The following is a 54873-nucleotide window of genomic DNA, read 5'->3' as shown; positions in this document are numbered from 1 at the left end:
ACACATAATGTAAACCAAGGTTGAAGAAATAATGCGTATAAATCAAGCAGAACACTGAAATATTTTATTTTGTTATGTTTGGTATCATTTTAAAGGGGAGACTCTGAGCTTTCATTTAAATCCTTTTGTGAACATTTTGGATAAGTACAGCCAACCCTGGAGCTCTTCAAACCTTTAATCACACACATTTTCCTGCCATTTCCCTGCCATCTTTTGTCTTTTAATCCTGTGGCACCTGGGAGCATCAGAGAAACAAAATCCAAACACTGAAATACTGGCATGACCCTAAGGATTCAGAAAATGTATCATTTACCCATATTATCTGATTTGGAGGGGATGATTTTCCGTCTTATATCAGACATGGCGTTTTTTCAAAGACATAAACAGTAGTGTACTATTACCCTTAGGGTTAATTTGTTGATATGTCGAGTTGAAAGTCTGAGGTAAATATATTTGAAATAATAATTATTGATACAGATCATTTTGAAAAAGTTGTTATACAGTGCAACACACTGACATGAGCAGGACAGAAACTCAAGTACTGCTTGTGGACCAATGGAGACATTGAACCAGTCTATGGAGGGCTGCAAGTCACCATCTTGGTCCAGTCTAGACCACCCATGCTCAACTGGGGAAGGAACTTCAGGGTTGTTCTCGAGGCATCTTCTCCAGATAGCACCTTGATAGTTAGCTCTGAGACCGTGCTTCCTGAGAGAATCCGAGCATGGAGTTAACTGCCAGGATTCTACGCCTTTCTTTGCACAAAAAAGGTGCATACTTCATTTAATTGATGTTGGTGATTCTGGACTTGGAGCTGTACATTTGACATGTGAACTCCTTTAAGGCTGCATACAACTCAGGTGTCATTGCCCAGTCTGCCCCAACCTTCTGAAAGGTCTCACAGAAGTTCTCATTCTTCTGAAAAAGTTTTAGGGCTGACACTTTACCATGGCCTGCAAATGCACTTACAGTATCGCAGCCTGTGTATACGTGTATTTTCTTGCCTGAGAACAAGGCATTCAATTTTTTAATGTAAATTCCAAGAAAGTGGGCACCTGATATAAATGATATGTGGTGGATATGTATTAAGGACCTTTTTAACTATCTAAAAATGCTGAGAATGCTGAATAACAACTTTTTCAAAATGATCTGTATCAATAATTATTATTTCAAATATATTTACCTCAGACTTTCAACTCGACATATCAACAAATTAACCTTAAGGGTAATAGTACACTACTGTTTATGTCTTTGAAAAAACGCCATGTCTGATATAAGACGGAAAATCATCCCCTCCAAATCAGATAATATGGGTAAATGATACATTTTCTGAATCCTTAGGGTCATGCCAGTATTTCAGTGTTTGGATTTTGTTTCTCTGATGCTCCCAGGTGCCACAGGATTAAAAGACAAAAGATGGCAGGGAAATGGCAGGAAAATGTGTGTGATTAAAGGTTTGAAGAGCTCCAGGGTTGGCTGTACTTATCCAAAATGTTCACAAAAGGATTTAAATGAAAGCTCAGAGTCTCCCCTTTAAAATGATACCAAACATAACAAAATAAAATATTTCAGTGTTCTGCTTGATTTATAGGCATTATTTCTTCAACCTTGGTTTACATTATGTGTCATAACTCAAAACAGCTACTCTTGTCAGATGGCCATCATACATCATTGAAAAGCTGAGATTCCAGGCTTTCAGAAAAGGTATGGTAGCCTTTGCCACCTTTTCGGTAACGGTTTCCATAATTTGAGGCCCTGGCTCACGGTCTAAATTCCCTGACTTTCCATGTTTGAAATAGACTCTCCAAAATTCTATGATATTCTAGAAATTCCATGACCAGTGGGAACTCTGATAATAGATTATAGTATTACAGTTATTTTTTCAGTTACAGGCTTTTTATTAAAATGTACATGTCTGATGCATTGGCAAATGCAAATAAACACATAAAAATCTCCTTCAGAAAAGGAATTGGTCATTATGGTCACTGTCAGTCTATAAATATTGCACTTTTTGCCAACAAGCACTATTGTATATGCTGCACCATGAACAAGGCAACAGCCACAATTATGATAATAATAAAGTTTGGCTTTAAATGTGTGAGACCCAACAGGGCATATGACATGTATTGTGCAATAATAGTATTTTTTTTTACTCAATCATAAAGTAAATGATGGAATAACAATACAAAACAAATCAATTAATGTTAGCCAACACCTGGTCGTTTGACACCCTGAAAACAATCCTTTGTTCAAACAAATCCATGGCTGTCAAAAGTGCTTGTTGCTTTTTTTAATTGGGCAACTCTTAAGGTTTCAAACAACTCATCATAATGCACCATGTAATTTTCCTGATGCTAAAATACAATACGTTCCATTCAGAAACTGACACAGTTTATTTCATGTCTTCTGTTCTCCTAACAGAGTAGACCCTGGACACCAGCCCAAGCAAAGTTAAGTTTACAAAAGCCAACAATCATCCTTCCTTATTTCCTTCAACTAATTCTGTTACATACATGCTTCTGTGTCCAAGTTGGATGGAGGGGAATACGAGCAGTCCTTTGGGCCCATACTCGGAGAGCAGGACTGAGGATGAAGAAGGTCTGTGATAGCTTGGTGGAGAACATTTCTAGATGATGGATAGTCATTGGAATAGGAGAAGTGAGGAGACTCCGATGAAGTGTGCAAAGGGGGCAGGCTAGTTTCATGCTGCTGTTGTTGTGTATCTCTGGCAATAGGGGTAGGAATGCGAGATGGACTATTTTCTGGCCGGTTGTCCGTACGTGGCCGGATTCGTGGTCTCAGCTTCATTTTATAAACGGAGGGCATCCACTCAGTCTTCTTCTGCCCCCTCTTGGCCCGCAAAGCTGAGGCATTCTCCATGTCACCATTGGTAAGGGAGTGGGATGGGGAAGGGATGTCATCTGAGAGTGGTGCATTGAAGCACATGGATGAGCTCTCACAGGAGTTCTGTAACAAGGAATCATCACTGAGTGGTGGAACAGGCAAGGGGCAAGTTAGAAGTGAAAGATCATTATTTGAGTTGTGGTCCAAATCATAAGGCATGTCTGCAGTGAATTCCTCTCGAGAGACATCTGCTTCCACATCCCTATGGTTAAATGTGTCTGGCTGTCCATTCAACAAAATCTCATTTGGCCTGTTGTACAGACCAGAGGACCCATTCTGTGGTCTAGATACAAGTGCTGGGTGTGACTGCTGCTGGGAGTGATTCAAACCCACCTCACAATCTTCCATTAAACTGGAAATTGCAGGCAATCTCTTTAGACCTCTGTCACAGTCACTCCATTGTCTGCTGACAGATTGCATTTCCGAGGTCTGGTTCTGAGAAAAGGTGGTTGGATCATTCAGGATACACGGCTGTTGTTTAGTCTTTTTCACCTCTTTAAGGTCTGGAAATAGTCCAAACGGTTTCCCCCCAACATTTATCGAAGAAATGGAGGAACAAGAGGAGGAGTAGGCTGAATCTGTCACATTCAAATCCCCTGTGGTTGGTGTAGGAAGCACACACAGGGTAAAGTGCTGCTCTTTTAACTGTTGGGAAATTGGAAGCATGTCCTTCCTGGCCAGTTGTTGGTGAGTGTTGGCCAGATACTCTGCCTCAAAGCTGCGATACATGTCTTCTTCCTTCTGGGGATCTAAACTGGGTAAATTTTGTAAACTGAAACCCTGCCCTGATGGCTCATCTTGGGTTTCAGTCCGAAAAGAGGGCCTTGGGTTAGATCTACTTCTCTGGGTGCGTGAAGATGTACGAGAGTTTTGGGAACGTGGGGATCTTGGAGGATGATTGTGGTGATGGGAAGAGCGATAAGAGGGCTGTGGAGAATGTCGTCCCGGCTGTGACACAGGGGGCAGCAGTTTACCCTTGCCATTAGATTGTGTCTGTGATGGAGGACGAGGTGTCACCAACCCTTTCTTTGCAGGGCTTCCACTCCTATTACAGGAAGCTCCTTTAACTGGGGAAGTGGAGGCAGTAGTGGAGATCTGTCTCCAGGAGTTACCTCTACCACACATAGAAGTCGTTTGCTTAGCATGCAAATCCTCCACACAGTTTGAAAAGTAGGGCTGGGTGTTTTGCTGTTGGGAGGAGGCACCTGGGCTTCTGTCACTAGTGCAACTACGGGAGGACAACATCTTATCTTGACAAGGAGAGTGAGTGGTCTGGAGATGACATGGACTCTCAGGCAACTGAGAATGATTCTGTTCAGAAGGTGTGGTTTGATGGCCGTCTGAGTACACATGAAGTGGACTGTGTCGACGGGGAGATTGGGATTTCCGTGTGGGGCGGTCTCGAGAAATGTTTCTTGTACGTGCCTGAGGAGGTTGCGGAATAGCAAACTCATCCTGTCCACCAACCCTTTCAACCACATGCCGTCCCTCCTTGCGATTGACAAGCAAAAGCATTTCTTCTCCACCTGCACGCTGTAGACTGCCTTTGGAAGACGTTGTTGATGAGTCACTGCCACCAGATAACCTGCGTGTCACTGGCACTAATGATTCTTTATTCCTGAAAGACAACAAAAGAAAAAAGAAAGAGGAATGTGATTTACAGTAATCACACAAAATGCAACACTGTTCCAACACTGAAAATTCAGGCGCAATCCGGTGTAGGTTGCTTATTAATTTCGGATGCCTGCCAGTTGTCGTTTTTCCGGTATTCCCGTTTTTCTGTCCCATTGAAATGAATGGGGAATTATTTTTATTTATTTTTTCTTAAATGAATGGCGGAATGTTCAGGCATTGACATGACTGCCCCCTAGTGAGCAAGCCCACTCTTGCAGCTCCTCCTCGGAGATGCACATTTCTAGTTTATTTTATAGCCCCCCATGGATGAAATTCCACAAAACATACTCCCAGAGGATATTAGGTCAATCATACACATGAAATTTGATTGATTAAAGCAATATACAGATGGTACGGGTTGAGAATGCACGTTTCCTTGCCTTGAAGCGTTTATTTTTGTACCATTTCATTCCATTTATTTTTGTACCAACTTTCAGTCTCCATCAGATTCGGAGATGCACAAAGACGCTTAAAGACGGTAGGCCTACAGAGGCATAACACAATATTGTAACAGCTTCATGAAGAGCAATTAGCATAGTTGTCTTGTGCGATCATTCCCCCTCCCCCATACACTCTACACTCCATAGTCAGTTCACTTAGGCTACAGACATCACCTATGCAGCATTGAGGACGACTGCCCCCCCTCTCTCTCTCGAGCAGCATAGCCGTGCTCTTTTCCTTCTACGCCCCCCTGACGTAGGGGAATTTCCCTCCTTCGTAATTCATTCATTCAATTCACTCTGCTCTCTGCTACCTACAGTAGGCCGAGATTCGGTACTGCCCGGCCCCCTTAGTTCTGGCCATGGCAGTTGTGCAGTCGGGCCAACATGTAGGCTATCGCTGTCAGTTTACTTCAACTTGAACAGACCCAGCTCCAAGCTTGTTAAAGCTGTGGGAAACAAAAACCAGTCTAACGATTTAATCTTGCCATTCAAATGAATGAAATCTCAAAATGATAACAAGACTACAAGAGGGGAAAGACCTTCGGAAATAGGATATAAACCTGCTTAAACATCGGGATGGTGCCATGTGCAAATGTTCAAACTTGCATCTTTTAGTAGGCTAGGCCTACTGTATTATTTGTTTGATTTGTGAGGCAGAGCAGTAGGCTGGCTGTTTTGGCAACTCGTGTAAGAATGCGCAATCATGTTTGATCGCATATGCGCGTTTCAGAATGTTCGAATTCGGCTGTGTGCATGTAGTTGTGTGAGAAAATGTGTGTGTGAATGCTGAACCACGAATTCACATAGAAGTTAACTTAAAATTTAGAAAATAATAGAGCTATTTTCAGCAGACATTGCAAACATACAAAATTCGCAAAACTGAGAAAATCTTTCTTTTTTTTAATATATATTTTTTGGAGCGATTTATGCCTTTTATAGATAGTTATAGTGGAGACTGACAGGAAGCGAATGGGAGAGAGAGAGCGGTGATGGGATCCGGAAAAGATCACAGGGTGGGAATCGAACCCGTGTCGCTGTCATGCGGTGCAGGTGCCCCAGCCAGTTGCGCCACAGCTGGGGCTTTTCACATCATAGCCTATTGCTCTCTCTCTCCCTCCCTCCAAGGTACAAGATGCTTCTCTCATCCAAGGTATAAGTGAATGAAAATTGTTTTAGAAAGTAGCCGCGGTAGCCTGTAATAAATCCTGGCTACTATGTTATTTAAACCAGATTAGGTTAGGCTTCGTCTTTGTTCCAGGTCTGTGATCATTTTCGGCTGTGCGATACATTTTCAACATAGGCTAATGTATTAAATGAATATAAGTGAATTTGGGGAGTGAATTAGAACTAGCCACCCATTCATTTTAGAGCTTAGATTCTCTGCCCAAACCCGAACTGCGGGCCGCTGTTACGGATCTCGATGGGATCCTGTTAAACAATTAGTACTTCATCACGAGCAGGCAGTTTTACCTAATTTACTGCAGATGTGACTCCAATTCTAGAAATGGTAACGTTAACTACACTAACTTTGCGTTGAGCCAATTGAACCTACTTCTGTGCAATGAAGATGTACCCTTAATTTGTGTCCATGACAAATAAAACGATATAGGCATAAAACATTACATCAATTAATCTTAAGGTTGCCTATCGAGTCTTTCAGGTTGAACTGAAGGCTATTTCCTTCTGATAGGCCTACTGAAGGCTATTTTCTAAAACCATTTTCATTCTTTTCAACAATGGTTTATTGAAACATCTTTTTATTAATTTTGCCAGTCATCACCTTCATTTTAATGATTAAATGAGATTAATGGAGACGACTATATTGACAGATATGCGGTCTTGAAACTTTCTGCCACTTGGGCCATAGCCTCGAAAAAAGTCGGCTTGACAGCCTACAGGATCTCTGTGGGATTGCCGCGGCAAACGTTCATTCTCAACACATGGCCACTGTAATATTACATTTTACTTTTTTACCATGGGGGTGCAAATCACAAATGACTGGTTATGAATTAAGTTGATGCGGGCTCTTGAGACCAACATACCATAAACATTTTGTCATTCTCTGTGCCATGGTTCAGGTAGTTATTTAGGAAAAACTGCATTTTTGGGGTTTTCGTGGGGGTCTGTGTTATGGTGTCCCAGGAATCGTTTACCAAAAATTCAGGTAGATGACGGGAAAAAAGAAGAAGAAGAAAGAAAAAAAACTTTGACAATCACTATATGGCGGCGGTCATAATAATGTTATCAGGAATCACTATCACTATCAAATAAGGGTTGACATGGCCCCTTACAAAAACATACAAAAAAATGTAGTCCTAAACCCTACTGTATGGTTCGTGAGAACCGCCCTACCCTCCTTTTGGGTTGGTTCCATGTCATTCTTGTGGGGCTACATGCCCTTCAAGTTTCATGCACCCCATTCTTTCAGTGTCCCAGGAATCCCTGACAGAATTACTGAAATTACTGGGGGAAAAAAACTAAATCTATATGACCGCCGCTTTGCTGAGCGGCAGTCATAATAACTGAACAAAAACACTTAAGGATACCATTTCAATACAATTAACATAGGAGACCATAGTTACCTGTGACAATTCTGTGATAATTCTTTTGCATCACCACACAGTACATAGCCCATGTGATTAGGGAGAGGAGTGAAAGTAGCCCAAGAAAAAAATGTCTATACAAAAACTTTTATTCCATAGAAAGTGTAGCTGACCTCTTCTACCCCCACAAGTCTGCAGCAAGAACCAGATTGGCAGCAGTATGTAATATCTTGATTATTTAATTGCACAACATGGATTATAACAATCTCATTGGAAATATTAGCTTGTCATGGAAGGAAGGAGCAATATGGGTTTTTTTGGCAAGACCAATAATGTCGCCGCTGACAATTGTGATAAAGCAAGTAGATGTCCACACACTGGAGACTCCAAACCGACAAGGTTTATTTTAAACAACACGCAACGTTTCGACCCACCAGGGTCTTCTTCAGGTCCTGAAGGGCCTGAAGTTGCCTGAAGAAGACCCTTGTGGGTCGAAACGTTGCGTGTTATTTCAAATAAACCTTGTCGGTTTGGGGTCTCCAGTGTGCGACATCTACTTTCTTTATCACTGTTACATTTGATGTGTCCTGCGCCTGGCCCCAGTGAGATGGGATGTGCATGCACCTACTTGACCTAAAGCCGCTGACAATTGTGATATAACTTTTGGAGCACACAATGGCCATTGAGAATTTGTTCTAACCTTTCGTAATGTTTTGAACTGCAAAGATGGTCTTCCTTAAAGCTGCCGTCGGCAAGCCTTCAAAATTCCGAGTCTAAAGTCGGAAAATTCAAACTGATACAACTTTCAGGTCCCTCCCCCAACCTCTCCAAGCTCCAAACTGCCCCCCAAACCCCTCCCCCCCTGTAGACAAGGTTGTTTATGTGAGCAGCAGAGTAGCAGCAGTTGGATAGCAGCGTGCACAAGCTGTGACTGACAGGTAGCGATTCCTCCCCCCTATACGTGATTGCTTAAACAAAATAGGGAGCGCTCAATTTTTGCGAGCACGATTACAGGCTTTAGAGGGAGCTAGAGAATTCTGAATTTTTCCTAAACAGCCTATTTTTAATATTCTACCTCCAGAATCTCATGACAGTTCAAGCTAATATGACTTAAAAAATGCTGCCACGGCAGCTTTAACTGCATTGCAAGAAAATGAATGTGCAAGCAAACATGGACACACCTGAAAGGCTTGAAGTGTCGAGGTTCTGAATGGTCCCGGTTTGGCCGTGACAAGAGTGTGGGTGTACAGCCTGTACTGAATTCCCTCTCTGTAAAAATGGTCGGACGGTGGGAGCGGCCCTGTCGACAAGGAGATGAGGAGGTTCCAGAGGGATCCAAGGGTTGTCGCTCAGAAGTCCTAGAGGCAATACTTTCATTACGCCAGTGAGGCCCAGGGCTAGTGGAGCGTGAAGAGTGGGCACTAGAGGACTTGCTGTGGGAACCCTGACCACTAGCTTTAGCTTGCTGATAGCGGTGAGCTGCAAAAAAAAAAAGATTCAGTAAAGAGATGAGAAAAAACTCAAATGATTGGACAATCAATAACAATCAAATACAGAAAAAAGGAAAGCAGACCCTATTATTTTACCAACAAAGTAAGGCCATGCACATCAAAATTATGTTCTGTTTAACATCTTAGCTATATATATATATATATATATATATATACACATAATATTTTCTTTGGTCACAGTTTACACACAAACTACAATGCTATATTGACTATAGAGCTGATGAGACAGAAAATGAGATGGTGAAAACAGTAAAGTCCAACGAAAAAAAATAGAATTCCATTGTTTTCAATGGAGCATCGCCCACTGGAAACGTCTGCCGTGCAGCAGCCGCACAGAGATAGAAAACTATTCTAAAATCCTGCGCGGCAGGCCCAGACCGCCAAACACCGCTGAACACCGCTTCTGGTGGGCGTTGGACTTAAGAGGTACAAGAAAGCAATCAAGCAATTACATTGTCAGGCATATGTGGCGTCTAGGCAGGGTTGGGTTAGATTACTTTGAAATAGAATCCATTACTGACTACAGATTACTTTGCATTTTTTGTAATCAGTAACGTAATCAATAGGATTACCCAAAACATGTGACATAATCTGATTACTCTGGGATTACTTTTTGCACAACTTGCACAACATACACATTCTTATTTTCCACAGTCTTTAATAAAGATGCGTTCAGTACTTGGCAATATAGCTGTCCTGACTGGAACGGGTCTAGAAAATTGATTCTGTTCAGTATCGTATCGCAATATTTTGTGCAAACAATCATAGCGATACAGTAGCTCAAAGTATCGCAATACTTAATTATAGAATTTAATAATCTATTTTACTTTTATTTCAGTAAAATATGTTTTATACCTCCACCAAGGAGAGTGAGAGATTTTAGAGTGGTCCAGTCAGAGTTGAGACCTCAATCCACACAAAAGTGAAAGAGATGGCAAAGAATCGTTCCTGCCTCAAAACCTGGATTACTGCTAAAAAGGTGCAATCTACAGTAAAGTCATTGTGGAGACATGGAGATGCTTGGTAAGCAGGCATGGTCGTACGCACTGTGCAAGCCATCAGGCTACTCAACGAGAGAGTAGCCTGATGTACTCACACCAAAATGGCCTACCATAAGTTCCCAACACTGCACAGTATCCCATTAACTGCATCACAGTTGATTATCTATAATTTTCAGTAAAGTTTATAAACTCGGATCAAATTCAACTTGATGCAGAACAATATGCACGCACACATCTTTTGGTTCAGCTGGACAGAGAATAGGCATAGGCACACAGCAATTACAGAAGTAAAGGTAACTTTAGCCTTTATAGGACTGCATAAAGTTGTCCAAATTAATAAATTGTTATTAGGCAATGTTGTAAAGATGTTGCATGTGGATGTTGTTAGTACTATGGAGACAGGCCAGGATATGGACAAATGTTATCAACACTTCATTGTGTGCGTGCAGGGGTGGAGAGTGGAGGTTCTGAAGATGGGTGTGTGTACCATAGCACTAATTCCTTCAGGCGCAATAAGAACAATTTTGAGAGCAATAATGGCAAATAAAGATGTTTCCATTGATTATTTAAAAAGGGTATGAATAATTTTGGACACAGCAATTTTCATAGAAATGACATTAAAAATCCTTTCTGTGATTCCATGTTTTTACCACATTGTCTTACAATCTGTTGGCATGTGGCAGTGTAATTTTCAGTCAGAACAAACATATTGGTCAAGATAAAATCAACATTAAATCAACATTTGCCAGGGGTATGAATAATTGTGTTCCTAACTGTAGCCTATATGAAGATCAAATAAATATTTGCATTCAAACCACAAGGTGGTCTAAAGCCTACCTTACATTGCCAGACTTTGCAAAGATTTGGAAAAGATTTTTGAAAAACTACAGTCTCAGACCCTCTCACATCTAAAGACAATTCATTGAGTTTTTAGTCACAGGCCAGTCTCAGATTAGGATTTTGCAAAGACTGTGGGTCACTATTTACAAGACTGCTGCTAGATTCCCTCAAATTATTTCCATCGTGCAATAGGCTACACGTCATCATTCACAGGAAATCACATGATAGTCTACTCATATCAAAGTATTTTTTTCGCGTTTCTGCCGTTATATATAATACCTCCATGGTTTCTGCAGCATTGTTTGATGTGTGACATCACTAACAGATAGCCTATAGAGTTGTTCTGTCACGTAGAACAGCCGACTAATAAATTATAAGAAATGAAATAACAAATAATCATAAAGGCTACAGCTGTCGCCTATTTTGCCCCTTCCTGTTTCATGTTCGCGCAAGGTTACTATTGGTTTTTAATGTTCACGTCACTATTTGCATGAGCCACGACTGAAAAGACTTCCGATAATATCAAACATGTTTGATATTGTCGTAACGGCAAAACTAGAAAAAGACTGCCTCCGACGGACTTAAAACCGCTAAAATTGGCACCTTACACTAAACGATTTAGATGACGTGAGCGCGCTGCGATTTCAGTACAACTCCCAAGATTTCCGGATTTTGGAAATTTAGTCGCCGACTGTTAAAACAGACCAAAATCGTGCAATGTAAGCCAGCCTTTAGATGGATACTGTCATTGTGAGTGGTTGTGGGTTTGGCTATAATGAGGCGTGCAATTCTACACTCAAGAGAGATGATATCGATACACTGCAAAAGTCTAACCAAGTGTTATCAATGTTATAGTAAGATCAAATCTATTTGGTATTGTTTTTAGTATGAAGAGATTTACCTATTGACATTTTTACTTAATCTAATACTGATTTATTTTCAGGAATCTTATCTAGACACATTTGCTCAACGCCCTGTCAGCTAAATTTGCCTTTTTAGGAAAAGTTTACTTAACGCACTGGCAGACAAATTTGCTTGTTTTCAGGATGAGATGTTTTAAAATATGTCAAACTCTTTTGAAATTAAGTCAAATGATTTTACAAGAAAGCGGTAGATTAATAACACTTTGTTAGACTTTATTAGTTGAGCAGTTACAGTGTGGGCAGTGTGTCAGTATTGGGTTAAGGGCAGATTAAAATGCCCTTATAATGTCTTTTGACACTGCAGTGAGCCCTGGCAGGATCAATCTATGCTGGTTGAGAGTGAGGGATAGCTGTTAATCATCATTAAGGCAGAGAGAGTGGTATGTCAACATCCAGTAGTGACATTATATAAAAACTAGTGTGGTGCCCGTGCAAACAACGCTGATGCAGGTAGATCATGTTAGATTGGTGATGATGTAGAATCAGGCCCGTGCAGTTAGTAGAGCGTTTTACTCTCTTTGCAAAGTAAAAAAAGTGAAGGGGAAAGGCGTTTGAGTTGCAGCTACAACGATATCGCTCCTCATGTCGTTATCGTTACAGTTTATGTGTGAACGTTGTCATTCATATTAACAAGAGCGATATTTGTTTATAGTTATCGTTATTGTTCTTGGTGTGAACGGGCCTTAATACCTTGGGGTAAATGTTCATATCACCACAAATCAGTGAGGCCGGTAACTGGAGCATTCTAGTGGGGCCTTGCCTTTTTTTTAAAAAAAAAAGTATGATATACTGTAGAATGTCCATCAGAACTGCAGTTTTGTCTGAATTGCCTGAAATGTAACATTTATATTGATGTCCTAATTAATGACTCAAAAAAAGCAAGTGGATGTCATTACTTTGCGCGTGATATTACTGATCATGCGAATATTCTGCAGTGCTCATAATCTAGCAGCGGTGTAACACTGCCTGTGCTTTTGCCTAATTACATTAGCTTTCTCTTACATTTATTATGTTGCACTCAAACACTTTTTCCATGCATAAAGTTAGTTAGTAGTTGAAAATATCCACGAATCATGTAAATCTATGATATGAATTCTAGAACTGATACTGCTGACGGCAGTTACAGCACCAGACATCTGCACTAAGTATATGATTACCTGATGAGGCGGTGGCTACATGGTTATAGTTGACAGTCACGGCTAGGGGGAAAATACATAAACATAAGTCATGATAGTGCTCACCAAAAGCAGTGCAGCGGCAAGGATCATGTTTATCCAGGTAGTGCTCTAATGTGTCCCAGCCTCCCCCCACACGAACCATCACATGAGAACGCAGGACCTAATGGAGGAGAATAAAGAGGGAAAATTAGATATCTCAGCAAGAAATATACATTCCTTTGCATATTTATCAGTGAATTAACACATTCCTTTTCATTTTTATTGGCAAACAAAACCGAAACTGAGACTTCTGACAGCTCTACCGAGATGATACTACACAAGGCAAGGCAGTTGCCACCCACCCATTGCATACAACTGGGTAAGCAAACCAAGTCTTGGAAAACAAAATCAGCATCTATTCAGCAGATGGAAGCATGAAGTGCTCTAAAATCTCCTGGTCAAAGGCTGCATCATCTCTGGATTTGATAAAACACAGTGGGCCAACACCAGCAGGTGACATGACAGCCCGAATCGTCATTGACAGTGGAAATATCAAAATGGACTTCAAGCAACTTGGATTCTGTGCCACACTCCTTGGGACCTTGGTTGGACCCTGATATTCAAATGAAATGCAAATATTGTTTTTATGTGAAAAGAGGAGTTGAGCAACTGTATGGGCCTGGTTCCCCCATTACAATGGATACATGCACTTATCTTAAGGTTGCTAGTTTGGCTTTTCCCGACTGTTTCCCGAACATGCCCGTAGTATGAACTGCTCTATGCTCTTAAGCGAAACTGTCACCGAAATATCCTCTAATTTGTGTCATTTAATCTTCGGTTCTACACATGAATTCACTTAAATACAAAAACAGAAAAACTTGCTTCCGCGAAATCTGTGCCTTTTAGCGTCCCTAACAGAAAATCAGCTATAAAATTGCTTTAATAATGAATAAATGTGTAATTTAAAAACTCTTAATGTTACTGCAGATCCCATCATCAATATAAGATCAAGTAAAATCCAAAAAAATACTACTTAAAATAATTAAAATCACATTTTATATGCTAAAGGTAAGGATTTTGGCCTGTCCCACGCTGGTTGTTATTTTTCAACATAACTTCTCATGTACGTATAAGATGTAAAGATACTATTTTCACAGTTTTATATTGTTTCAAGTGTAATCTCATTGTTAAGCAATAGTTTTGACATAAATATATATAATTTCTTAGAAATATAAGTCATTTATCATTGTCAAATCATTGTCCCTTATTTCATATCAGTCCTGTTACTATCACCAAAACCCCCCAATAAAATAATAGTCCAAACCAGAAAGGACATAATTTAAAGGAAGTGACATACTTTCAGGGGAGGTGGATTCCACAGTTTAAAAAGGGAATATTTATCTCTTCTTAAATGTCCCATTTTTCATGTTTTATCAGTAGAGGAAGAGCGGGGCAACATACAACATCAGTCCTGTTACCATTATTTAAAGTATAAATATAAACAATTATTTATCAATCCTGATATTACCAATATCTAGAGGTAATAAGAGTGGTAAGTTGGATAATTATATTTTAAGTTGTAATTTCCCTGGATGTCCTGTTGCTGACCTCAGTACTTGCATTGATTTGATTTAGTTTTTTAAATAATAAAAATACAAAAAGTGTACTATAATGTATCTCATGTTTTGACATGTACATGTATCTTACCACAGCAAGCTGACAGCTCGACAGCCTTTCATGTATGTGTAGGCCTCTGTCCTGAATCTTGCAATATAAACCATGGTGACCTTTCTGTGCTCCATATCTACAGTATGACACAAGCTGGTCTGACCTGACTTGACCCGAGTTTGCACATTAGCCTGTGTGTGCGCTCATGATGAGTCTCAGTGAGGGGTTAGGTGCCTTGCTCAAGGGCACTTCAGCCGTGGACTGGTCGGGGATCGAACCGGCAACCCTCCGGTCACAAGCCTGAAACCCTAACCAGTAGGCCTCGGCTGCCCCAATTTTGCTGAATTTGCTAGGATCTCAAAATCAGATTATTAACATAGAGACATGATAGCATTGGATTATGAAAGTGTGGGTAAATCGAGCTATATGAAATATTTTTTTTGCTGTCACTTGATCTGATGCTGTGACTATCTGATTTGTAATCCAGAAGGATGTACTTGGTATCAATTGATAGCGCTGTGTCTCCTCTTTCATCTGACATGCGTGCCATATCTATGCAATCATGGGTTCGTAAATAATTCAAACGAGAGTAATGGGTACGCAGGTGAACGTAAAGCAGTATAGGCCTAAATATGATGTACTTTGATTTAATTTCATGATTGTTTTTATTTGCATACTTGATCGTACAGACCAGTGGGCAGTCTTGTTGGAAAGCCTCACTTCTGCCGTTTCGAGCAATAGTCAAAGTGTAAGCAGATTTCTACAAAGTAATGTTAATCAGTTCAAATGATTTAATGTGGAATAAGTGGTTGCATAAATATTCACCCCCTTAAAGTGACTGACCTAATTCAACGGCGGTCGAGCCAATTGGTGCTAATAGCCTCTCAATTCGTCAAATTGAGATTGCCTCAGTGCAGTGAATGTGTACAGTACAGTAGTATAAACACACTTGTGTCTAGAAGGTCCAGTCACTGGTTAATCAATATTCCGGGCTACAATTCCAACATGACGACAAAATAACAATTTAAGCAACTACGAGAAAATGTTGTTGAAAAGTCAGGGGATGTACACAAAAAAATGTGTCACTGAGCAGTCTGTGAAGTAGAGTTCAACCGATTTATCGGTGGGCCGATATTAGCTATTTCTATTTATAACGGCATAGTAGCCTACTCTGTTTTGTCCTAAAATGGACTATCCTAAAGAGACTGTAACTCTTCCCATAATTCATGACGGGTTTGATGGGTTCAGTTTTGTGAATCAACATGTATTGAAATCAGCCAATAGCAGGTTGGATGGGTGCATAGTACTAACAGTTGCCAGCAGCTCAGATAATTAATTTATTAATGACAGACATTGGCTTTTGCCGTTCTTCTGTAGCCACCCCTCCTCTCAGCACTGCACCAGGGAGGGTAGAAGTGGAGCTTTGGAAGAACTGAACCAGTACATGGTGCACACAGGCAAAATATCACACTAGTGTAAAATGTTTTGATGATTATCATGTCTGACCACAACGATAAAGACTGCATCTGTATCCAGTTTGTTTGTATAAATTGATTCCACAAACACAGACTTGCAGTGGCTACTCAAAACAACATAACAAATTATGTGCAATGAACTGACACTTAGAATCGCCCTGGCTACTTTGGACTGTCTTTGGACTTTGATTATTTATTTTCTTATGATATATTCCTTTTTTCTCAGAATACATTTGCTTCCCTTCAAGGTTGGATTTTACCTCATTGTTTTCATTGTGAGATTACAACAAATCACCAAACAATGAGTGTATATTTTGTCAACATCACCATGGGTGCCAATCATTTTGGAGTATGCTGTACTACTGTAGGTATTTTTTAATCCAATCATCCCAGAAAACCCCAAACCCCCAACCCAAGAGACACTTGTATGAACACTCCAGAGCAACTATAATTAGTATACTGTAATGTCTGGACAACTGGAGTTTACAATAGAAAATACAACTTACCCTAATGAAGATCAAAGCACTGGAATCACCAACTTTATATTTCCCCTCTGAAACTTTGCTCATGGGGAATTGGGCAGGACAAGAACACTGACCCAAAATCTCACGGACCTGCAGCACACAAAGGAAAGCTGTAGTAGTAATGATATAAAAATGTACCTTACATAAACCTAACACAATTTTAGTAGAAGTAAATCATAAATCCGACAATGTTAAAATCATCCCTTCAATCAACGCTGTGGCAATGTTAAAAAATGTGAAACATGAAAGAACAGAATGCTTCAGACATGCTACTGGGGTTCTCTTTCTGCTGTATATATAGCAGAAAGTTAAATCAAAAAAAAAAAAAAAAATTGATCAGTAACTTGCCAGCTATTCAGCCCAGCAAAACATACTAATGTGTGAAGAATTCAAATAAAAATAAAAAATAAATATAAAATAAAAAATACTTGATTCACAAAATCCATCAATAAACAGGGCAATGCAGACACATAGAATGAGGAGACAGTAAGAAAATGCATTTAGGCTACAACACGCTATTCTGTGAATTCAGTGTTTCCCATACAGTATAAGCATTTTGCTGGGTGTCCGCATAAACTTCACATGATCAGTAATATCACAGTGAGGTAAAGACACTTCAGACACAGGCACTAACAGGCACAACAGGAAAATATTTTTGAGTCATCCACTAAGTGCATCAAATCCTCACCTAAAGCCTCTTATTACTCAGGACATCAGCTACCTTTCAGGTGATTTAGACAGGCACATAAAATGAAGCACCAACAACGTAGTTAGCGTACCCGGGGTTTATTAATACTGTTAAGAAGACCAACTGAAGACCAACTGCCCCCCTACCAGCTCCTCTCGAAGGAAAGTCCATATAAGGAGATTAAGTCACGTGAGATCTTGACTTTCCTTCTGTAATAATTTCCTTCTGTGTCTATTGAAATAAACTCTGGGTTTGATAACTATGTTGTTGGTACTACATACAGTATTATGTGTAGGGTCCCTGAGCAAGCTTTGGAAATTAAAGTAGGTTACACGTTATTGGATGTGTCTTTAGGCTACTGGATAGGAGTTAATATAGGAATAGCCTCCCCTGAGCTAATAAAAAAATTATATTATAATCACCCTGTTTGATCATTTGCTAGTTTAACATTTTCAGGGTGCAGCAAATTCAGAGACAATATATTTAAGCTCACAATATTCAGACTGGTCCAAAACGTTAATGGCCCAATGGGAATCCTCCCGAAGCTCCCAATTAGCCACTCCGCGCCGGCTGCCTTCACTGAATATATACATACTATGGTGCATTACTCAGCCATAAAGTGAGTTAAGAGGTTATGACGCCAAGGTTCACGCATGGTTGTATTTCGTAAGGATCAAAGGGTTTTTTGTACCTTTATAATAATGTTCCCAAAATCATGTCAGTGGTTCATCAACTCACAACAGGGTGAACGGCACTTCTGCATTCACATCGCGGCCCTCTATCAGCTATAACCGCACTATGTAGCCTAAGTTTACCAGATCGGGTAACGGTTCTGTAGTACGATGGAATGAGACATAAGAAAATACAAATTTCACTCGCTTCAATGTCGCAATACATCATACTTTCGTAACATACTTCATTCATTTATCTTATTTATTTATACATACTTTACATACATACGTTATTTGCTGGAACAACAAATTACCGGACATCTTAGCCACTTTTAAACATGATGCTAGCAGGCGAGATGCTAATGGTCTAATCCGATTTAATGATTTATGCTAGGCTGAAGCTAAAAGTTGTATTGCCAGACTCACAGAATGGATGAACGGGAAAAAGGTAAATATCAATTGTTTTGCTCAAGGGGAGGTGGAAAATTAGCTTATTTCCAAAAATGGCAGAATATCCCTTTAAAACACTTCAGATTTAACACTATTAAATGTCAAAGTGACCTTAGAGCTGCCCACAGTGGTTACCCCTTCCGAACATTCGCCCACTTTCTTGAGTTTTACAGGGTCTCGGCCAATTGCACGTGTTTCTATTGCCAAGACAGCCCAATAGAGATGATCTTCGAGAACTTGTACAGGACTGAAATAAGTAGCCTCGGGTGCAGCCCTGAAAACTCCTGCAGTGGTGTGACATGTAAACGAGACTTGAGCAAAGCATTTGTGGAAGACAACAAGCACATTTTTTTAACCCAGGAAAGCATACAGCTAAATTAATTATAGGTTAAGACCACTGTGCCCTTTATTATTTATGAGAAATTATGAAAAAGAAACCCTTCCAAAACAAGAAACTCAGAAAGTGGTATCAAGACCCACTTTTCACTATACAGGACACTGAATAAAAATTTATGTTATGAAAGTGTTCAAATTACTGTCAATTTCTGAAGTCTCTCTACGTTGAACTTAAGACCACCCCCCCCCCCCCAACAAAAAAAGAGATTGTGATTAATCTTATATTTATGTATAATTCAAATAATAACAAAATGTACACAAACAGATGAAGTCAAACAAAAGCACAGCTTCTGATTGACTTTTTGCATTGGTTGCACTGGTGCGCCTAACTTTTTTTATTTAGGTGGACCAGCACAAAATGTAGGTGCACCCAAATGTGTCATTGCACTGCCTTTAACCACAATTTCAGCCAGGTCACCTTTTCATCGTTCTCATATTCCGTGTCTGAGCTGTTGTCAGAGCATGGACCGGGAATGACGGTATTGACTTGACACCATCAGTAATATTGCCAGCTCTTGCTCACAAAGGATAAGGTTGATCCAACTCTAGCTTGTTGTTTGTTTGCAGTATCAAGTTTTTACGAGCAGCCTTCATTGTTAGGATATAGAAACTCTAAGCGATGTCACATGGTTTCTGAGCTAAACATTTTTTTGTCACATACAGCGAACATCACTGTAAAAAAAATGCTGTCTCTGTAGACAGCCTAAGCTCAAAAATTGTAACAAAACAGCCTGGTGCGCAGTCTGGACCATGAAACACAGTTTTCCAGCCATTAATCAATGAGATTTACATTCAATAGAGTTTCAGTTGCAGCGAAGGAGGGATAAGCTATAACTCTCTGTTTTGTTTTAACATCAACGGAAGTGACATTACCTAACATCGGTTAGAGCACCTTTAACATAATAATAATAATAATAATAATAATAATAATAACAACAAGCTACATTTCATTTCATAATTGTAGTGTTTGCTCATTTGTCATAGTTCTGCCAAGTCACTTGTGTAATTTCACAATAGGCATACACCAATGATGGGAATACATAAGGTTGGCCAACTATTTTTTATGGACTGTGTGCAGATGGCTGAGTGATTTTTGCCTTTTTGTTATTTGTGTTTTGGACGTACCATTTAAATATAAAATAATACATATCATGTATCATATCATCATATGATTATATGATGTCATCATGAGGTCATTTTATGAGTTAGCCTAGGCTACTATTACTCGTACTTGATGGGCGCATTTACTTCTAGGCCTATTAGTAATTAGGTTATTATTAAAAATGAAACAATTGATTGCTCGACCAATAGGCTACTCACCAGCTCGTCCAAGTTGCGCATATCACACAGCACTCTCTTCTGATGCCACTGATCCAACAAAGGTGGGTGTGGGTCTTCAACACTGTCCTTTCGACTCACAGTTTTCCTAGGTGGACTCTGCTCCCTTAAATTCTCTTGACTCTGCTCCCTTAAATTCTCTTGGTCCCGAATCTCCTCTTCTATCTCCTCTTCGAGCTGAATCAGCATAGGGGCTAGCATTCCAAATTTGGCACCGCGGCGCGCAACTTCCAGTAAACATAACACAAAATTCTTTTCGTTACACCTCTCAACCAAATCATTGGTTTCAAACATGAGCACGTCTTTGATCCCCAGTTCTTGACGACACCATCCGATGAAGTTTGACACGTTGTCCCGGGCCAAGAATGAGCCTGGTATGACGTTACGACACTGGAAAACCACATCTTTCTTTGGCATCCGTAGTGCCGTCTTTGGAAAGGACGATACAAAATCTAGCGCTGCACGGTTTACGTTGTTGGCATGACGGCAGAGAGCACAACCAGTCTCCAAGCTCTCCATAAATGTTTCTGCAGATATGTCCAAGTCGTACAGCATGTTCAGCCACTCAGCTAGATCTTCCTTCATGGCATACAGATATTCCTCACTTGATTTAAATGGGCGTATACTTTTCGAGGCAGCAGACTGAATACTGCTCTGATCGGCCATGATGTCAGCGAAATAAGGTTATTTTTCCACTGTAAATCAAGAACCTATTATATCACACAGTGTCTTTGAATAAACGTATGATGGCCATGACTAATCCAGAAAGCTAACACATGGTTCACAGCTGAGATAATTCAGCCTCGAAGTACGGGGATAATAGGCTATATTCCACTGGTTAGAGAAATACTTCGAGTAGCCTAATATAACGACTGTCCCATTCTCACCTGATAAAATCGATGAAAATCTAGCGGTCCATGTCAAAGCGTTATCCACATAGTTTAAACTGAATGAGCCGAGCATCCTCGCATATCGGTAGACAGATCCAAACAGGCCTCCCCTGTATCAAGGTCATTTCGACTGTCACCGAAGACGTTCACAATTAGGTTACAGCGGTCCATTATAGCAACGCTTTGAACAGATACTGGCTGTCGACAACGACCTCCTGTCTTTTAAATAAACGGCATTTCGTTGTCTGCGCTGAACAAGGATCCGCCTGGCTTACTGTATGGCTGGCAGGCATATCTCATTATGAGAGGATAAGCGCAAGGAGTCGAGGAGAGAAAAGTTAACCCTGTACGGTCTTCGGTGAACAGTGACGCACATGCCCAGATAACCTCTACTTAATCTGAACCCACCCTAATGCGTGCCTGATGCGGCGGCGAGTAGCCTAAATAACGGGCTAAACATATTTTTCTGCCGTATCCATATCATCCAGGTCTACCATCAGGTAAGGGTAAGCCTAGTGTTCGCTTACGGCTTGCTTAGATCCGAGGGATGTGCACAATTTCACCACTGACATAGGCAGCTTTCAATTGGATGAAGCCACAGGTCAATGTTATTTGCGCAGATAACTCACTGTCAACTGACAGGCTTGCATTCTGGGTGTGTTGAGTCTCCTAACTTCCATGCGTTCATGCGCATGGGAAAAACATTTTCCCCAGTAACTTAATGAGGGGAATAAGAGGTGGGAAACTGGGGGGGGGGATTGCTACCTGAGTTGCCCAGTTGGAAGCACGTCGTTCAGTCGTCGTTGTAGCCTAGTTCATTTGTAGCCCATGTGGACTTTCATGTTCAAGAATTTTAATGTGAATTTGCCATTTTCGTTTCTTGAAAATGGCATATCCTTCTTTAACAAGTGTCGTATATCTTTAAGCAAATACAGTTGTTTAAGATTAGTGAGTTTGTTGTGGCATCCATGTTTTTCACAAACTCCAACGGGGCAGCCCATGGCTCCAAACTGGAAAGAAATCTTCCGTGGAGATTCTCTGGGAATATAGGGAGGGTCGGCGGAGATACTGGGTAGCTTAAAATGGACCAGTATTGAATACACTGCATTGCCAAAAGTATTGGGTCACTTGCCTTGACTCATATGAACTTACTGTAAGTGACATCCCATTCTAAATCCATGGGGTTTAATATGACATCGGTCCACCCTTTGCAGCTATAACAGAGTGTGTTTATGGGATTTTTTGACCATTCTTCCAGAAACGTATTTGTGAGGTTACTGATGTTGGACGAGGAGACTGTCTCTGTCTCCGCTCTTGTTCAAAGGTGTTCTATTGGGTTGAGGTCAAGACTCTGTATAGGTCAGTCAAGTTCATCCACACCAAACTCTCATCCATGTTTTTGTGGACCTTAGTTTGTGCACTGGTGCACAGTCATGTTGGAACAGGAAGTGACCATCCCCAAACTGTTCCTTTCACTGGAACTAACGGGCCAAGCCGAGTTTGGGGATGAAATTACATGTGCGCTTGTGAATGATTGGGGTCACCAACATTTTGTGACATCAAAATAGGGTCACCTGCCAAAAAAGGTTGGGAAGCCCTGCCATAGACAGTAAAAGAAATGGGCGAATATTGTTTTCAATGGGAGGGCACTGACACAAATTGAACGTTTTTCAGTTCGCCTCCAACCACACTTTGCAGACTCGAACTTAACTTTGTGTCAGCCATCGAACTGAATCTTGTAACCTGCTGTAACTCATCTGATATATGGGTCACACAGAACTTCGCCATGGGACGTTACTCCCGGTAAACTACACCTGCACGTTGATTTCTTGGATCTTGTAAGTATAATCTGACCGATTCTGTTATTATTTTTAGTTTTTGTGTGAATTACTCTATGTTGCAAATGGCAATTGGGTCATTCTGATGAAATCACCCTATTTCGGCAAAATTTGGCAAGTGACCCTCTCTGAAAAAATGTGCAGCTTTTTGTAACCTATGCATAAATCTTAAGTATATCTGTATAGCTAATTGTTGCAAAAAACTACAGCCCTTTGAAACTCATTTTAAGCATTGTGGTGAACAGATCTTTTTGTTTGATGAACTTGCAACATTATTGGCTCTTTTGGCATTTCACACACAGTAGGCTAGTAAAACTATGTGAATAGAGCCACATTTTCCTGTTGAATTAGCCCTCTGGAGTCTAAATCTCCCCCTGGGGATTTGAAAAACTGTTCCAAACACACATCTCAATCTTTGCTAGTTTTTAGAAACATATAAGTGACACCATTAGAAACCTTTAATCAACTAGTTTCCAAATATATATGTTTTAAAACAGAATGTACCAATGGCACTTTGTAAAAACAATAAAAGAAAATCCTAGGATTTCAGTCCTCTCACCTGCAGCAGGCCCATTCAAAAAGCCCATTCAACTTAATTTGTATTTGAAAGAGACACTCACTAAGTGACCCATTTAGTCTGACTTTTTTCCAATTTGTAGTAAAACTACATAACATTTTTAAATGTTCTTTTTACTTTATGGAGCCAACACCGTTGTTTTCCAGGTTCAAGCTTCAAAAGTCTTAGCTCGATATATTTACAGTGTGTTTTTTTACCTTTGAAAATAATTGTTTAAATAGATGTGTTTACACTGAATTATAATAAAAAGTGATTTCATTACATCCACTTTACTCTCATATAATTATTGTGGAGGACCTCTAGAATATAACCATATGTGCCACTTTTGCATAGATGTTTTTAGTTAGATGAAAAACTTTGGATTATAAAACATTTGTTATCATTATCATATTGTCACAGGTTTTTTTGGGCTTGATTTTCAAAAAGCCCATTTTCATCTTCTCATTTCACCATGTGGACATTTAACAGGATTTTAAAAAATCCATCATTCTGTATGTGAGGATCATTTGTCCAAAATATGGCCTTGTTGCTGTGTTTTCTTATTGAGATATGATTTTTGGAAACTGCTGTCTATAAATCCACTGAATTTGAACTAGACCTGCAGTACCACTTAACACCACATGTGGTGCTCTTTTACAATGGAAGTCAATGTCACTTGTTTGCTTCACATATCCAATCTAAACACACATTTTATGGTTCATAGTTGAATTGCTCTAAATAATTATTGCAACATGAACAACATACTCATCAATAATGATTCACTATTCACACTGAATATAAAAAACAATACTTAATTTAAAGTTAATTTTTTAAAGGTTCCTCTGGGCCTCTGTTTCACCATCAGAAGTCACACCAATTCATTGTGGAATAAGAAGTTGCCCTCTGGCATCCACCAGCAATTTCCAACAAATATTTTTTCCCCTTTGCTGTATATAACTTACTGGATTGTTCTGTTATCTGTATGTTCTGGGATGGAGCAATTGGCAATGTCCTTTCTATGAATATGCAGAGAGGGAGGTCCCTACGCACAGCTAAATGGTTGTCTCTTCTAAAAACTTTTCATAAGAGAAAGACAATATACAGGAAAAACAACATGATAAGACATTTACTGAAATCACAACAATTAGACTATTTTCACTTTGGACAACATAGCCATACATGCAAACTATTGATGTTATGTTGTACAAATGTATGTAATTCACATGACTGGATATTTTCAGTACAGATATCTTTCCAGTTACAATCTTCAAAGTTGTAATTACATTGTACATCTCATCAGACAGAGCCACACAGTAATAGATCAGTTTCACGACTCAAATTGTCTTCAGAAGATAAACATGGCACTGAAGAAGCAGTTCCAAGGGCAGAGTGGCGTTAGGTGAAGGAAGTATCAGTTGTGACTCTCACTTTCGGACAGATGCCAAATATGCATACCAAAAAAATGCTACCATATTGGCAAAGAGTACTCGAAACTGTAAAGAAGGAAATAAATGTTTTAATTTTTTTCAGCTCTTGTGTTGAAGTCAAATAATAGTATTTCATATTCCATACACACCTGCACAGGGACAAAGTTGATGTTAAGAAACTGGAATGGAGTCCATATCCACCAGTTCATCTTCAGTGCAGGCCAATAAGTCCTTGTCATTTTATCCTTCAGGTCCTGCCTTGTCTTGCGCTAAGAGATTTCAGTTTGTCATTATAAAACTGCATACATTAGTCCTGTATGCACTCAGCAATTCCACTACACTGGTTTTCATTAGTATGCTATTCATGACATAACTAGAAAGCCAGCCTGAATAAACCTCACCCACACAATGGCCCTCATTTATCAACCGAGCGTAGAAACCAGCGTACTGTACATCTGAGCGCAGAAATCATCTTACGACGGGGCTCATGTGTGATTCATCAAACTTTCGTATCACTCCAATTCCAGCGTAAGAATAAACGTGTGTTGATAAATGTGGCGGCCGGAAACAAGCGTAATTTAAATATCACGCCCCTATTTACTCGTTTTAATGGCCTCGCCCCTAGAATTTACGACATGAAGGTGCATTATACGTCCAAAAGAGATCATTTAGTGATCTCGAGCCACAGTGACGTCTAGCTGAACCTTGTTAATTTTGACAGCTAGAAGCTGTCCTCAAGGAAGGCGGAAAACTAGAGCGATGTAAGCGCAACAGACTTGATTTTCCCAGAGAGAACGCATCATACTGTAAATACATTCATTATAAAACCATACGACACTGAAATTTGCCCTTTGAAAATAATTCAAAATATATAATTCATGAATGTTGCGTTTGCCAGAAAGTAATCATCTCATATGGCTATCCTAAGCCATCAAATGTGTCAATATAATATGCTACATTACAGCATATAGGCTGCACATGTACAGGAAAGGTGTTATGTCCGAGATAGTCCATGAATTCAACTCTTCAACGTTCTAATCCACCGCCGATTTACTGTTGCACGGTGCTATGCCGCCTGTCACCCTGAAAAACTTGCGTACGCGAGTTCAAACTAGACGTGAGATTTGAGCGTATAGCAGCGATCACGTTTACATTGAAAAATGCCATACTTTGCGTGGAAACAAGCGTACGCTTGTTTTTGGTTATACGCACATTTCATAAATGAGGGCCAATGTGAGTTTGGGAAATTTGATCTGGAGTCAGTCCATTGAGAGGTCTCTATGTCTGAACCAGAGGCGTCAGGCCAATCAAAAAGCTTGGGCAGGATTTACAAGGATGGACAGATGAGCAACAGTTAAGGATAAACCCGGCCATTTTTTCCACACAGATCTGTTTCTCGAGGTTATGGAGTACTGTCTGTACAAAAAAATCTTTCAAGTCATGCCCCAAGAGCACTGTAACTGCCTAGCTGTTGCCTGCAGCAATTTGAGCTAGGTGTCTTGTCACCTTGCCAACCCACACATAATGCAAATAATGTTACTATTACTATTTTCTTTTTTTCTTTTTACCACAAAGCCTGGTATTATACAGTCTAACCCACAGGCATTGAGTCAAGTAGCCTATCGGTAGCTTAATTCAAGTAGTTTATTTGTTGTCTTATAAGCTTAATCATGGATGTGCGAGGACACTCGTGCCCAACACCAAACTTGTGCATGAGTCATCTACCAATCAGCATGTAAAAACTGGTGCCAGACGTTGTAACCATGTAACACCATGTTTTCAAAAATGTCGGCGGCCAAATGCCATGCTAACTGGCTGAAGCTAACCCTCCAAATCCGTCCCGGTGGCACAAAACTTGCATGCGTGGTTTTTCCGCTCAGAGGCACTAGGGGGAGGTGAGACAGCCGACATTCAACCAGAAATAAGAAAAATAACCATTCCAATGACTCCGAAGCTGATTAGTTAAAGTGTAACTGCACCCTAAAATATGTTTTTTGAGCTGGTGATTGATTGAAATTACTCATAAGTGGTGACCTACACTATTACCAGGGTTAATATTGACAAAAATCATGTTTCCCGAGAAATGTAACATTTCGTATGATTTTGTATTGGAGATATAGCTCTCCGCGCCCTCTACAGGTTGAAACATGCCATGGCATTTTGGTCCAAAATGCTATTAGAATGCTGACATAGTCCTGCACTTTTCTCCCGAGACTACGTCACCGGGTCATTACAAATTAGGAATGAAACGCCCCAACACCTGCTGCCCTGATTAGCGTATCTGTGATAAGCCATGTCTGCAGCACTCATTCCCAGATTGACACGAAATCACCATGGTTGATTGGCTGCAGCAGTGCTGCACTACCTTCCAAATTTCAGAACGTCTTGCCCATTTTGAAAGCCTTTTTTCAGAAATGTGAAGTGGGTGGAGTTATGGGGTGAAGTTACACTTTAAGGCAAATTAAGCTAAAAAAAAAAACTTGCATAGTTCACCTTTAAAGAAACACTCCACCGTTCTTTTCATATTAAACTACGTTATTCCCTTAAAGGAATAGTTTGGAAGTTTTTACGTTCCCAGCGTTCCCCTTTGCTGAACTGGTTCTGAGCTAACGCATTTCAACGGTAACATCCAAAACAGTCTCACTCACTCCACAGCAATATTGCAATGCGATGCAAGATTAGTTTTTATTTCTAACATTGTTCTATCAACAGACATGTGTTTTCGGGGGTTCTGTGGAGTGGATTAAGACTGTTTTCAGTGGCAGGCTGGATGTTATCGTTGACTTGCGTTATCACTTGCGGCACCAGACTAGCAACAGATGAACGCTGCACTTAAGGAAGGGCAGAAATTCACTGAAAATGGTCTCCACCGACCTATATCACCCCGACTAAGTTGGAAATGAGGTCCTATATCCAAAATTCCGAACTATTCCTTTAACTAAGACGAGTTGATACACTTGCTCTACTTTGATAGCACTTACAGTAGCTAGCCCAGTTCATTCATTAGGATCAAACAGAGATGAAGTTAGAAGCGACCAAACACCTCCACATTTTCTCTACTTAAATTAAATACAGTTACACAAGTAGTTACATGACAAGTATGGTGACACAAAATATAACGTGGCGCTACTCTAAGTGGGTATACTATACTGTATGGCGGAATAGTACTTAGGAGCACTTTGACTCAGCGCAGTAATATCATCAGTCTTGGTTTTTCAGGAGTAATGATATTACTGCGCCGAGTCAAAGTGTATCTGTATTTGTATTTGGTAAATTTCATGTAAGGGATTTTATGCAGCCAGGCACAGCACTTCAACAAATGGTGGGATGTCTCAGGGAATTTGTATAGGCTTGTGTTTTGTTCACTTACATTTTGTCAATTTTGCAGATAAACATGTGAGCTCAAATATCTTAAACCTATTGCTAACAGAATCGTGAACTGCATTTGGAATTCTTGGTCAAAATGTCATACAATTTCAAAACATTTTATTAATTAAAATAAAAAAATCAATTACCTCCAAAATTGTCATTACAGAGAAGAAAAGCAACAGGAAAGCTGGAGCGAAGATGAGGCGGTCCAATAGGAGTCTCTTAATCATGCTGAATGGCACAGAGGCAGGCAACAGTAACTCTACCAGCTGGTAATAGTAGTGGCTCACAGGACCAGTCACACACAATCTGCAATCATATCAACAAAAAATACAGACTGAAAATCAAAATGTATAATTATTTAAACCTAATTTTGACAATGCATCATATAAGGTTCAAACATTATGTGTTATGTGAGGGATCATCTTTTGACATGGATTCAAGGTTTTCAAAACAAAACTCGAGTGTTGGGGACAGCAATGTTTCAACATTCCATTTGTGTGTAGGCCTACTATGCGAGAGTAGGAAAGAACTGGCAAAATCGTAAAACTTTTCCTAATTGTAATCACTTATAGCAAGGTCACTAATAACAAGGAAAATGATATTAGGCCTACAGCATAATGTTAGCTACATACCGTACTTGCTTGGAGTTTTGATATGTAAAAGCATATCATTTATTTCCCCCATCTAAAACATAGATCCCATTGTGCTTCATATTATGCTTCAATTGTTGAGCTTAACTAGCAGCAAACAGTTGTAACTCCAAATAAGTGTGCGTTCAGGCACGTAAAGTCACGTAAAGTCACGTCAAGGACAGTAAAAAGCGATCCGAGTTTTGGGAGACGCATCTGTCCATATCAGATATGAATGCGATATGACACTACCTCCTGGATGTCGTTTGGATCCGTTTGTAAGAGGCATAACTATATTTGTGGCGTAGTAATATCCTCACTCCAAAGTGAAACTGAAAGTGCAAGAGTGCAGTAATATCCTCACTCTTGCACTTTCAGTTTCACTTTGGAGTGAGGATATTACTGCGCAGAGTCTAAGTGCTCCCAATGTTATTCCGCCACACAATATAGTTATCCCTTTTACCTGCTTAGAAATGCACCACGTCTTATTTTGTCTCACCATACTTAGTTGTGTGACTACTCGTTTGGTCGCTTCTAACTTCATCTCTGTTTGGATCCTAATGAATGCATTGAGCTAGCTAAGTGCTATCAAAGTTGCGCCGCGCGCCAGAGCCAGTGAGTGCACGCATTGAAACGTGAGAGGTATGTATCAACTTGTCTTAACTAAGGGAATAATATAGGACCCCCCAGACCCCCCTCTGGGCTAAGCCCCGGATGTCCACAATGTCTGGCTCCGCCTCTGAAAAGGAGAGTAACGAAATCGTTAAACAGCAATTATGATGGTTTGAATTGGGACTTTGTCTTCACCCTGAACAAAACGAGTGAATAATAGCCTATTTAAACTCAAAACAACTTTGGCATAGGCTATTTATTAAAGATAGCACGTTCATTAGTAGGGAAGATTATGTGAAAAATCCTTACGCGGTGGATAGAAGCATGAAATTTGGTAGTTCCTTGGGTGATCCTAAGACATCCTAGAAGAAGGGGTGCCCAAAAATATCTCAAACAGGAAGAGAGATTTTGAAGAAATTCAAAATGGCCGCCAATACAATTGATAGCTGATTCAAAAGCCACTTATACAACCTCCTAAAAGCTTGAAATTTGGTGTATATGTTCCTGGGATGATCCTAACCCTACAGTCACACAGGCTACAAGAGACAGCGACAACTCCACCAACGTGCCAGTGCGGAGGTGATTCGCGAGTGATTGACGGCTAACGATTGCTACGTGCTAGGTGGCTGACCGATACCTCGTACATTCCTTCAGATATATTTTTTGATTACAAAACCTGGCTCTTTGGATTTTAAAGTTCATGTTCCTCACTAAAAGTAGCAAAATATAAGGCAACAAACCCTGAACTTACTTGTTAGTACAGAAATACTGCCTTCGATTAGTTAGCACCGCCATCTTGGATAAAATGTTCAACTTTACTTTCAAACAAGGAATGTCACGCTTCCTTCACTCCGATTGGCAGTCGCTTTGTCGCTTCGCTCAACATTTGCATAAAAGAGCCCTCTTGTCTATTTTGGCCCCGCCTTGCTCGCAGCAGCGGCAAGCTCGTCGCTTGTCGCTGGCAAACATTCACTCCCATTGAAAATGAATGGCAGTCGTTTTGTCGCTGTCTCTTGCAGCCTGTGTGATTGCAGCGTTAGTCATCATGGAAGATTACACCAATTCTCAAACAGGAGGTGAGGTTTTTTTAAAAAAAGCTGAAAAATACTGCGCTATACAAGTGGAAGGAAGTGAAGTGAGATTTTGGCCATATGATTTATAACTGATTCAAAAGCGACCTGCACAACCTTCTAAAAGCTTGAAATGTGGTTTATATGTTCCTTGGGTGATCCTAAGTCATTCTGGGAGGTGACACCAAAAAAATCTCAAACAGGAAGTGAGTTTTTAAAGAAATTGAAAAAGGCTGCGCTACATGCCACAAAATTGTCAGCCATTTCAAATGCCACCTAAACTACTTATAAAAAACTTGAAATTTGGTATGTTCCTTGGATGATCCTAAGACGTCCTAGAAGGGGTGCCCAAAAAAATCTCTAACAGGAAGTGAGTTTTTAGGAAATTGAAAAAGGCTGTGCTGCCCGCCACAATATTGGAAGCTAGTTCAAAGACCATCTAAACATCCCCTAAAAAGCCTGAAATTTGGTATATCCAGTATGTTCATTGGGTGATCCTAAGACATCCTAGAAGGAGTGTCCAATATGTCTGTAAACAGGAAGTGAGTTTTTAAAGAATTTGAAAAAGGCAGCGCTGCTCGCCACAAAATTGTCAGCTATTTCAAATGCCACCCAAATAACCTCTAATACACTTGGAATGTGATGTTCCTTTGGTGATCCTAAAGGCTCTTCTCATTCATCTTTTTATATCCTCCGTTCCTTCCTTCGTAAGGCCTATTCGGACGGGATTAGTTTTATGGGGGGACGTAGAGTAATGCAGGTTTATCATATGACCTCTGTAATAAAAATGTCCAATACGGACGGGACTAGACATCTCTGTCATTTTACCTGACATGGGAGGAGTAACTACGTTTACGTTCTGCCGTCACATCTTCGTCGCCGTGCACGTGATACTTTGCGTCAGGTACGTGCGGCATTTTCAGATTTGAAAGACTACACAAGTTGGTTAAACTAGCAAACATTAGCTTTATGTTATGCCATACGTAGTTTGAAATGGCTAACAATATCAAGCTATTAGGCAAACTAGCTACATCCTATTAGGAGCTGCACAGCATGTTATGTTTTCATTCAGACTATGGTGGAATTGTTTTCAAATCAGGATGTGACGAAATATTACAGACATCTTTACAGAGGGTTGCGTTCGCACGGGATTAATATTACCTAAGGTAATTTCTCCGGACCGTTTTACGGAAGGTAAAAGTGTCTGTAAATGTCACCGACATACTCCGTTATGTTTACTGACATGGCGCGTCCGGACGGGACTACATTACCTGGTAATTATTACTTTACCTGATGTCACCCCATAAAACTAATCCCGTCCGAATAGGCCTCTAGATAAAGAATGATGGGGCAGCAACAATGGGATAGTCTATCAAGTGTTCTTTATAGTCAGTGGGAACAAGCTCGAGGACTGAGGAAGGAAGGGAGGATAGATAAAAAGACGAATGAAAAGAGGCCTAAGACACACTAGAAGGGGTGCCCAAAACTATCTCTAACAGGACATGCGTTTTAAAAGAAATTGAAAAAGGTCGCACTAAGGTTGTGCCCGCCACATAATTGGCAGCTAATTCAAATCACCATCTAAACAACCTCTAAAAAGCTTGAAATTTGGTATGTTGGGTGATCCTAAGACATCCTAGAGGGAATGGCCCAATATAATCTATAAACAGGAATCTAATTAATATATAAGCAGGAAGTGAGTTTTTAAAGAACTGTCTTAAAAGAAAAGGAATTATGAAAAGAAATACACTATCGCTACCTACATGCCTAGTGCTGTTGAATCCTCCGGGTTGGTCTGGTAGCTAGGCAAGGCTGTGCATCTTCATTTTTTGTCTTGTGCCAACAATGGCCACGTTTCCCAAACACGATCTTTCTTAAGGACTTAAGAAGGCTCCAAAGAAGGAATCGCTAAGAAGGAGCGCTAAGATACGGGTGTTTCCCAAACGCGTTCTTAACTCATTCACTGCCTTTGACGTCTTTAAACGTCAATTTAGACACATACGTTGACTGCCATTGACGTCAATTGCCTTTTTCAATGGGGAGGGCTCCTGGGTGGGCTTGGGAACGATCTGGCAGAGTTTCAGGCTTGTAAACAGACTGCACTAGCGATCCGAACCTCTAGATGGCAACAGTGCCATTTGGATCATTAGTATCTGCCTAGAGTGCTCAAGTCATGCAGAGACAACTAGCAAACACACTGAAGATCGACCACAGTGGATCTAGTTTGCACGCGATGCAGGGAATAAATATGCTTACTTCTTACATCAAGGATGGAAAACACGTGAACGGTATGATCCATTTACATTGGATATTGCGATATAGACTAACAACAACCTTGCTAGTGCTAGCTTGCTAAGTCTAGCGTCCTGTTCAGAGTCTTTAGCGACCATCAGAGTCCCTAGCAACCTTGACGAGACTGACGAGATAACAGTGCAATCGTGGTTGACATACTACTGAAACGCTAACGTTAAAAAGTTGATTTTCACAAAAAGATCGTTTTCTCCATGTTTTGGTCAAAAACAGGTGTTTTTAGCAAACCTAACCCATGTTCTACTGACGATTACTAAAGAACGGAAAACGATAGAAACAAGCCGTTTTTCCTGGTGAAAGAAGAGAGTCTACTCTTTCATTTGGTACCTTCGGTGTTTACATAGTCATAAAGCTCACCGTTCGGTGGATCTTGGAAAAACAGTCAAAATGCTGTAAAACGTCTGGCAGTATGGAGCGCTCTGCACTGAAAATCGCTGGCAGCCAATGAGTTAACTGCCTTCTTAGGAGAATCTTAAGATCAAGCCAAAGAAGCTTCTGAAGAAGCTCGTAACGAGAGCTGTTCACCACGGTGGTGCTGAAACTGAATCAATCGATGCCAGGCAAATCGATCACCCACCCCTTTATAAGCGCACAAGTCACACACAGCGCCCTGTGTTCCCCCTACAGGTGCAATTAGGCTACGCATCGTGTGTGCGTGCGTGTTTGTGTGTGTGTGTGTGTGTGTGCGTGTGTGCAGGCCCGGGTGGCTAATCGGGCGATTCGGGAGGAATACCGGTGGGCCGTTAACATTTTGGGCCGGTGTGAATATCGTGAGCTTAAATATATTGTTTCTGAAGATAATTTGCTGCGCCCTTGCGGCACTTCTGCAGCCTGGCCTGTGCGGTCGCGGCTCCTTACGTCTGCCAAAAAACTCAAACTAACTGATAAAACAGGGTGATTATCAATATAGCCTAGGTCTATTTTTTATTAGCTCAGGCCATTCATATATTAACTCATGCAAGACACATCCCATCTCTTATAGATAGTGTAGTAGTAGGCATGTGATGTAGGCTAGTCTACTTTATTAATATCCGAGAAGATGTAACCCTCCAGCCCATGTGGCCTGCGAGTGGGGTGCACATATGCATTAATGTAAACCGGACTTTTACCTCGCGGGCTTTGGCAACGCCTAGAGTACTGTAGCAGGTGAAGCCTCATTGGATTAGGTTCTTAGTTCAATTACATCTGTTTCCTTGATATCCGTGGAATGCCACAGGGTTGTTGATGTTTTTTGTATGTGAAGTATTAAACTCATATGCAGATGTGTTGAAAACTTAAACGTGTAATTCAATATTATTTTTTTAAGTCTATGTTTCTTGCACCAGTGATCCACAGCCACGAGTGCATTGCAACATTGAAAATTGTTTTATTGTTTAAAAAAGTGGAGGATACATTTCCCTGATGCAGCTTGATCACTAAAGCCTAGAAATCTAGGTGCCCCTAGCGGCAGGCTATGATCACTGAGCATTTGATCGCTAAGAAGGCTGTTAAGAGTGGGTCAGCTCGATCTTACTAAGATCTTCTTAAGCTAAGAGCGACTCTGGGAAACACGTTTTTCTTTCACAGCGTTCTTAAGAGCGCTCCAAAGAAGATCTTGGCGTTAAGAGCTTCTTAACGTGTTTGGGAAACGCGGCCATTGTCTTTTGGGACCTATTGGGTGTTTGTCTGTGTTGTTTTATTGTTTGTTGATTTTTGTTTGGTGTCTGTCTTTGTATGTCTTGTGTCACGGGTACGCTGGCTATTACGCCGCTCCGTCTGGCATTATTTATTTTTGTGTAGCGATTTGTTATTTTTTAAATTTGTTTGTTTGTTTTTGGTGTTACGGGCACGCTGGCGACTACGCCGCTCCGTCTAGCCTCTGTTGTTTTATGTTTGTCTGATTATTAATTAATTAACTGATAATTATACATAGCCTACGTATTCCTCTTTTTTCTATTTTATCATTATCATTATTATTATTATTATTATTTAATGTATTATTATTTTATTATTTGCCTTTTGTATCTTTTTATTGTTCTTGTTTTGTTATTTTGATTATTGTTGTTGTATGTTTTCTAACTCAGGGCATTGCTGTAAAAGAGCTTGATGCTCAGTCAATTTCTCCCTGAATAAAAAACGGATGTTGATGATGATGATATATCCACTAACTATCTCAAGAATACTGTAAACACAGAGAAGAATACTGTAAACACAGAGAAGCACCTCAGGCAGATCTCATAAAACCTGCACCTTCAAAATTGCTGCAAATGGTGGGATGCAAACTCGGGCCGCCTGCGTCACACTGTATGCTGTATCCCACTGAGCTAAGTTCACACAATCATAGCAGGTGAAATGGTTTTACCCATGTTTTTTTATCATACCAATTACTCTTTTTACAAATATAAAAACATGGTAGATGCATGGTAAACACATAGATGCATCGCGCTGCGCATGTCTAACACCATGAAAGACGCTAATAACGCAGAGCAGCAAGATTCCTTGAACCACACACGTCAAGTTCAAACATTTTAAGTTGCATAATTTTTAAGTTGAATAAATTCTTTGAAACTAGCGAATAGGTAAATCCTGTCGGAAAAAGTTTTTTCTTCAATTTTTAAGTTGTAGGTTACAGGTGATGAAAGCACAGGTTGACGGAAACATCTTTTTGGACTCGTTTTCCAACTGATTGGGTTTTTTTTTTTTGCAACACCGCTTACTTTAGCTCGAGAGTTAGCCTGCCACCGAACATGTTAGTTCTGTGGCATAAATTCCCATAGTTACCAAGCTGGGATTCACATACTGTAGGTTAAACCACACTAATGGAACGGAACTCTCACTAAAATTAGCGAGACTTATTGAAATAAGCCAGGTTTAGCCTTTAGCAAGGTTGATGGAATACCCCCCAGGACTCTTCGCAGAGAGTCTGGCCTAGATCCATTGGCAAACGTGTATTACCTGGTTGGTGGACGCTTGTCTGAAGTTTGAAATCATTGGAGTTCAATCATTGGAGTTCAACCACTAACATTTGGTTATGGAGTATCTTAACTACGGGGGACACAACGATAACGATAGGCTTGAAACTTAAATGTAATCGCTCCCAGGAATGCCCTCTGTTCGCTGGTTGGAGAGAGCTCTTTAGCCTCCTCAGAAAGAACAGTCTCTGCTGTTCCCTCTTGAGGATGCAGGTGGAGTGTAGAGACCATGAGAGGGAGCTGGTGATCTGTATGCCCTGGAACTGCTGACCATTTCTACAGGTGAATCATTAATGCAGAGAGGTATGTGATTGCCACCTTTCTTCCTGAAGTCAATGACTACAGTAGCTCTTTAGTTCTGTTGACGTTCAGGGAGAAGTTGTTGTGACACCATACAGTCAGGTATCTCACTTCCTTCCTGTAGGAGGCCTCATTGTTGTTGCTAATGAGGCCAATCACTTGTTCATGCTGTTGTCTTCATGTCTTGCACACAGTCATGACTGAACAGACTGTATAGCAGAGGACTGAGGCAACAGCCTTGTGGGACGCCGGTGTTGAGGGTCGGTGTGGATGATTTCTTGTTGCCTAGGGCCTGTTGGTCACGAAGTCCAGCACCCAACTGCATATGGGGCTGCTCAGACCCAGGTCTCTGAGCTTTAACACCAGCTTCGATGGTACAACAAAGAGTCCTTAGGAACCATTCGCAAGAACAGGCTGAAAGGATGCAGCCTTGAGGATGGCCGTGCCCTGCAGAAGCAAGGAAGGCTGTGGTGAAATGGGTTGATAACAAAGTGGTCACTCTAGCTAGCTCCTGTGCGCAGTGTTGGGAAAGTTCACTTTCTACATGAACTAGTTCAGTTCATAGTTCACAAATTTTAAAATGAACTAGTTCGTTCATAGTTCATAATTCCAAATTATGAACGAAGTTCACAGCTTAAAAAAAATTAACTAGTTCAGTTCATTTTTTCAATATGTTGCAAACTATAAGCCTACTCTTTTAAAATTGTTGCCACAGCCAGCAATTATTTCATTAGTTTAACATGAAATAGCCATTTTCAGACAGGTTTTACGCACATTCTGCTATAATTGCTTGCCGCATTTCTGACGGTAGCGGACATTCAGACATGAAGCATGCGAAATATACGGCCTCCTTTTATTCACATCTATAGAATTTCTATCAATTGGGCTTTGGTTCGCTGGGCAGAAATGCGGCCGCGCTTTCAGAAGAGTGTAGTTTTTACACCGGGAGAGGTGGCTATACCTTGCTGCATTAGCTAGGCCTATCTGCAGCGTGAGAGATGGAACTGTTCGGTGACATAGGGCGCTTTAAAAGGCTACACGTAATACTTCCCTTGATCATCAAGTCCGATTTTTTCCGCGATTGCATTCACAGCAGCTGTGGTGGCAACATTACACATAGGTCGGCAGCATGAAAAGTTCCGATAGTAGATACGGTAATATGAATTCAGGTAGGCATAGAATCTGGCATAGACAAAGAAGCACCTGCAACGGTTGGGCAACACTTTAGTGCTATTAACGGTGTGTTGTTTGCCTGAATTAATGAACGAAATTAAAAAAGAGTGAACGTAACGTTCACAAACACCAGAATGAACGCGTTCACAGTATCGTTCATCAGGCAGAAATACAGTTCGTTCAGTTCACCAAAATTATGAACGAGTTCATGAACTTTCGTTCAATGAACGCGTTCAGGCACAACACTGCCTGTGCGGTTAAAGAAGTCAGGTGTTTCTCCAAAGAGCAGAAAAGAAAAGTTGCAGTGCTTTGTCCAAACACTGTGTCACAATACAATGTCCACATGGGCGGAGTAGATCTTGCAGACATGATAGGGGCCTTGTATCATACCCCTGCAAGTCCCACTGCTGGTACATCAGCCTCATTTTGCAAATGGCTGACATATCCATTAACAATGCATGGCTGCTATATCGCCGGGATGCCAAAAGCTTTGGTGTGTAAAAGTGCAAAAGTCTCAAGCCATTCAGGCTAGAGGTTGCAGAGGCATTCCTCGATAGTGAAAAGAAGAAAGGAAGGCCCTCCAAGGAAAGGGAGGAGGATACGCCTTCCAGATGCATCTAAAGACCAACAAGCCCTAGACCCCTGGATGATGTCCGTTACGATCAACTGGACCACTTTCCAGTTTTTACTGAGAAAGGGAGGTGCAGGTTCTGCACAGATGGACCGGACAGACCACCATCTCCTGCCATAAATGTGGTGTTCGTCTTTGCATTGTCACTGGGGAAACCACGCACAACTGATTCCTTAAAGGGATAATCCGGAGTGAAATGCACTTTAGATTAATTTTTCGGACTATTGGGAGTACATACGTTGAGTTGACACCAAAATCATGTCATTCGGATGTATTTTGAGAATGTTCGAGTTCACCGTTTTTAGCCAAAACTCGTTAGCCTGGAAGTGACCGGGGCAAGTCCTTTCGCCGCTACAAAACGCTATTTTTATACCTCTTCTACTGTTCCAACCAACACTACACTTACGTGGTAGTGAGTAGAGGGTCCCTAAAGCCAAACCGAAGTATCCCCACGTCTTTATGTGGTCGGATAAAGAGTCCAGAATGAATTTAATCGAGTCCGTACCTTTCCGGAAATGTTATTAAAATGTTGCTAACGCGTTGCTAGCTGCAGCAGCGACATTTCCGGAAAGGTACTGACTCGATTAAATTCATTCTGGACTCTCTATCCGACCACATAAAGACGTGGGGATACTTCGGTTTGGCTTTAGGGATCCTACTCACTACCACGTAAGTGTAGTGTTGGTTGGAACAGTAGAAGAGGTATAAAAATAGCGTTTTGTAGCGGCGAAAGGACTTGCCCCGGTCACTTCCAGGCTAACGAGTTTTGGCTAAAAACTGTGAACTCGCACTTTCTCAAAATACATCCGAATGACATGATTTTGGTGTCAACTCAACGTATGTACTCCCAATAGTCCGAAAAATTGATCTAAAGTGCATTTCACTCCGGATTATCCCTTTAACTTTCACAGGAGATGAGGGGCGTTGCATTTCTTACTTACTTGTTAATTTGTTCATTTTGTCTTTATCAATCAGTTTAGACATAATCAAATCAATGTTAGAACTGTTTTGATTGAGTGAGAAATCAATCTGCTATTTTGAAAATAAGATATTAAACCAAACATTACTATTAAATAAAACATTGCAATATTTTGACTGTTTATAGAGGAAATGTGGGGCATTGTGATCAGATTTTTTTTAATCGAATGTTTTAAAATATTTTGAAAAAAAAAAATGTTTTTGTTAAAAGAATATTGCTATTCATAAATCATTAAAATATTTATGTTGACTCTTTTCATTCATATAGGGCAACGTATCCTTGGAGATACTCATAAAATCCAAAAAATGATTAAATGTTTTTTTTTTTTTTTTTCAAACTTGCTTTTTTCTTGCCTGTTTAAAGGAACACTTCATATTAAACTATGTTATTCCCTTAATTAAAGTGTAACTGCACCCTAAAATATGTATTTTTGAGCTGTTGATTGATTGAAATTACTCATAAGTGGTGACCTACACTATTACCAGGGTTAATATTGACAAAAATCGTGTTTCCCGAGAAAAGTAACATTTCGTATGATTTTGTATTGGAGATATAGCTCTCCGTGCCCTCTACAGGTTGAAACATGCCATGGCATTTTGGTCCAAAATGCTATTGGAATGCTAACGTAGTCCTGTACTTTTCTACCGAGACTATAGGTGACTCTCATGTAAGGATTTATCGGTCCTTCCTTCCTGCCTCGATCCTTCCCCCGGTCATAGCCCCTCCTACTAATGAATTTTGTGAAGGAAACGACGAAGGAATGAGCGGAAGATGGAGGAACGAAGCTCGATGAACTGTGCAAATGAGACGTCCTCGACTGCGTACTCACCATTTTGCAAACGTGTGACGTCAGTGTAAAAGGGCGGATCCAAAAGATGCGCCGACATCTGTATGCAACTCATCATCTCTTCTGCTGATAAAAAGGACATTCACAACATTGTGTTTTGAACTCAACACATAACGCATAATTAAAAATCACTAGGTCCGACATGATGCTTTTTTGTGCAGATACACGAAATGTTTCAATGACAAATGTTGATAAGGACGTTCAAATAATGAACTTATTGTTCGTTTGGCTACATTTATGTTTCTTCATGAGCCCCTAACAAAATCCCACTAAAGCAGTTTTAGCATCAACTTCACACGCCATAAATAACAGACAACATTTCTATATTTTTAAACGTTATTCATAGATTTCATCAGGTCCTTTTCCACAGGTGTATTAAAGGGATAATCCGGAGTGAAATGCACTTTAGATCAATTTTTCGGACTATTGGGAGTACATACGTTGAGTTGACACCAAAATCATGTCATTCGGATGTATTTTGAGAAAGTTCGAGTTCACCGTTTTTAGCCAAAACTCGTTAGCCTGGAAGTGACCGGGGCAGGTCCTTTCGCCACTACAAAACGCTATTTTTATACCTCTTCTACTGTTCCAAACCACGCTACACTTACGTGGTAGTGAGTAGAGGGTCCCTAAAGCCAAACCGAAGTATCCCCACGTCTTTATGTGGTCGGATAGAGAGTCCAGAATGAATTTAATCGAGTCAGTACCTTCCGGAAATGTCGCTGTGGCAGCTGCGCAACGCTTCAACAACACTTTACTAACATTTCCGGAAAGGTACTGACTCGATTAAATTCATTCTGGACTCTCTATCCGACCACATAAAGACGTGAGGATACTTCGGTTTGGCTTTAGGGACCCTCTACTCACTACCACGTAAGTGTAGCGTTGTTTGGAACAGTAGAAGAGGTATAAAAATAGCGTTTTGTAGTGGCGAAAGGACCTGCCCCGGTCACTTACAGGCTAACGAGTTTTGGCTAAAAACGGTGAACTCGAACTTTCTCAAAATACATCCGAATGACATGATTTTGGTGTCAACTCAACGTATGTACTCCCAATAGTCCGAAAAAATGATCTATAGTGCATTTCACTCCGGATTATCCCTTTAATCAAGCACCATACAGTCTGCATTGATAATCAAGGTGCTTGATTTCATACACCTGTGGAAAGGGACCTGATGAAACCCATGAATACATGATACGTCATCGATGCGTAGCCAGAGAATGCCCATCTCCGACACTTCCGCGTGGGATGGTCTTGTGTTTCCTCTCCTATCAGGATTGCCACTTCCCTCCTCTGTCCTCGGTCTTGCCTCCTCTGGTTGCAATTACATGAATGAGATGTCCTCGTGAAGTCGACTGTCAGCGATTTCCGGTGAATGAGAATCGAGGGAGGAAGGAAGGACCGATAAATCCTTACATGAGAGTCACCCTATGTCACCGGGTCGTTACAAATTAGGATGAAACACCCCAACACCTGCTGCCCTGATTAGCCTACCTGTGATAAGATCATGGAGGTATTATAAGAACTGGAGAGAGGGACTAAGTCCCGCCCCCATTCATTTCAATGGCCCATGCTAGGCTAGCTACTTCAGCCAGAGCCCCCCTTTAGGGAGAGCCGGTCCACTTCCTATTAACTCCATTGTACCGGATTGTTCCTGCAATCTGTTGAAATTCCGCTAGGGGTGCTGCCGAGCAAGTGATAAATGAATTGTGGTCTATGGAGCTATGCAGCTAACGCTCGTTTTTTTCACAGTTGACAACTTCATTTCTTAATGTACATTGTCGTAGTAGCTACCTGAGTATAGGTTTTCCACTGGAAATGAAATAAAAAGTCACTCATGTCCTTTCTGCTTTTCATAGGATGGGCCGCTTTCCGTGTAACATGCTAGCATTTAGCTCATGGATACTGATTGGTCAGCGAGAAATCGCGACCGATTACGACGACGTCGTGAAGCTGAACCTTCTTTTAGGTCTATGGCCGTAAAGTGGTTCGCTTTTGTGTCACGTGACATGAAAACTTTGAAAGGGTTTTTAGGAATAACAACACATATAGAAAATTGCATTGGTCAGCTAATTGTCAAATCAAGTTATCCTGCATCGCATGCATTAATGCAATTTCAGGAGAAAAAATTATATAAAGACAAATGTAAAATTGGGGGGTTCAGCTCCATTGCCACCCATTCATTCATCACTTGCTCGCGATCGCCCTCTAGTTACAGTACCATGCGGAAGTATTTCGCTAGTGGTCCTTCTCCCCTTATTAGACATTGGCCCTTTCCGAAACGGATCCCTACTCACTTCGACTCGGTTAGCGAGTGAACTTCCTTTTCAAGTCCACTCGTGGGTGCGGAGAACACTCGCATTTGAAGGGTTAGGGGGTTAAAACAGCGCTACATTTCGGATGCGCTTGAAGGGAGAAGGAAGTTGACGTCATATTCGTTTTCATAGAAATTATGAAGGCAATATATATTAAATCGCCAATTAAGATGTTCTGGACACCCCTGTGTATTAGGATATAGGCCTACATCCCTCTTCTCTCCTTTCGTTACTATGAGTGAGGAGTTGCATTTTATGCTTTATTTAACATCAAATTATAGACGTGCTGTAAATGCGACCTGCACATGTGTTTAAATATTACAGCCTACTTCTGTACGATCTTGCACATTTTACTGAGTATCAAACTAAACATGAGTTGTTACAATGTAGCTTAAATCACGCTTTTGTCTGTAAATGCTGTCATACGGACCAAAAAACAACTGGCAGGGAGATACGCGAGCTGCACGAACACTTGAAAACGGTTGCACCTGCGTTTCAAGACAGCATCGATGCTGACTTGCTCCTGGAGGCGTGGTAGCCCCTCTCCCTAGGCACTTCACTCGACTCAAAATTAGTTTCGGATGATACTTAATGTGGCGGACCCTCGCGTGAACGCGCAAACGAAGTGGAAGTGTGTAGTGTTAGGGTTTAGGGGCTGGTTTAGGAAAGGGCCATTCTCTGCTTCAGCCAAAAAAGTTTGAAATTGGCCGCAGCCATCTTTGAGAAAATGGCGTTCCATGGGTTTTCATTTCCGTCACCAGCTAGAATGAGCCAATTAGGTTCTACGTTACAACGAGACATAGTAAGGTACATCGTTGATGAAGATTGGAGAGTGAGAGAAGGTGTTTGTGAACGCGCTCCTATCGTTACAGGCGCAAATGTATTTAATTATTTGAGTTGGGATGGTGGTGGAGAAGTTTGCCCCTTGTCTCGAAATCCTATAATGTGATATTCATGTAATGATATAATAAACATGGCGAGTCAATATTGAGCAGAATTCACTTATCATACACATAAATATGATCCCCACAGTAAATGCTTTGAACTGACTGTAGCCTAGGATGTTATGTGCGCAATAGGCTGTCTACCCGACGAAAATGACTGTTAATAAGTAGACATGGGATGTAAGAAACGTGTGGATACCTGATATGCTATTTGTGCTGCACCCAGTGTGAATTTGCAGCTTAAACCTACATTTGTAGACAGACGAAATGAAGCCAACGCTTACCGGTAGAAGCGCGCATCCATGTGTTGTGTTTCAAGCAGCATGCATTTTAAGTCTGCTGTCACTGTCGGAAACTTTTGCCGTATGTAGGTTATGTGACCCCACAACGCTGCGTTGTTATGAACTACAGGTACGAACTGCAGCTGAGTTTTAAAATAGTCCTCATAGCCTACACGACAGTAAGTAGGTTAATAATTGGGTTTAGAGAATTGCTTCGCATTTCCTAAAATATCTTATAATACCTTGCCAACTCATACATAGTCTAATGCAAATAATAGTAACCTATAAGAACAACATTGGCTTTTTTTTATTCACAAAGCCTGGTATAATGATACAGTCTAATCCACAGGCATTAAGTCAAGTATCGGTAACTTAAAGGGATAGTTCGGGTTTTAAGACACAAAGTTATATGGGTTCCCTGTCAGCAACGTTGTGCATCAGCAATGACTTACCCCCCGACAGCGTCCTGTGAGCCGAGATCCAGCCGGTTTTTGATGCTGAAGAAAGTAGTCCGGCAAGTTTCTGGGGTCACGAAAGTAAAGTGTTTTTCTTCTCAAAACCATACGTGTTCAAAAGAGTGATATATTTGCACCACAAAAACGTTGTCCAGGAAAAATTCAAACCTCGTTATCTTGGCACTATTTTTCTCGATTCCTATCACTGCGCGCTACTGACAGCTGGACAACGTTTTTGTGGTGCAAATATATCACTCTTTTGAACGCATATGGTTTTGAGAAGAAAAACACTTTACTTTCGTGACCCCAGAAACTTGCCGGACTACTTTCTTCAGCATCAAAAACGATCAAAAACCGGCTGGATCTCGGCTCACAGGACGCTGTCGGGGGGTAAGTCAGTGCTGATGCACAACGTTGCTGACAGGGAACCCATATAACTTCGTGTCTTAAAACCCGAACTATCCCTTTAATTCAAGTCGTCAGTCATTTTATTTATGTCTTCTGGAATGCGTAATGAACATGGACGCGTGACGAAGCTCGTGCCCAACTCGAAACTCGTGCATGAGCTGAGACAGCTCGTGCATGAGCTGGTGCCGGATATGTTGCAACCTTGGAACGCCATTTTTTCAAAAATGTCGGCGGCCAAATAATATGCTAACTGGCTGAAGCTAACCCTCCAAATCCTGACGCCCTGGATAAGACAGCACTCATTCCCAGATTGACACGAAATCACCATGGTTGATTGGCTGCAGCAGTGCTGCACTACCTTCCAAATTTCCTGCCCATTTTGAAAGCCTTTTTCAGAAATGTGAAGTGGGTGGAGTTATGGGGTGAAGTTACACTTTAAGACGAGTTGATACATACCTCTCACGTTTCAGTGCGTGCACTCACTGGCTCTGGTGCGCGGCGCAACTTTGATAGCACTTACCTAGCCCAATGCATTCATTAGGATCCAAACAGAGATGAAGTTAGAAGCGACCAAACATCTATATGTTTTCCTTATTAGAATACAGTTACAATGAGTAGTCACACGACCAAGTATGATGAGACAAAATTAAACGTGGTGCATTTCTAAGCAGGTAAAAGGGATAACTATATTGTGTGGCAGAATAACATTGGGAGCACTTAGACTCTGCGCAGTATATCCTCACTCCAAAGTGAAACTGAAAGTGCAAGAGTGAGGATATTACTGCGCCACAAAATATAGTTATCCCTCTTACCTGCTTAGAAATGCACCACGTTTTATTTTGTCTCACCATACTTGGTCATGTGACTACTCGTGTAACTCTATTTTAATAGGGAAAACATGGAGATGTTTGGTCGCTTCTAACTTCATCTCTGTTTGGATCCTAATGAATGCATTGGGCTAGCTAAGTGCTATCAAAGTTGCGCCGCGCGCCAGAGCCAGTGAGTGCACACATTGAAATGTGAGAGGTATGTAATCAACTCGTCTTAATTAAGGGAATAACATAGTTTAATATGAAAAAACGGTGAAGTGTTCCTTTAAGGGTTAAAATGTCACTTATTGACTATTATTTGCTTCTATACAAATAAATGGTTTATAGAACAAATAAATATATACCATTGTGCCTGACGTCATTATTGTTATTTATGCATACTTTATGCTGTTGGTGAAAAAGAAAATGTGAATTATGTCAACATTTTAAACCATGTTTCCTGCATTTTTTTACATTGATCAGATAGATAGATAGATAAATTCAAGGACATCACTAAATGCATCATAACTTTGGAAAGGCTCAGGATATTCCAATTCATTGATAAATAGCCACAACTTGCTGAGCATCTCCTACACTGTTTCTCTATCTTGTAAAAAAATATGATGAAACTTAATTTTTAAGTGAAAGCAATGACATTTTGACAACATTTGGATAAATGTTGAGGAGAGGATTTTCCAAAACTGTTCATTATTACATCAACATTTTACATCATTACATAGAACTACTGCTTCTGATTACAATGATATGTGTATCCCATTGATGGTATGTGATATCCTCAAGAAATTAGTTGTTTTGTGTGAGGACCCACTGAGCAAAAACTGGTCCAAAATATGTCCAGAAGACGTGGTCGCCGAACTCCAGAAGACGTCTTCAGAATAGCCAGAATGAAAGTTTTTAAGACGTATTTCCTGGACGTTGAATAGATGTGTTGTTCTGGGTGTGATATAGGCGTCGCTTGAAGACGTCTGAAAGACTTAATTAGACATCCAGAAGACGTCCTCAGAGTAGCCAGAATGGCAGAACGTCTATTTGCAACTAATTTTGGCTGTCTATAGACGTCCCGAATGGGGTCAGGCTGGACTATTGTCCCAATGTCATTTATTAACTGATTCTGGCTGTCAAATAGACGTCCAGATTATGACCTCTTAGAACGATTATTTGCAACTAATGTTGGTTGTCTATAGACGTCCTAAGCCGGGTCAGGCTGGACTATTGTCCCAGTGTCATTTATCAACTCAGTTTGACTGTAAAATAGACATCCAGATCACAGCCTGGACAGACCACTGTTTTTTGGACGTTGCTTGCTCACTGGGGAGGTAATCCAACACCAAAAATGGAACGTCCAGCAAGGGCACAAAAGGGTTAATAGAACTATGTTGATTCGTGCCACTTCTAAAAACAGAGCAGAGATTAATTAATACTATTGTATAGTCAATTTGAATATGAAGTGGCTAAAAGATTGTAGTATAATTAGTCTTCCTGTTCATAGGCAGCGCTAGGCTATTTTTTGGGGTGCAGGGGTGGATCTCAGCACCCCGGAAAAATAGTCCTTATCATTGTGATTTTGTGAGATTGTTTAGTGCTCAAATTGTATTACTTTTGCAAACCTGATTTTAGCTAATATCCTGATTGCGATTTCTTGAATGACTGGTAGGCCTAGGCTATGCCTCTGATTGGTGGGCGCCGCGAGTTGCTTCAGTCTATTACGCGCAGATAACTTTGGGGAACGTGGTCGTCACAGTAGGCTACCTTCTACCACTGAAAAGGTATGGCTAATGGAGTGAAAATAAATCTAATCGAATGAACAAGTTTTATGCAGGCTACAGGTGTAGTATTTGTGGAACCAATCTGTGATTCCCTGATCAGAATGACGCAATGGTGACTAGAGTGCTGAAATGTACACTATTGACCATTTCTGAACTGGGAATTTCATCAAATACTGTATGTTTTGTGGTTGTAAAGTAGTTGCAGTATCACAATAAGTGCACCTTTGCGTAGGCTACATGGTTAAAATTCTGAAGGACAAAATAGTTTAGGTCACAGCACCAATATTTCTATCAAATAATCAATTCAAACCACTGAATTTCTTATGAAAGTGTACCAGATACATTTAAACATGAAAATATACAACATTTACTTACGGGGGACCATGCCCCCGTACCCCCCTCAGGGATCCTCTGCCTCAGTGCAACTCGAGGTCTAGTGACACCCTTCTTATGGGCTGAGCACCCCTATACTGTAGGTCTGATGCTAGAATCGCCCCTGTTCCTGTTTTAAGATCTCTAGATCAGTGATACGCCTATTTGCTCCGCCATTTACCATACACAAAAGCAGATATTGTGTTTCATTCAAAAGTCAGTGTTTTACATTTGCTTACCAGTGTATGATGCGTGCACAAGGGAAATGTTTTGATAACTATTTCTCATGCAAGCATCATGCAACCGTGCAAAAGAAATACAACTGTTGTAATTATATTTTATGCAAAGCAGTTCTCAGTTCTCAGCACTTTAAACATTGACTGCTTTGAAGTGCATAGCAATATAGCATAATACTAATAATTATGACCGCCGCTAGCATAGCTAGCGAAGCGGTCATATAGTTGTTGTCAAAGTTTTTTTTTTTTTTTTTTTTTTTCGTCATCGATTCTGAACTTTCCGTCAACGATTCCCGGGACACCGTAACATCGGGGCACATGAAACTTGGTGGGCATGTCCCCGGGATGTCCCCGGGGGTCACTCCACCCCCACGCTGCCCCCGCCCGAAGCCCAAAAATTGCAGTTTTTCCTACATAAGTACCTGAACCGTGGCACCGAGGATGACAAAATGTTGTACTGTGTGTGTGTGTGTGTGTGTGTGTGTGTGTGTGGGGGGGGGGGTGGGTGCGTTTCTGTGTGCCTCTGTGTGTGTTTGCATGTGTGTATGTGCATGTTCTGTGTGTATTCTGTGTGTGTTCTCTCTCTCTCTCTCTCTCTCTCTCTCTCTCTCTCTGTGTGTTCTGTGTTATCTATGTGTATTCTGTGTGTGTTCTCTCTTTCTCTCTCTCTCTCTCTGTATCTGTGTGTGTGTGTGTGTGTGTGTGTGTGTGTTTGTGTGTGTGTATGTGTGTGTGCGAGTGTGCCTGCGTATGTGTGTGTGAGTGTGTGCCTGCGTATGTGTGTGTGTGCATGCGTGTGTGTGTGTGTGTGTGTGAGTGTGTGCCTGCATGTGTGTGTGTGTGTGTGTGTGTGTGATCTGATATTGGAGTGACAGTGACGGCAGAGAACACAGTGAGCATATACACATAGAGACACATAAAACACACACACAAGCAGACACACACGCACACATACATAAAAGTTGCAGTAGGGGATGGAGTAGGCGATGGAAACAAAAGCGTGATTGATATTTGCGGAGAGAATGTGCAGGACTGAGCGGCGGTCATATTTGTGTATCGCTTTGCGGTACATCTAGTTGTGATAATAACCATTCTAATGATAATTTGAATGTGTAGGTAAAAAGCAAGCAAAGTCTGCCATGATTGGGCCTCAGGTCAAAGAAGTTTGAGAAAGGCTGCTCTAGAACACTTTCTTATTTCAGTAGGCAATAACAACTTCAAATTAAAACTAGTGTACATACCCATAAAGAGCATAATGGAATAGTCCACCAAGATTTAAGGCCCTGACTGGAACACCTTCTTTGGTCTTTTTTCTTGCCTCCAGGCCTTGCGACAATAGGTTGCCAAAGGCTGACAATATGCCACTGCAAATGATAATACCAAAACATTAAACAGCAATAACCAGATAACGATAACAAAACAAAGCATTCAAAACTACAAAAAGAAATTGATCAGTGTTTTTCTAGGAAATCTGATGATCGACAGGACCGATATTACCTAGAACTGACAAAAGGGTGCAAAGGTCACTTTCCTTGAAATGTGGCTGCTTGTCGACCTATGAGCTTGAAAGTGCATTCACTTAATAATATCTGCATACAATAATCTCGTTTATTTAATTCTATTTAAAGAAAACACCCCAATAATTTGTAGGGGAGCTAAATACATGCCAAACATACAGAAACGACAGGTAGGTCATGTCATAACTTGTTTCCCCCCCAATAGTTGTTTTTGAGCCCAATGGGTTACATAAACCGTAGCCCACATTTGCATTATGGCCATACACTCAAGACAAATAAGTAGCCTAGGCCCTAGATCGATGTCAGATTGGCCTACATAACCAAACCTTTTTTTAAAAAGAAACAAATTATAGCCTACGAAATATAGAAGTGTCAAACAGACCTCGTCACAGACTTCGTGATGACTGGGTAAATCCTCAGTAAATGTGTGTACTGCTGCAACAGCCTTGTAGGAAAAGCTGTTCTGGCAACTGGCAAACTTTGAGTAGACATCTTCAACAATTCCCCTGTGTGATTGAAGTGGGTTTCATGCACAAACCAATAGCTGTTAGAGACACTGAAAGTTCCCACTGCACCGAACTTCAGCAAAGCTGCAGCCTTCGATTGGCAGGGTGCATAGCCCACAAAGACTTGCGAAACAGGTTTACTTTACTTGCAGCCTTGGCCTACACACGAATCTGTAAACAATGAGCACACACTCAAAATGTGAAATGAAGTGTACAGCACTTTCACCTTAATTTTGATATGCTGGAAAAAGCCATTCAGAGTGCAGACTTCCAGAAAGTGGTGTTTTCTCCCGGCTTACCTATCTCGTCTGACAATCACTATTATTGTAAATACAGCATTTTATTTAATCGTTTTACGGTTTTGTGCATTCTTTCTGTGCTGCCATCATTGGGGCAGCCGTGGTGTACTGGTTAGCGCACCGGGCTTGTAACCGGAGGGTTGCCGGTTCGATCCCCGACCAGTCCACCATGGCTGAAGTGCCCTTGAGCAAGGCACCTAACCCCTCACTGCTCCCCGAGCGCCGCTGGTTGGGCAGGCAGCTCACTGCTCTGGGTTGTGTGATTCACCTCACTGTGTGTTCACTGTGTGCTGTGTGTTCACTAATTCGGTTAAATTGGGTTAAATGCAGAGAACTGAATTTCCCTCACGGGATCAAAAAAGTATATATTCTATTTTCTATTCCCGTTTTGATTTCGTATTTTGCAATGAGTGAAACAGCGCCCCCATATATTGTATGAATGTGAATGTGGTGAAACATAGTAATTACACTCCTGTCGCCTTCAAGTGGCACCCAGCTCGAATTGGAATCCTCAGTAACGTGTTAACAAAAAAGATGATCAACCAATCAAATTAGGTAATGTCACGTTACCGCCAAACTGTGATTCGTCAGCACCTTAGAAAGGGAAGCCACCCCGCTCGTCTTTCCCTTTCTATTCATGGGTTTCATTTGGCGAGTTCGTGATGGCTGCACAGCGCAAGAACTGCGCAGCACAAGATGCACGTGGTTAAAAATCTGTCCACGATGGTCTAGATGGGTGTGTTATCGACTCGGCAGTCAGTATCACATGGCATCAACTTATCGCTGGAGCAAGGCAGGGCCAGGCGGCTGCTGAGCAGCAGCACAGCAGCTCTCTCGGTACTGCGGAGCGCTGCGGAGCCTAGACCCTGTGTGCAGGTGTTTAGATGCCTCTTAATATCCACAAGGGTCCGTGCCTCATGTTTCGTCACATGGTCACGTCTAGACTACGGGAAGTAGAGAGTAGGCGCGTTCAAGTTGACCTCTTGCAGCAGCGAGATCTGCCGGCGGCAGCAGGGGCGGGGATACAAACGCTGCTATGAAGTTGTACACTCTCTACTTCCCGTGGTCTAGATGTGACCATGTGACGAAACATGAGGCACGGACCCGCACGGACCCTTGTGGATATGAAGAGGCATCTAAACACTTGCACATACGTCAGGGATGTAAAAGCCAATTGGGGCAAAGTCCTGACGTCATGAAGGCAGGGTCTGGGCTCCGCAGCGCTCCGCAGTACCTCTCCAGCTGCTGCTCCGCTGCTGAGCAGCCGCCTGGCCACGCCTTCCTCCCGTGATAAGTTGAGGCCATGTGATACCGACTGCCGAGTCGAAAACACACCCATCTAGACCATCGTGGACAGATTTTTAACCACGTGCATCTTGTGCTGTACAGTTTTTGTGCTGCGCAGCCATCTTGAACGCGCCTAGTGTACAACTTCATAGCAGCGTTTGTATCCCCTCCCCTGCTGTCACCGGCAGCTCTCGCTGCTGCAAGAGGTCATTTGGAGTTGAACTTGAACGCGCCTATTAGGTCCCTTTCCACAGGTGTTAAGCACCATGCAGTCTGCATTAAAATGGGACCTAGCCTACGCCTCGTTCTACGCGGTTACATGCTGCCACTCAGACATGCCACCACTACGACATGCTTCCATTTAGACATGCCTCTATTTCGACATGCTGCTATTTAGACATGCTGCCAATCCGACACATTTTAGTACCCCCATTCCGACAGTTTACAAATCCTATTTTTTTCAATTTAACGGACCCTATGAGCCCGACGGACGCAAAGTGCGTCAAAAAACACACCCATTCTTCTCTGTTACATTGCTCCGCGATTATTAGTCACAGCGAGATGAGACCTATATTGCATGAAAGAGCAGAACCGGGGCTTTCCAACGAGACTAGACACGTGTCTGTACGATCAAGTATGAAAATAAAATAAAATCTTGAATTTAAATCAAAGTATATCATATTTACAGTCTATATTGCTCTGCGTTCACCCATGCAGCCACTGCTCTCGCTTGGATTACTCCGGGACCAGGCATCACACAGACATGACACGCATATCAAATGAAAGAGGAGAAACAGAGCTTTCCATTGATACCAAACACATCGATCCTTTTGTGTCATAAAAACAGACGAAGTGACAAACAAATAAGAATGTCATATAGCTTCGGCTACCGCTACTTTCGTTTGATTTACTCGTGAAACCGTGGTCAAAAATATATGGCTTGCATGTCAGATAAAAGAGGAGAGCTAGAGCTATCCACAGATACGATGTCGGAGTGGTGGGACTTTTTCCCATAAGGAGACATGCCTCCACTAGGCCTACGACAATTGGACGTCAATGTCGGAGTGTTGGTATGTCGGAATGAACGGCGGATACCGTTCTACGCAAACTTTAGTATGAGGAAAGCTATAACGGAAATTGGCGTACGTGGAATATTTTTGTGCCCACGCACTTACTGAGTTTTGTACACACGCCATCTTCTGGCGTTCATCCTGCACAAAGTTTTATAAATGAGGCCCCTGGTCATCAGCCTGCTAAAGTTCGGCTGCACCCAGGCTACCTGGTCATCCCTGCTCTGGCTGCTCAACTCGTTTCATTAACGCCAATCCAGGATAGGAACTGTAGGCCTCTTCGGACGGGTTTAGTTTTAAGGGGTGACATCAGGTAAAGTAATAATTACCAGGGAATTTAGTCCCGTCCGGACGCGCCATGTCAGTAGACATAACGCAGTATGTCGGTGAAATTTACAGCCACTTTTACCCTCCGTGAAATGGTCCGGAGAAATTACCGTAGGTAATATTAATCCCGTGCGAACGCGACCCTCTGTAAAGATGTCTGTAATATTTCGTCACATCCTGATTTAAAAACAATTCCACCCAATTCCCTATGTTGTAGCCTACACAATAGTCTGAATGAAAACATAACATGCTGTGCAGCTTCAAATAAGACGTTGGCTAGTTTGCCTAATAGCTTGATGTTGTTAGCAATTTCAAATAGAGCCCGACCGATATGGGATTTTGAGGACCGATACCGATATCGATATTTGAGAGTTTCAATAGCCGATAACCGATATATCGGCCGATAATCATTTTTAACCAACACAATTGAAAAACTTTCTCCTATAAAATCTTGATCAAGGTGGGGCGTTTATCTGTTTAAATAGGCCTAACCATCTGTTTTCCTAATAAAACATTCTTGTACAGTATTTTTTTTTTTATTAAATAAGTAGTCTGGTCTTGTCACCTTCACCATTGCACAAAATATTATTTTTACTTTAGGCCTACCTTTAACCTTTGTAAACCATGCTTGGTGTAAACACCTTCTTTGAAATGCAAAAAATTGAAGACTAGCAAAAGAGATATGAGTGTGGGATTTAAGGTTAGCTCTGAAGACTTGTTTCATATGCTCACATTTATTTTGTGTACTGTCTTCGTGAGCTTAATGTAACAGTTTACACTCACTGACAGCACTGACAGGACCACCATGGACAGTCTGAGCGATCTTTGTGATCAAGTCGACAGCAGCTTAAAAGTTTTAGTAAACAGAACTGTCCCAGTCAAGTATTTTTAAGGATGCATCGTACTACTTCCACCAGCTAAATTCCAATAGCTAAATCAAAGATCCTTCATTACTCCGCTTTAACTCTCTCTGGCTAAATGTTAGCGCTGCCTGTAGTTAACTAGTTTAGCTAGTTTAGTTTTGGCTAAAAACGGTGAGCTCGAACTTTCTCTAAATACATCCGAATGACATGATTTTGGTGTCAACTCAACGTATGTACTCCCAATAGTCCGAAAAATTGATCTAAAGTGCATTTCACTCCGGATTATCCCTTTAAGCACCCAGCCAATTAAACATGACCAAGGAAAAAGTGACAACTCACGATGCCATGCCATGGTAGGCTCCCTAAATCATAGAAGTTAACATTACTGGACAGTGGACACTCATCTTTTCAATTACACCAGAAATATTTAGTTTGTAATTATTCACTGTTAATTTAATTTGTATTGTTATTTATTTGTATGTCGCTTTGGACAAAGGCGTCTGCTAAATAACCATAGCCATAGCCATAGCCATAGCCATAGCCATAGCCATTTGTCTTTACCTTTGTTAATTTTTTTAACATTTAAGTTATTTAATGAAAACATGATGTATCCTTGAACTATGCTTAACTCTTTCCCTAAAACCGAATGAAACCTAAAATTAGGTTTCATTCGGTTTTAGGAAAAGAGTTAAGCATATAATTTTATGTTCACGTACATCTTAAAGTGACAGGCACTCAATTAGACCTACTCACCACCCCTGTAATATCATTAAAGACAAGTGTAATCAATATGAAGTATTCAGTTTACTGAATATTTTAAGCTATACGTAATTATGCAGATCCTAAAATGCTATAAATTGTTAACAAAATGTATACAAATTCTGAATTCAAAATATGAAATAGAAACAAGACAAGCCATTTTCTGTGTGTGTAGGGTTTGAGCAGAGACTATGATTGCCACTGCTGTGAATGATCTGTATCCTGCTTAAGGCAAGAAGGTTTTCAAGGAAATTTCATAGTGCTCTTAATTTTTTTTCTGTGTTCCTAAACTTTTTCATTTAGGAGCACCTGTGCTCCTAGTGAAAAAGCTTAACGTACAGCCCTGGTGTAAGGTTTTCCTGCGTGGATTCACTCTGATCAGGGGGCTAATTTTGAGAGCTCATTAATCGCAGAGCTGCTCCTGTTAGCTGGGGTGGAGAAATCTCACACCACTCCGTATCACCCCATGGGGAATGGTCAGGCAGAGAGGATGAACCGCACCCTGGGAAGTATGATTAGAGCCCTACCCCCCAGGTCAAAGGTCAAGTGGCCTCATTTACTCAGAAGTCTCACCTTTGCCTACAACTGCACTGTCCACGAGACCACAGGGTTCCCCCCTTTCTTCTTAAAGAGGAACTATGCAGGATTGGCGATTTCATCTCTGGTTTCGGTTTCGTTGTTCGTTTTCGCTCGTTTTATGCTTGCATTTTCTCTGCAGAGCTTCCCCGACAGCTTTAGCGTGTATATTTATACATGTATAGGCTATATTTAAACATATAAATTGCAAGCGTGTTTCTAGGTCTCAGACTTCCAGATGTAAACAAAGAGCGATCGTCTCCTGCAGAAA

The 54873-nt window shown here is 41.0% G+C and overlaps 2 protein-coding genes across 2 annotated transcripts; both read right to left on the bottom strand.

Moving 5' to 3' along the window:
* Positions 1–1782: 1782 nt before the first annotated feature.
* On the bottom strand, positions 1783–21795 carry gas2l1 (growth arrest-specific 2 like 1). Its single transcript, XM_062543747.1, has 5 exons — positions 20189–21795; positions 16646–16753; positions 13081–13177; positions 8746–9043; positions 1783–4522 (listed from the first exon to the last, which is right to left on the bottom strand). Exons 1-5 carry the CDS (start codon positions 20870–20872, stop codon positions 2506–2508), a joined length of 3204 nt encoding a protein of 1067 aa, XP_062399731.1. The 5' UTR covers positions 20873–21795; the 3' UTR covers positions 1783–2505.
* A 2805-nt stretch (positions 21796–24600) lies between these two features.
* On the bottom strand, positions 24601–49549 carry pxmp2 (peroxisomal membrane protein 2). Its single transcript, XM_062543752.1, has 5 exons — positions 49298–49549; positions 48640–48762; positions 28433–28595; positions 25067–25186; positions 24601–24983 (listed from the first exon to the last, which is right to left on the bottom strand). The coding sequence occupies exons 1-5, from the start codon at positions 49405–49407 to the stop codon at positions 24915–24917; spliced, it is 585 nt and encodes a 194-aa protein (XP_062399736.1). The 5' UTR covers positions 49408–49549; the 3' UTR covers positions 24601–24914.
* Positions 49550–54873: the final 5324 nt, after the last annotated feature.

The sequence above is a fragment of the Sardina pilchardus genome, chromosome 8 (assembly GCF_963854185.1).
Source record: "Sardina pilchardus chromosome 8, fSarPil1.1, whole genome shotgun sequence".
Classification (NCBI taxonomy): Eukaryota; Metazoa; Chordata; class Actinopteri; order Clupeiformes; family Clupeidae; genus Sardina; species Sardina pilchardus.
The sequence above is the reverse complement of the archived record's forward strand: the minus strand, read 5'-3'. Positions and strand labels throughout refer to the sequence as shown.

Bases quoted from the DNA above. Each gene is read 5' to 3' on its own strand.
- gas2l1 (XM_062543747.1), bottom strand. From the start codon at position 20,872: ATGGCCGATCAGAGCAGTATTCAGTCTGCTGCCTCGAAAAGTATACGC. The intron at 16,754-20,188 runs GTGAGTAGCCTA...TGTGTGCTGCAG, and splicing joins TGCGCAACTTGGACGAGCTG to GTCCGTGAGATTTTGGGTCA. The intron at 13,178-16,645 runs GTAAGTTGTATT...CTCCTCCATTAG, and splicing joins GTGCTTTGATCTTCATTAGG to GTCCTGCGTTCTCATGTGAT.
- pxmp2 (XM_062543752.1), bottom strand. From the start codon at position 49,407: ATGTCTACTCAAAGTTTGCCAGTTGCCAGAACAGCTTTTCCTACAAGG. The intron at 48,763-49,297 runs GTCTGTTTGACA...TATCATTTGCAG, and splicing joins ATCACGAAGTCTGTGACGAG to TGGCATATTGTCAGCCTTTG. The intron at 25,187-28,432 runs GTAATTGATTTT...GAAATCTCTTAG, and splicing joins CTGTAATGACAATTTTGGAG to CGCAAGACAAGGCAGGACCT.